At 39.2% G+C, this 72,089-nt stretch overlaps 1 protein-coding gene and 1 long non-coding RNA gene across 4 annotated transcripts; one reads left to right on the forward strand and one right to left on the reverse strand.

The window, feature by feature from the left end:
- Positions 1–7,523: 7,523 nt before the first annotated feature.
- TSNAX (translin associated factor X) lies at positions 7,524–39,972 on the reverse strand. Of its 3 annotated transcripts, XM_049645008.1 has the most exons (7): positions 39,812–39,972; positions 39,545–39,604; positions 39,258–39,362; positions 35,879–35,993; positions 32,518–32,648; positions 12,422–12,549; positions 7,524–9,375 (listed from the first exon to the last, which is right to left on the reverse strand). In XM_049645008.1, the coding sequence occupies exons 3-7, from the start codon at positions 39,271–39,273 to the stop codon at positions 8,998–9,000; spliced, it is 768 nt and encodes a 255-aa protein (XP_049500965.1). In that variant the 5' UTR covers positions 39,274–39,362; positions 39,545–39,604; positions 39,812–39,972; the 3' UTR covers positions 7,524–8,997. The 3 variants fall into 3 exon arrangements, with proteins under 3 accessions (XP_049500965.1, XP_049500963.1, XP_049500964.1); XM_049645006.1 differs by lacking the exon at positions 39,545–39,604; XM_049645007.1 differs by lacking the exon at positions 39,812–39,972 and having other exon boundaries at positions 39,545–39,801.
- An 85-nt stretch (positions 39,973–40,057) lies between these two features.
- Positions 40,058–42,218, forward strand: LOC125932614 (uncharacterized). Its single transcript, XR_007460694.1, has 2 exons — positions 40,058–40,143; positions 40,236–42,218. It is a non-coding gene; the product is annotated as an uncharacterized LOC125932614 (long non-coding RNA).
- Positions 42,219–72,089: the final 29,871 nt, after the last annotated feature.

Consider the following 72,089-nt stretch of genomic DNA (forward strand, 5'->3'; position numbering starts at 1 on the left):
TCAAAACCACAATGAGAGATCACCTCACACCTGTTAGAGTGGCTACCACCAAAAAGACATGAGATAATCAGTGTTAACAGGGGTGTGGAGAAACAGGACTCCCAGTGCATTACTGGTGGGAATATAAATTGGTGCAGCCACTATCAAAAACAATGTGGAGGGTCCTTAACAGTATTAAACAAAGAGCTGCCGTATGATCTAGCAATCCCACTTCAAGGTATATATCCAAAGGAAGTGAAAACTGGATACTGAAGATATATGCACTCTCATGTTGACTGCAGCACTCACAATAGCCAAAATATGGAAACAACCTAAGTGTCCGTCCATGGGTATATGGATATAGATGCAATACACACACACACACACACACACACACACACACACACACACACACACAATGTAGTATTATTCAGCCATGAGAAAAAAGGAAATCCTGCCATTTGCGACAAGTTGGAAAGACCTTGAGGGGCATTATGCTAAGTAAAGTAAGTCAGAGAAAGACAAATACTATATGATATCACCTTTACACAGAGTCTATAAAAAAAAAAACAAAAAGTGGTGATTGCCAGGGTTTGGGAAGTGGGGAAACAGGGAGGTATTGCTCAAAGAGTACACAAAGACTAACAAGTTTGGGGATCTAATGTACATAGGTAATAGTATTGTTTCATATACTTAGATGTCTCTAAAAGAGATCTTAAATGTTTGTTGCCACAAAAAAGAAATGGTGGGTAACTATGTATGGTAATGGGTGTAAAAAAAAAAAAAAGTAACTGTGATGGGATGGAGGCGGTGTGTTAATACTATTGTGGTAATAATTTTGCAATTTATAAATGTATCGAATCAACTTTGCATACCTTAAAGGTACAGTGTTGCCTGTCAAGTATATCTCAAGGGGGGGGGGGGGGGGGATCAAATGATCATAAAGGTTAAAAAAAGGAACCCTAAATTTGAAAATGGCATGACTGAAAATTATGTATACTTTATTCCACAAAAGCAAAAACCTTTCTCTTGAGACACACAAATTATATAAACATAAGAACAGTCATGATAGGTGAATGTCTGAATTAAAATATCAGTGTGATTCTACAAATTAAAACTTTTATTAGGGCACAACTTTGGGACATTCATTCAACAAAAATTCATTTATTATTAAAAAACAAATGACCAAAAGAAAATCCTACTACTTCATAAACCCTGAGAATTGCTTCATCCAGTTAGGATCCATTGACTTACAAGCCTTTGAGGATGCATGGGACCTTGAAACACCATCTAGACCAGTGATTCTTAGCTTTTTAAGGTTGAAGACCCATTTGAGAAGGACATGAAAGTCAGGGACATTTCTCACTAGAGAAACATTCTAACGTAACATCAGAATTTCACTTACAGAACAAAATCGAGTTTTGCCCTTGTCAACAGATCACAATGGAGGAAACATGTTTATACAAGGGTGTGGGGTAAAAGACATTTTCAGACTGTTCTTATGAAAAATGTTTTAAATCTGGGATTCAGGGAGTTAGTTTGAGAGCATTCATAGAGATTTCTGAGGGTTGATGAATCTCCTTAAAATTACATGCAAAATTTTGCAGGTATAGTCTAGTCAGTAAGTTATATTCCTGGGTTCTTCATACTCTGTAATGCATTTTCACCCAGATTATATTGTCCACTCATAAAAAACATCTGAGAAAAGTAAGGTAGGTATTATTCAACACATGAGAAAATGAAGTTTCAGAAAGATTAAGGCAGAAGGTAAACCCGCTCAAGGTCACATGTAATATTAGAACCACAAAAAGTAGTGTGCTATGCAGAAAAGCTGTAATCTAAACTTCATTAGATGTGGCTTCTAACCCAAATTTTTGTCTAACATGTGGTAGATAACGTTGAGCAAGTTACTTAACCAACCTCTCTAGGTCTTAGTTACATTATTTACAAAAGGATCTGAAGGAAAGCATACGCATGGGGAGGGGATATGATCATTCCCTGCCTACCTCAGAGCTGTAAGAATCAACTGAATTTGTATAAATGCACTTTTAGACAAACAGCAATGCTGCTATTAACCTGTGGGTTAGAATTTGATGTACAAATCACCTAAAAACTTTTCAAGTCTTGCCTAAAATAAATAAATAAATAAATAAATAAATAAATAAAAAGCTATGAGTTGCAAATGTGACACTTATCATACTGAACAAATTGTTGACCATGAGATACTTCCTAGACTTCTGGGTGGCTCTAAGTACAATGGGTCCAAGGACACTGATCCTGTCCATAATCCCTCTGGGATCCCCAGAGCACAGAATAAGAGGGTGCTGAACAGTGATACTAAAAACCTCACGAATGCCAATGAAATTAGGACCCTGTTCATTGTTTGGAGAGCCATCCCAAATTGGGAACTGACAGAGGCTTACTGAACGATCTGGAAGACCAACTGATCTCTGGCTTAGCAGCAATGAATACTGCCCTGGGCAGCAACAGTTGCCAAAAACACCTTTGTAATTCTGGATGCAACAAACTGCACTTGAAGAGAGAACCAAAGCACTTCTTCAAAAACAAACTAACAATTGTAACTTCTGTAACAATCCAAAGGTACTTTTTCTGAACAGACAAGATAGAGGATACTAAGAGAAGCCACAGAGTTAAGGGCTGAATGGGGAGGAAAACAATAGAAGTTAGCCAATAGAAGCTAATCAGGCACGCACTAATTCCCCAACTGCGGGGGGGGGGGGGGGGGGCCCCTTAGACCTCTAAAAACAGGAAATCAAGGTGGGTCAATCCAGGGCTATACAGAAAGGAGACTAGTCAGCACCATACCTTACTACTATGTATTCCAGAAGCATTTATTGAAACAAATCATAAAATCAGTGTTCAAGACCTGGAGAAAAAAAAAAAATCTCAAAAAAAATTAGAAATGTAAAAAATACTGGGGCACCTGGGTGGCTCAGTCAGTTGAGCTTCCAAATTTGGCTGAGGTCATGATTTCACGGTTCGTGGGTTTGAGCCCCACGTTGGGCTCTGCACTGACAGTGCGGAGCGTGCTTGGGATTGTCTCTCCCACACTCTCTGCCCTCGCTTGCTCTCGTGTTCGCTCTCTCTCTCTCTCAAAAATAAACACTTTTTAAAAATGTAAAAAATATAATCATTAAAGATACTAGAACACAACCCAAAGAAAAGTAGAAGAAAGTAAAGAATAAAAGTATAAATCAATGAAACAGAAAACAGACTACCAAAAATAAAGCCGGTCTTCAACAAACAGTGCTGAGGCAACTGGACAGCCACATGCAGAAGAATGAAACTGGACCACTTTCTTACACCATACACATAAATAAACTCAAAATTGATTAAGGGCCAAAATATGAAGCCTGAAACCGTAACAACCCTAGAAGAGAGCAAAGGCAATGATTTCTCTAAGGCAAGGGTAACAAGGCAAAAATACATTATTGGGACTATAGCAAAATTAAAAGCTAATGCACAGCAAAGGAAACAATCAACAAAACTAAAAGACAACCTACTGAATGGGAGAAGATATTTGCTAATGACGGATCTGCTAAAGGGTTAGTATCCAAAAATATATAAAGAATTCATACAACTCAATCCCAAAAAACATCCCAGTTAAAAAATGGGCAGAAGGCATGAACAAACACTTCTCCTAAGACATCCAGACGGCCAACAGACACATGAAAAGATGCTTAACATCACTCATCATCAGGGAAATGCAAATCAAAACCACAATGAGATATCACCTCACACCTGTCAGAATGGCTTAAAATCAAAACCACAAGAAACAACACGTTGTTGACAAGGATGTGCAGAAGAAAGAATCCTCATGCCCTGTTGGTGGAAATGCAAACTGTTAACAGCCACTGTGGAAAACAGCATGGAGGTTCCTCAAAAAATTAAAAATAGAATTACCAGACGATCCAGTAATTCCACTACTGGGTATTGCCGAAAGCATACGAAAACACTAATTTGAGAAGTTTTATGCACCCCTATGCTCATTGCAGCATTATTTACAACAGCCAAAGTATGGAAGCAGCCCAAATGTCTAGCAATATAGGTGAATGAATAAAGAAGTGGTGTATATATGTACACACACACACACACACACACATACACACTCATGATGGAATATTATTCAGCCACTAAAAAGAATGAAATCTTACCATTTGCAATAACATGGATGGACCTAGAGTATAATGCGAAGTCAAATAAGTCAAAGAAGAATACCGTATGATTTTACTCATATATGGAATTTAAGAAACGAATGAACAAAGAAAAAAGAGACAAACCAAAAAAACACAGACTCTCACCTATAGACAACAAATTGATGGCTACCAGAGGGGAGATGGGTGGAGGGGATGGGTGAAATAGGTGAAGGGGATTAAGAGTACACTTAGCTGGGGCACGTGGAGGCTCTGTCAATTAAGCATCTGGCTTCAGCTCAGGTCATGATCTCCTGGTTCGTCAGCTGGAGCCCCACAGCAGGCTCTGCGCTGACAGTGCAGAGCCTGCTTGGGATTCTCTCTCTCCCGATCTCTCTCTGCCCCTCCCCCACCCTCTCTCTCTCTCTCAAACAAACAAACAAAAAAGAGTACGCTTATCATGATGAGCAGTGAGTAATGTATAGAACTGTTGAATTCAGTATACCTGAAACTAATATAACACTGTATGTTAACCATACTGGAATTTATAAAAAAGAAGAAGAAAGAAAAAGAAAAATTAAAAGAAAAAAGCCAAATAAAGCAAAAGGTAACTCTTTGAAGACTAACATAATGGAAATACATCTGGCAAAACTGAGTAGAAGGAAAAAAAGTATATACAGAGAGTTAACACAAATAGATATTATGGCTACAGATACAGCCAAGATATAAAAATGCAGTAATACTAATAACACTTTGTATCAAAAAACCTGAGAAAAATATAACTCATTGAAACTTACCATTAAGAAATGATGAAAAGCTTGAATGGTCCTCAACAATAAAAGAAACTGAACAAATAGTTTTTTTCTTAAAATCTTCCCACAAGCAAAATATCACACCCAGTTTCACAGGCAATACTAGCAAAATTTCAACGAAGCAATCAATCCACTTTTTAAAAAGCATTTAAAAATGATTACAAAGATACAATTCACAAAACATTAATTTCACCATCTCAAAGTGTACAATTCAGTGGGTATTAGTATATTCACAGTTGTGCAACCATTCCCACTAATTCTAGAACATTTCTATCATCTTAGCAATAAACCCCGTGCTTGTTAGCAGTCACCTGCAATCCCCACGCCCATTCTGTTAATTTGGTTGATTGTTTCTAAACCATCTTTTGGTCTGATGCTATTTTCTGTTTCATTTATTTCCACTCTAATATTTACCATTTCCTTTCTTTTAATTGTTTTGTAGTTTGCTATTCTTTCTCCAGTTTCTTAAAGGCAGATAGATGTTTAGGTTAGTGACTTGACCCCATTCTTTTTAAATGTAGGGATTTAATGATATAAAGAAATTCCCTCTGAATCCTGCTATCATTGCATCCCATACATTGTGTTTTGTGGTTTTCATCCCTCTTGAAAGATTTTCTAATTTCCCTGTGATTTCATCTTTGACCCACTGGTTATTCAGGAATATGTTGCTTGATTTCCACAGATTCGTGAATTTTCCCAATTTAATTGTTATTAATTTTTTTAATTTTTTTTTTTAATGTTTATTTAGTTTTGACAGAGAGAAAGACAGAGCATGAGCAGGGGAGTGGCACAGAGAGAGGGAGACACAGAATCCGAAGAAGGCTCCAGGCTCTGAGCTGTCAGCACAGAGCCCGACGCGGGGCTCGAACTCACGGACCGCGAGATCATGACCTGAGCCGAAGTCGGACGCTTAACCGACTGAGCCACCCAGGCGCCCCTGTTATTGATTTCTAATTCCGTTCCATTTGTGGTCATAGAACATGCTTTGTATTTCTAGCTTTTTAAAAGTATTGAGACTTGTTTTGTAACCTGACATTTTGTGGATTGTGTTCCACACGCACTTGAGAAAAACCGTATCTGCTGTTGTTGCTGGGTGGAGTGCTCTGTGTAGGTCTCTCAGGCCTATCACGTTGTGCAAGTCCTCGAGTCCCTTACTCATGTCTTGTTCTTCTATCCATTATTCACAGTGAGGAATGGAAGTTGCCAACTGTTATTGTTGAATTGTCTATTTCTCCTTTCAGTTCTGTCAGATCGGGCTTCGTGTATTTTGAGGATCTGTGGTTAACGTGTGTGTGTGTGTGTGTGTGTGTGTGTGTGTGTGTTTATAATCGCCATATATTCTCAATGGAATGAGCCATTTACCATTACATATTGTTCTTGTCTCCAACAAAAACAAAAATATTAGCCTTAAAGTCTATGTTGTGTGTGGTTCTCTCTTGGTTACTCTTTGCATGGAATATCTCTTTCTATTCTTTTAATCTATTTGTGTCTGAATCTAAGGTGAATCCTTATAGAGAGCAAAGACTTTGAATCAAGTTTTTAAATCCATTCTGCCAATCACCCATTTACGTAGCACCTTTCTTTGAGACACCCTCAAAAAGCCTTATGGCTATGCAATGTGGATTCTGAAAACCACTGATTTAATACATGCAGGAATTACTTATGAAGGAAATAACCCAATTTTATTCCAGAATTGTCAGTAACTTGCCATGTAACCTAGAACCACTTTCTTTTTATAATAAAGATGAAAAATGAAAAACATGACAACATTTGATGCTATCAGAGCAACTATTTTAAAACTGAAAAACATTCAGGATATATTTACAGATCCTCTACTATCCTGTCCTAACACCTACTCTATTAATATGCAATATGTAATTATAATATGCAATTAATATTGCATATTAATATGCAATATGCACCGCCAACAGCGATGGCACCAATCCATGGGTAGTAAATACTGTTGACTGCCTACCCCAAGGCTATTTTCCCCTTCTCGTATGATGATAATGCCCTAATTCAGTTTCTTTTATTTGCCCTTCTCCTCTCAGAAAAACGGTATTTTGGTCTATTAGGTGATATCATTCTCCTCTCCACTAAAGAATTTAGAAAGATAAGAATGTCACCCAGTTTGGGTCAATGGGATGTACAGAGATGTCCTTCCTGAAGCCCTCCCTACCTCTGGACTTATTTTGAGAAATAATAAATCTTGGGGCACCTGGGTGGCTCAGTCGGTTAAGTGTCCAACTTCAGCTCAGGTCATGATCTCACGGCTTGTGAGTTCGAGCCCCATGTTCAGCTCTGTGCTGACAGCTCAGAACCTGGAGCCTGCTCCAGATTCTGTCTCTGTCTCTCTCTGTCTCTCTGTCTCTCTGTCTCTCTCTCTCTCTCTGACACCCCCCCTCCCCCCAACTTATACTCTATTTCTCTCAAAAATAAACATTAAAAAAAAAATTTTTTTTTTTAAGTAATAAATCTCCATATTAAGTTAGTCTATACTAGGCTTCCTATTTAGGCCCAAAATTCTACAACCTTTTGATTAAATATTTCTCAATATGATCAAAAAATAAGCTTTAACTTTTCTTTTAATATTTTATTTAAAGACTTCAGTTTTAAACATCTTTAAGACATTCATCAATCCATTTATTTATGTTACCTTTAACATTATAAATTTAACTTCAAGTGGCAGAAGAAACAGAAATACGTAATGAGACTATATTTTAGCAGTGTGTCTTCAAATAGGGAAACCAAAAGAAATGCTACCACCAGAACAAACCAACCAACCTAATTTATTAGGCATGTCTATGTTTTATTTTCCTTTACATGATTATTTTTTTTGGAAAATTTCACTTTCAAAGAACCAGGCCTTGCAAACAGAGCAGCTAATCTTTCCAAAAATAAAATCCAGTATCTAGATTCTCAGAACTCACAAAACCAAATGGAAATGTCTGGTTGTCAGCCAATAGTGTCATGCTCACATCAGTTTCACATCACAGGGAATAATCTAGAACTAATTTCAGTAGGCAAGTTCCAATTCTAAATATTACTAAAGACTACCACTGTTATTCCCAACTGTGTTGACAATTGTCTTATTGCTGAATTGTACATGATAAATTTTCTTTGGCAACTTTTTATACTATTAAGTAACACAACTGGACAACTATAAAGGCTTGAATTAACTCAGTATTTCAAAAATTTCAAACTTCACTGTAATTATTTAAATGTAATTTCTTATAGATGCATCTATAAGAAACATGCCTAATGTAATAGAACGACAACAAAAGAATTGCTAAATAATCACTACTAAAAGCTTTTCAGATGTATGTACAAGTATATAATTGAACTCAAACACCAGGGAAAATATTACGATGTTAGCTCCAATTCACTACCAGACTTTATGTGCTAAAGGATAAAAAACTTAAATGTAGAAACTAAAATCTAGGTTACCTGTTAATTTTTCTGGAAGGCTCTTTCAAATGGGTTCAAAATGGCCTAAAAACTGGCCAGAATATAATATGAATTCTCACTATAATACTTCATAAAATTAAGTATATTGATAACTTAATTTTTAATTCTTATTCTACGGAATAAGCCTATTTTGGAGGCTTCACAAAATATTACCAAGAAATTTTAACAGGAAGCTCAAGTCCAGATGTGTAGCTAGGAAATCTTTTCTATATATAACAAAATCACCAACTTAAATTATAAATGGCTTCCGCTAAATACCACCACTCCACACTTCACACAACGTAAATTAAAATAGGTATGGCAAAAAGTGCGCTCCGAAGCATGTTCACGTTACAAAGATAAACGATCAACTACAGCCAGCAAAAATACAGATAGGCATATATGCAAACCTTTGTATGCAAACTTTCATGAGTAAGATGTAAGAAATGATTCGTTTCGATAATTTTATATACAGCTTGTTTACAATTTAAAACAAGTACGACTGAAAACATTTCTATTTAAAAGCCACAATAAAGCCCCACGAGATACTAAATAACAGTCTTACAAACTGGTCTCTCAAGAGAATAACAACTGAGGACGGTATTCTAAGAAATGCCCTCTTCTTGATCGATCATTTCTGTTTTAACCGAAAAGACATCTGCCAGCATATGTTTTGGAATTTCTGAGCCTCTGACTCTCAAGGCGTAACAAGCATTCTCCACTTTGGCCAGACTTTGTTTCAAAGTATACAACTTCTTAGAAACCTCGTAAGGTCCAGTATTGCCAATGAATGAAAACCCATCATAAACCTGACGTAAAAACTGGCTCACTTCAAAGGGGGTGTCAATGTCCCCATTCCCCACACTGTTAATACACATCCGCATCAACTCTCCAGTTAAATCAGCCACTCCCAGAAGGTAATCAACAGGTGTGATTTTCAGTCTCCAAGTACCAAACTGCTTATCCTGTGCATCAGAGGAGGGCTGGTAAAGAAAACACACACACACACAAAGAAAATACAACGTGAAAAAGAGTGAATATGCATGTATCACATTTATTATAAAGTATAAAATCAAGAGCAGATCAGTCATGCTAATCTCTAAATAAAATGATCTTTTTTGCTTAATGACCATTTGGGACGCTACAAGAAGAACTCATGCCCTGGGTAGAAAGCTGAACTAAATGACTTCAAGATAATTTCATAATCTAATACTGTAGCACTTTAAAATCAACTATTCCCAACGTCACTTGACATACAAAATAAAATTAAAACATTCTGAAAACAAAGTCTAATGACTTTACTGCGTGACGGTCACTTAGTTATCTAAATGACAAGTCATAAAGCCCTCTAGGTTGGTGATACACTCACGTTTTCCTAAGTCCCTTACAGTCCCTTTCTGGCCTCTCTTCCATCCCCACTCAGCACTGACCATCACGATTTATTACTCTCTTGTTACGTCCTCCTCAGTGCCCTTAGATTCCTTTGTGGGTTTGTGTGTTTTTTTACTGCACCTGCCCAACAAAAACACAACCCTGCATCAATATTAAAATCTACTCGCACTAGTGCTTTATTCAAGTGGCTGAGTACCACAGAGCTAAAAAAAAAACCCCAAAAAACAGTAATGATAGTCACAGCTATACAGAATTTATACAAATTACTCACCAATCCTTTTTACTTATTCCTCTAGTTCTCTCTCCTGACTCTTCAGACACTGGTCCAAACCTTTACCAGAACTCTCCTTAGCCCCCTACTCAATCCCAAACCTCTCCACTCTGAGTAGACAATCTTGTCTACTGTCACTGAGCTGGCCATGTGCCAGATCACCTGGCACAAGCTCTCTCAATTACCTTATTCCTACAAAACAAAACAAAACCAAAAAAAACTTATTTACGTCCATATCCATCTTTACCTTCTATCCTCCAGTCTCAGATGATGAGTTGTCCCTCCTCTTGTTTGAGGTTAACTCTTCCAAATGACCTTGACCCATCTCCTCCCACCTCTTCCAGGACCTTGCTTCATAAGGTGTATGCCCTTGGGCAAGTTATTTCATCTCTCTAAACCTCAGTTTCCTCATCTGTAAAATGGGATAACAGTACCTACCTCAGAGGTTTATTTTAAGGATGAGATAACATTTACCAAGTTCTTGGCATAATGCCCAACACAAAGTAAATACTCAATAAATGTTAGCTGCTATCACCATTACCATCATGTCAATCTCCTCTTTCCACAACAATTTTTTCCTTGCTCTACTGGAGCCTTTCTGGAAGAGGAGATGCCTAAATTGTTATTCGAAGTCCATATGAGACTCAGCTAGGTGAAGTTGCAATTATACTAGAGGCCATTTTAGGCAGAGAGAACCGCAAAGGCATGCAGGTGAGAACTGTGTCGTATGTTTGAGGAACCAGTGAGGTATCTCCTTGAGTCAAGTTTAAAGTAAGAAATGGTACAGGATGACTCCAAAAGGACAGTCAGGGGTAGAAAGTCACATTAAGGAACGTGAACTTTAATCACTGAGAAATTTAAATGGTTTTGACAATATTCTCAACAGGCAAGTCAGAACAAAATACCTTCCCCTATCAAATCCCAGAAGTTTTAGCACCAAGAATCTTTAGCACTAAAAGGAAAAACTATTTATGAATGTGGTCTGGTTTTGAAAAGCATCTGTGAATATTATGACACCATAATCTTCAAATAACTTACTACCTAAATCCTGAAAACAGCGCATTTACTCTCAGTTTCTCTTGACACTCTTGCCCTGATATTTTCATTCTCGATTAGAAAGAACTTGAAAGAAGGGTGTGGTAACTTCGGATACAGGATCAAATAGGCTCTTTACTTCTTTCTGCAATGCAATCCTCACTAAACACATAAAAGACATACAGGGATTTTACTTCTCAAAAATGAATATCCTCCTTAATAAACTTCCTATAATTTTAAAAACTGAGAAAATATATACGTGGCTTCCTTAAAGTAAGTTGTATCTGTCATGCCAAATTAACTCTGACCTTTTGATGCTAACATTTTAGTTAATATTCAAGAAAACAGTATTTCTACAGCTTCCTCCATCTTCTGCCTGCCCATTCCGGCTCTGAGTAATGTTAAAAAAAAAAAAAAAAAAAAAAACAATAAAGAAAAAATTATGAAAAATAAAGACAGGAAAAAACTAATTTTATCCTTAAGTGTATTGGTATCTCAGGAAGTACCAAATATTCAAAATCTCCTCTTTCATTGCCTGAACACTATATATTGAAACCCAGCGTAAAAATAGTATTCACTTGAAAGTCAAACTGCAAAAGTTTCTCTTTTCTTAATTCGGAATAGCTATAGAATTTTCAGATACAAGTTTTAGGGACTTAGTAAGCGATTAAGAGCTCTCACTTAATATAATAACAATTTTATATTAACTGACTATTGAGCACGTATGGGTCATATGCTATATACACTGCCTAATTGAAAACCTTTCAATCAAATCCTGTAAAACACTCCTTTGAGGTAGATACTTGGTGTAAGGGTTCCTGCAGCACACTCTGAGAAACAGTGGCAGGGTGGACAAGGGCACCTGGCTTACATTTCAAAACACCTGGTTTCAAAGTTTAGCTCTGCCACACTTAATTAGTTGTGTGGCTTTTGAGAAGTTATTTAAATTCTCTAACGCCCACTTCTTTGCAAAATGAGAGTAAAAATTCTTACCTCATACAGTTAATGAAAGAATTAAATGAGATAGTGCTTACGAAAGGCCCACTGTAAATGCACAATAAAATCAAAAGTGGACTTAACAGGAATCACTTAACAGCACTTTAGGTGAACAGCATTGTTTTCCCCCCAACATACCCATAGCTGTTCTTGTTCCATCCACTAACAAAACTATTTTAAAAGACCGTTTCCTTAGTTGGGAATCTTGGAAACCACACTCTAGAAAAGAACACTACCGTCTCAATATTCTTAGCATTATAAGCCAGCAAACCTCCTATAACCATTATACGGTTACATAAATTATATAAAAATGTGAAGTGATTTTAAATTCTTACGGTCTTATTTTCTTTTCCATATTCTTCTGTTGTAAATATCAATTGTTTATTAATTTCATCCATACTGATAAGTGATCGTGTTTTGATGAAGTGTTGAAAAGAGACTGCCTCCACATACTCCTGCAGTCCTGAAATACCAACCAAGAAAATTGCTAAGGAACAACCATTACATTAGTCAGACTGTCATTAATAAAAAAAACTTCAAATTGCACAACACCTAGCTCATCAAAAGCTTAATGGATGCCTAACTATAATGGTGGCACTGGATTCAATACTTAGACTACTAAGAATTACCTGGGGATAGATGGTGGGGATCAGTACTGAACACAGCAAACATTTCTGTCACTGAACTTTACGAACAGCTCAAATACAAATGGATTCAAGTTCTTCTTTCTACTTCATGCGGCATTAGTCTTAGAAATCTACTCTCTCTGCTATGGGGAAATGTCAAAGATTTTTAGAAAAAAAATTGATTTAAGGAAAGCCTATTATAAAAATTATTAAGGCTTTAACAGAAACTATACAATTAATTTTTGCTCTCTGAAGCAACAAAACAGATAATGACTTAATCAAATGAAGCATAAAATTAAACACCATTTGGATCTTTCTTGAAATTTTAATAGGTAGAAAACACTTTAAATAATGCAGAATAAAGTGTCAAAATACAAAATACTATTTTTCTCCTCCTACTCCAAAATGGATCTAAGAACAGATAACTCCTTTCCACTTTGATAATTTAAATTAAAAAAAAGAGGGGCGCCTGGGTGGCGCAGTCGGTTGGGCGTCCGACTTCAGCCAGGTCACGATCTCGCGGTCTGTGAGTTCGAGCCCCGCGTCAGGCTCTGGGCTGATGGCTCGGAGCCTGGAGCCTGTTTCCGATTCTGTGTCTCCCTCTCTCTCTGCCCCTCCCCCGTTCATGCTCTGTCTCTCTCTGTCCCAAAAATAAATAAAAAACGTTGAAAAAAAAATTAAAAAAAAAATAAATTAAAAAAAAGAAACAGGGGCGCCTAGGTGGCTCAGTCAGTTAAGCGTCCGACCTTGATGTGGGCTCAGGTTATGATCTCATGGTTCACGAGATTAAGCCCGTGTAGTGCTCTGCACGGACTCACTGACAGCACAGAGCCTGCCTGGAAATCTCTCTCTCTGCCCCTCCGTGTGCGTTCTCTCTCTCGCTCTCTCTCTCTCTCTCAAAATAAAAACATTAAAAAAAAAAAAATGAGCAATACAATCTTGTATCAGATGTAAGTTCTACAAAATTAACACTAAATTAAAACAAATTTTGGTAAAGGTCGAAAGTAGTACTATACTTTTTCAAGTGTTTTAAAACAACTAAGTTCTAGGACACCTGGGTGGCTCAGTCAGGTAAGCATCCGACTTCAGCTCAGGTCATGATCTCATGGTTCATGAGTTCGAGCCCCACATCTGGCTCTCTGCTGGCAGTCAGCATGGAGCCTGCTTCGGATCCTTAGTCTCCCTCTCTCTCTGCCCCTCCCCTACCTGCACGTGCTTTCTCTCTCTCTCTCTCTCAACAATAAAAATAAAAAAACAAACATTAAAAATATATACATGTATAAAAACCAAAGTTCTATGGCCACAATTTTCAATATTAGTTTATTATGGCATAATCTATAAGATGATTCAGGGAAAAAGTATTTCTTAAAATGATTATCATTACTGCTGGGTTAAGAAACAGTATTCTTTGTAAAGGCTTTATTGTAGAAACAAGAGAAGAAGGAATTCTGACTCCAGAAAGAAAACTCAGGACTGAGTAGAATCCCCAGAGTCCAAGCTGTCTCCCTGGCACCTGGGAAGAACACTCCCAGCCCTGACACCGACAGTCAGGCGTGGCGGCCGCAGCGCTGAGGCTCACCCCACTGTGGTATCGTCGCATCAAATGCCGCAGCAGGGTCAAAGACACAAAAGGAAGTGGATGACTTGGTTCTGATAGCAGTAAGAGGAAACAACTGAATGAAAATATCCTGACTCATTTGGGGCCACGAGTGATGTTGAAGCAAGGTCAGAAATCGGTGCCTTTAGCTGACAGAACAGGACATGATAGAATAGGTCACTGTTTAATAAACTATAACATGCTGAGAAATGAAACAATAAACTTCAGGTTGACAGAATAGATAACATCTTCTACGTTTACAATAAAAAATATTTTTGTAAAATTTTAGTTTTAAGAATAGGTGACCACCCACTTCTCTTTCCCAAAGACAATCTGTACTTCACATTTCCTTCCAGAAAGAACTTCGTGCACACAAAAAGAAAAAGCAAAACCTAAGGACCACTCGCTGTATCTGTCAATAGGCTCTCCTTCGGTCAGCTCTTATGAATGAGCCACACAGAAGACACGTGCGCAAGGATATTCATCATTATAATCATGATAGCAAAACAGTGGAAAAAGTTTTAAAGATCAATAATAGACATCACTTGCCAATTTACCGTCTCTCAGCTCCACTATTTCGGATAATGGAGGCGGACTCTAAAACGTTTCTCCTTTGCCAGCTGGCACGATATTGAACTTTGTTGGTAGACAGCACTGGAAGGAAAGCAGAGGAGGAGAAGGCGCTCTTCCTCGTTCTAGTGTGTCCCCCCCCCAGCAGCCTTCTACATGTGGGGCAACCTGGTGCTTGAGGTGGCCAGTAGCACGTGGCATTTCCTCGGGAGCAGCTTCCCCAGGGAGCCACCACCGTGCGCAAGGAGCCTGATGGCACAGCACCTCCCCATAGACAGCTTCCCAGAGAATGTTATCTGCTCCACACCTCAGCAAACTCCCTTGCCACCCAATGGGCCACGCCCTCAAGGGGCTGACGGGTACACTCTCCCAGATTTGTTCCTCTCTTGGATGCCCTGGCCTTAGCCCTGGGGTAGTGGCTGTCCCTCTGATATTCCTATACTCTTTAGAGTACAATTTTCCTCTCATCAGATAATCTCCAACACAGTTAATTCTTTTTTTCCCCTCATACACAGTTAATTCTTTGTGTTAAACTTGCCCTGTTCAAATTACTGTGCGGCTCGTTTCCTGTTCAGACCCTGATGAATATAATAGGGAATTAGGAAAATAAAAAATGGTATTATTTCCCCTTTACCCCTATCATTATAGAGGAGGTACTTTATCTTTTGAGGCTGTACTGTCCCCAGGATCAGGATAAAGATGCGGTCCCAGCGGGAAGCTGAAGGCAGATTCTCCCTTCGATGCTCCACATTATTTATGTTCTCTGTCGGATGCTAATGGTCAGTAAAACATGCTCAGATCTCTCCATCTATTGGTCCTATCTCTCTTCTCCTCTTCGGAGCTACTTTCTGCCACATTCCTCGATAACCGCACCTCATACTTCTCAACCTACTTCATCTTAGTTTGAGCCCATCTCTAGACCACAACAGCTCTCACTAAGATTATACTATTTCGTAAGCTGAATGGACATGTTTTCAGTTTCAATCTTAGCAGCAGTCAGTAGTCTGACCACTTGAAAGGAGGAATTCTTTAAACAAGTTTTCATTTGGTCCCTTTGAATGCATCATCTTCCGATTTCCCTTTTTTTCTACTTCTCTGGCCAGGTCTTCTTAGTCTCTGCCTCTATCAGCCCCAGGCTCTCTCAAATTCACTTACACTTGGCTTCAGTGAACCCTGCCATCCCCCAACTTCACATCTCTGGTTCAGAGTCACATATATCTAAATACATACTTGACAATTCCATCAGAAGGACCTTAAAATCAATACGCCCAACAATGAATTCACAATCTTCCTTCCACATGCAGTCCCCCTCTTTGTTTTGTCAATTCTAAGAGTCTCCTGATCTCCCCACCCCATCCACTTCTGACCTTTTCTCATCCATTCTCACACTACTGAATATTTGCCTTTTTAATAAAGAATTCTCACATCACTCTCCTGCTTAAAGCCCAAATAGCTCTCCATGGTTCTCAGAATTGACAGCAAAATCATTAACATGGCTTGTAAGACCCTGCTTAATTTCACCCTCCACCTACATCAGCCTCAACTTATACTACAGTCAAGTTATAACACACAAAAGGTTAAATTTCAAAGATGGGTACATAAGCCCATATTTGTATAATGTCAGAATTGTTCTTAAAATCCTTAAAATCAGTAAGACTTGTATATATTCTACAATACAAATTCTCCCTACAGTTAATAGAATTCACTACTTCAGTATTTCTAGGCATAACCCTGTCCCCAAATTCCTGCAGCTGGCTTACATTTCAGGGCCAGGTTACACAAAAATAGCAGTGCTTTAAATGTTAGAATCAAACACAAGTAGCAAGGCTCTTGTTCTACACATGTTAATCGACAGGGATGGGAGAGCACAGGAACCAGGACTATGTCATGTACCAGCTGAAGGTGGTAACATAAATTTCTCTGAACCTTCAAGCTATGGCTCAGTGACACCACTAAGCAGTCATTGTCTCAGCTTAATAGTGTAAGCCTGAAGGAGGATAATCACATCTATACACCTATAATCTCAAGCTGATCTGATGGTCAAGGTACGAGTTCCAATGTGCAAGTCAAGGTAGAAGATACCAGAAGTGAGGTTATCGCTTAAACTAAACCAGCCTATTTTCTATTCTCTTACAGCAATACTGTGTGCAACGGCTACTTTTAGATGTGATTAATATTTAAATCAGTAGAACTCCCGAGTAGAGCAGATTACCCTCCATAATGGGGGTGGGCAGAGGTTGTTCATCTAGTCAGCTGAAGGCCTTATGAACAAAGAACACGGTTTCCCAAAACTGCAACAGAGAAAACTTGCCTGCATTTCCAGTCTGTGGATTTCAGACTCCAGACTGCAGCATCAACTCTGTATTAAAATTCCAGCCTTCCAGTCTAGTCTGCAAATTTCATACCTGCTAGCCCCCACAATCACGAGTCAATTTTTTTAAACACATGTTATCAATCCCTCGCTTGCTCTCTCTCCAGCTTCTCTGGAGAATCCTGACTGTGAAATGCTAGTAGGCAAAATGCTTAAGCTGAATTCAGAGAACATGAATGTGTCTATAATGCAAAACTTTTGTAACCTCCTTCACTTTCTGTGCCTACGGTTTTCAGTTCCTCACCTATCCTGTGCCCTCCCTTGCCTCAAGGGATTTTATATGCTCTTCCCTCAGCATCATAACACGGTCTTCTCACTCTTTCACCTAATAAACTGTTACTAATTCTGTAGGGTTCCAGGAAGTATCAACTTCTGAAGAAACTGCCTCAGACAACCCCCATTCTAAGCCAAACCCCTATGAGATGTTCTCCTAGTACTGTGTGCCTTTCCCTTCTAGCACTAATCAAAGTTGTATTTCAATAATGTAAAATTCCTTATCTAATACCTAGCAGTATCCCCTGCTAGGAGGGCAATATCACAACTACCTTGAGCACAGTTCTATCCCTAGTGCTTAGCCCGTCTTGCACAAACAGACACCAAAAAACATGATTAAATGAGGTAGATCCATTTCTGAAAAACTATTTAATAATTTTTGATTATGTTTTATAAGAACATTCAATTAACAAGGAAGTGCCCATTCTGGGGGAAAAACCCCATAAAATCATAGAGAAATAAATAAAAAATTAAAATGTAATACACATACAGTGATTACAAACAGTGGGAAACAGGAAACCTGCTACTTGAAACAACATCTGGAGGGGTGGCACCTGGGTGGCTTAGTCGGTTAAGCGTCTGACTTTGGCTCAAGTCATGGTCTCACTTGAGACCAAGTTCATGAGTTCGAGCCCCGCATCAGGCTCTGTGCTGACAGCTCAGAGCTTGGAGCCTGCTTCAGATTCTGTGTCTCCCTCCCTCTCTGCCCCCTCCCCCAGCTCATGCTCTGTCTCTCTCTCCCTCAAAAATAAATATTAAAAAAATTAAAATAAATAAAATAAGTAAATAAAACAACATCTGGGGGCACTTAGGTGGCTCAGTTGGTTGAGCATCCAATTCCTGATTTGGGCTCAGGTCATGATCCCAGCTGTGTGGGATTAAGCCCCATTCAACATGGAGCTACTTAAGATATTTTCTCTCTCTCTCTCTCTCTCTCTCTCTCTCTCTCTCTCTCTCTCCCTCTGTCTCTTCCCCCCCCCCCCCCCCACCCCCGGCTCACACTCTCCCTCTCTCTCAAAAACAAAAATATTTAAAGTTAAAACAACATCAGAAGGATTCTGACCACCTCAGCTCTCTAAACAAGGTGGCTTAAATCATTCTAGTGATTCTAGAACAAATACCACTATATTGCACTAATTTGCTTACAAAGATCAGCAAGGGCAAATCATGTCAAATCATGTGGAAGAACTTGATCCTGTTCAAAACTGAAATTCTAGGACCTTCTTCATGATGCTTAAGGATAGCATCCCAGAGTAGATGTCCCTTTGTTTAGAAGTCCTTTAAGGAGTGGTGGGAAATGAAATGGAAAGGGTAGAAATGGAGCTAAATTTAGTACAGGGACCATACAGATGAAATGCCTTGAATAGTCAAAGAGAAATAATTTTAAGTTTTATCACTCAACAATGGGAGGGGGGGACAAGCAGTGAAATAGCAAACCAGTATTTTAAAAATTATTCCTGGGGCACCTGGGTGGCTCAGTCAGTTAAGCATCCAACTTCGGCTTGGGTCATGATCTCACAGTTCGTGAGTTCGAGCCCCACATCGGGCTCTATGCTGACAGCTCAGAGCCTGGAATCTGCTTCATATTCTCCGTCTCCCTCTCTCTCTAACCCTCCCCTGCTTGTGCTCTGTCTCTCTCTCTCTCTCTCTCAGTAATAAATAAGAAACAGAAAAAAATTTAACAGAAAAAACTATTCCTGATTCTTAATGGATTTTCTTTAACCAAGATGCTATCTATAGTGGTAAAACCACACTCCTCTGTGACTGGAAAAATATATTTGGCAAAATTCGTCAGTTGTACAGTTGTTTTATCCACATGAGCCCACTCAAAGCATGGAAAACGGTTCCAACGAATACATTCTTAAAATGATTTGTAGTTAATAAAATCAACTAAGTCCAACCAACTCCCAGGCCTGTCCCTCATTTGTAAAACAGAAGTACTAGATACAATGATCTCTATGGTACTTTTCAAATTCAGAATGGTAGGAACTAATCTTCCTAATGACATGTCAAAAAAAAAAAATCCATTTAGTGAAACTAGATTATATGGCAACAACACAGAAACGTCATTTGCTTCTGCAACAAAGCACTGCCGAATGACGTAAAAATCAGTAGTAAGCTGTTGCTGAAATGTTTGCATTCTTACAAATGAATGCATATGCGGTAGTATTAAACTCACCAAATAGAGCAGACGACATAAAACTAACCATTTTAACTATTTTTAAGCGTGTAGTTTCGTGGCATTCATTCACACTGTGGTGCAACCATCACCACCATCTATTTGATCTTACAAAACTAAAACTCTGTACCTGTTAGATAACTCCTCCTTCTCCTTTCCCTCAAGCCCCTAACAACCAGCATTCTTTTCTCCGTCTCTGAATCTGACTATTCTACTTACCTCGTGGAAGTGGAATGGTATGGAACTTATCCTTTTGTGGCCGGCTTATCTCACTTAGCACAAGGTCCTCAGGGTTCATCCACGCTCTAGCCTGTGTCAGAATTCTCTTCCTTTTTAGGGCTGAATAATACTGCATTGTATGGACATGTGAAATTTTGTTTATCCATTCATCCATCAATGGGTACTTAGGGTGCCTCCACCTTTTGGGTATTGTGAATAATGCTGCTATGAACAGAAGTATACAAACATCTCCCAGTCCCTGAAGCCTCCAACAAAACTTTTTAAAAATATAAATAAAATATTAGTAGCAGCTTACTAAGTCTTGAGTGTCAGTTATACAGAAGATAATGTATCTGGTATTTTACATCCATCTTTTTAATGTTCATTATAACCTTACATGACTGTATCACTATCCTTCCTTTATAGATGAACCGAGGCTCAGAAGAAATTCAGAAATTCACCCAGGTCACATAGTAAAAAAACATTCCTACAACCCAGAAGCTCGTGCCCTTCCCGCTTTACCTGCCTCCTTACATTCAAGTCCATAGAAAACATTTTCACTTTTTCTCAAACTTTTCCCCCACTAAATCCCCAGTTCAGCTCTTTTCCAGGCCTTAACTTTATTCTCTAGGCTCTCACACCATATACTTTCATGATTCTGTGCTATTCTGTGCCTATGTTGCCTTCTCTCAAATCTTCTTCTACCTGTAAAAAAAAGTTGACATGTTCTGATACACCCAGTCAAGGCATTTCTTCATACCCACTACATAAAACTTAGCCAGCCAGCTCCAAGTTATGAATGCCTGTTTTTTTGCACCCCAGAGTTTTGAGGGAATGAATGATGTCTTCACAACTTTCTCCTCTCCCCACCCCAAAGCACCTTGAGAAAGAGACTCAAATGTTTAGTAAATTCTTCAAAATAATCTCTCCCTACTCTTACTGGTTTTAGGAAACTTTAAGTGCTCTGGCAAAACTATTTTAAAATCTGCTATTCAAATGTTCAGAATTCTCCAATTTTACTTAATATATAGTACTTTGGATTTAAGTCCACTAAGAAAGAAATATTCTTATAAGATAAAGTTCAAACTGATAAAGTTCAGAATTCGAGGTCTTCAAGGTATCGGATTTATTTTTCATGGGGGCAGAGATACAGAACAACAGCCCTCAAAATCCATCTGTGGTGTCAGTCTATATTAATGTGCATGGCTGTCAAACATTACATTTTCAAGTGTATCTAAAGTCACCATCTAAGTTGTCCCTGGGATGTGTTTGTTTAAAGTTACTTCATGGATGAGGTGGCCATTTTTGCTCCATGGTTATTAGGTTTCATGATATACCACACAGAGAGTTCAAGGACATCTCGCCCCAAACACTGAAAAGCATTTTTGGTCACATCTAGGTAAAAGGATGTTTAAACAAGTTATGTTTCAACTTGATAAAAAGGACATCCGCTATTTTCAGTGAATAATCCCCAAGGTGAAAAATCTCAACCTACTGCCATATTCCATCAAACAATGCCTTCCCCTTCTGCTTTTGCCTTGGATGAAATCCAATTAGAATTATTTACAGAATCAGCTGCCAGTAAGAGAGAAGTCTGCAGGTTGTTTTTATGTAATTTGTTATTTTTCTCCATGTTCCCCTATTAGAACATATACAAGGAAACCCAATTAAACGCTTCTGATTATTTTCACTTATTCTTATAATATTTAAGCAGTATATACCCAGTCCAAATCTCCATCAAAAACCATATATAAAGGGGGCGCCTGGGTGGCTCAGTCAGGTAAGCGCCCGACTTCGGCTCAGGTCATGATCTTGTGGTCCATGGGTTCGAGCCCCGTGTCGGGCTCCGTGCTGACAGCTCAGAGCCTGGAACCTGCTTCAGATTCTTTGTCTCCCTCTCTCTCTCTGCCCCCTCCCCCGCTCACACTGTCTCTCTCTCTCAAAAATAAAGATTAAAAAAAATTAAAAAAAAAAAAAAAAAACCATATATAAAGAAAGGCAAACAGACCAGGCAGAGGTTTCATTCTAAACTAGCCTTTTTTTCCAGGCTTTCGGTGTTTTAAATTTTTTTTTTTAATGTTTATTTATTTTTGAGAGAGAGAGGGAGAGAGAGAGGGAGAGAAAGAGAGAAAGTGTAAGTGGAGGAGGGGCAGATAGAGAGGGAGACACAGAATCCGAAGCAGGCTCCAGGCTCTGAGCTGGCAGATCAGAGCCCAACACGGGGCTCAAACTCACAGACCGCGAGATCATGACCCCAGCTGATATCGGACGCTTAACCGACTGAGTCACCCAGGCACCCCTAGGCTTTCAGTGTTTTAAAAAAATTGCCTGCCATATGACCCAGCAATTCCACTCCTAGGTATATATATACCCAAGAACCTGAAAGCACAGGTTCACAAAGGCTTGTGGACACATGTTTATAGCAGTATCGTTCACAATAACCAAGGAGCAGAAACCACCCAAATGTCCATCGACTGATGGATAAACAGAATGTGGTATATATGCACAAGAGAATATTATTCAGCCTTAAAAAGGAATAAAGTTCGGACATGTGCTAGGACATATACGAGAGCCTTGAAAACATTATCGTAAGTGACAAAAGCCAGACACAAAAGGCCACATTCTGTATTATTCTATTTATATGAAATATCCAGAATAGGCAAATCCATGGAGATGTAAAGTCAAATAGTGACTGCCTAGGCTTGGCATGGGGGAAGGAAGATGGGGAGTGGCTGCTAATGGGTAGGGGGTGTCCTTACAGGGTGATGAAAACATTCTGGAATCAGTGGTGAAAGCTACACAACCTTATAATCACAGTAAAAAGCAACGAATTACAGGGGCGCCTGGGTGGGTCAGTTGGTTAAGTGTCCAACATCAGCTCAGGTCATGATCTCACGGTTTGTGGGTTCGAGCCCCACGTTGGGCTCTGTGCTGACAGCTTGGAGCCTGGAGCCTGCTTCCGATTCTGTGTCTCCCTCTCTCTCTGCCCCTCCCTGCTCACACTCTGTATCTCTCTCCTTCAAAAATAAATAAACACTAAAAAAAAAAAAAACCAAAAAAAAAAAAAAAAAAACCAATGAATTACACAATTTAAAGGGGTTAATTTTATGGTGTATAAATTGTATCTCAATTTTTAAAAATTACATTTATAACTATTTTTTTACTGTTTATTCATTTTTTGAGAGCGAGAAAGACAGAGCGTGAGCGGGGGAGGGGCAGAGAGAGGGAGACACAGAATCCAAAGCAGGCTCCAGGCTCTGTCAGCACAGAACCCACGAACCACAACATCATGACCCAAGCCAAAGTCAGATGCTTAACTGACTGAGCCACCCAGCTATTTTTAAGAATACCATCAGATTTTTTTTTCAAAAGTTAGCTTTTTCAGATCCCTGAAATGTTTAAGTAAAATCAGATGTAGGTTTGATTCACATGCCACTCTGCTAAAAAAAAAAATCTACTCTCAAATATATAAATTATACACCGAAAATATATCCATAAGCCTTAGCTTTGTAGAGTATATCCAATTATACTATCAACAGTAAAACTTAAACACAAGTTCACTAATTTGGATTTTGCCTAATTGGATACTGTCTATTTGAACAGGGCTTTTTCTTCAGCACTGAAGAGTATGTGTTCAGAAAATAAGTATTACTGAGTTTTTAATCCAAAATGAAAATAAATTTAATTTAGCACACTATTACAGATTAATTCTGCTAAATTCCAGAAGGGAACACAAACACATTAACAGTGATGTGCCAAACAAAGTAAGAAATGCCTCCCATACACATGTTTCATTTAGTTTTCAAAACAACCCGTGAGGCAGCTACTATTGTTCTCCCATAACAGGTGAGAAAGCTGAAATTTAAACAAGTTGCATACTGGGCTCCAAGGTTACGGATCTAAGGAACATCAGAGAAAACACATAAGCCCAAGCCTGTCTGACAGCAAAAGCTCTCTTTCTACTTCACCTCCGTCAGTTGATTTTATCTGTTCAAAAGGCAAACATGAATGAGTAGAAAAGTTAATAGTCATCTGGGGATCTTCTAAATCCTTCCAAGATGACTCTGCTAATACCAGAGGATCACATTCTCTTCCTATCTCACTTACTCGTGATAGCAATCCCTTAAACGTCTGCGGTCAGCATCGTCAACTCCCTTGTCCCTTGCAGTAATATTCCAACTCTTTTAACAGGAACATAATTGTTACGTAAGGCAACATAAACCGCAAATTCCAAATACATTCTTGTACTATCGCATTATGCTAAACTCCGTTTATTATAAAACTGCTTATCAAGTGCTATAAGATACAGCATAAGTTATTTAGCAAATCATTCTGATAACTCTCAAATTATATCTTGATTTTTAGATGCTGATGGAAAGATCTTTTGCTGCATTTATCTTTCTTTATCTAAATGAAGCCACTGTCAGAGGCATGATTTGATATCGGGAACATCATCAAACTCTTCCCGTGACTGTCTCCATTAAAATGACAGTCATTTGGTGACCGGGGACCCTGACTGTGTGGGGAGCCTGCCTCCATCTCAGCTTCCAACTCTCTCCACACTCATCAAATCTCTGTTCCTCTCTCATCATCCTCTCTCTAACCCCTGGGATATATATAAAGGGAGTGGAAGAGAAGAAAAGTTTGGACGTCACTTTTTGGGGAGGCTGGGGGGAAGGGTGTGCCCAGGACAGATTGCCTTCCCCCAGACCTATCCCCTATGTGCAGAGACAGTTGCTACCCTCACCATCATGGGGTATGTCTCAAACAAAGAAAAGCTCTGCTGAACCAACCTCAAAGACTATTATGCAATCTGAGCACATATGCTTTGCATGAAACACCTGTTTATATCACTGGTTCCTGACAAACCTCCCAAATGCTATCTGCTTGTCCCCTTAGCACATTTTTTTGGAGGTTCACAGATGGGGGCCACAACTCAGCTGCACAACACAAATCCTCACAGCTGCATCTCTGGACTTAAAGCAACTCCCCAGTCTCCCCACCCCTCAAATAACATAATTTTGCAGCTTGCCCCCTAGCTGCACTGCACAAAATCAGAAAGTATGTTGAAGCGTGAAGAGATGTCCTTCCTGAAATTCTCCCCACCTCTGGACTTATTTTAAGAAATAACAGTGGTACCTGGGTGGCTCAGTTGGTTAAGCATCCGACTGTGGCTCAGGTCATGATCTCATGGTTCACGAGTTCGAGCCCCACATCGGGCTCTGTGCTGACAGCTCCGAGCCTGGAGCCTGCTTTGGATTCTGTGTCTCCCTCTCTCTCTGTCCCTCCCCTGTTCATTCTCTCTCTCTCTCTCTCTTTCTCTCTCTCAAAACTAAATAAACATTAAAAAAAAAATTTTTTTTAAGACATAATAAATCTCAGGGCACCTGGGTGGCTCAGTCAATTAAACATCAGACTTTGGCTCAGGTCACGACCTTGCAGCTCGTGAGTTCAAGCCCCACGTCGGGCTCTGTGCTGACAGCTCAGAGCCTGGATCCTGCTTCGGATTCTGTGCCTCCCTCTCTGCCCCTCCCCTGCTCTCACTCTGTCTCTCTCTCTCTCTCTCTCTCTTTCAAAAATAAACATAAAAAAATTAAAGTCAACAGGTAAATTAAATCCATATGGTAAGAAACCAACCATATCTTATAGTAACTTATCTTGGGCAAGTTGCTTAAACACTGTGAGACTCCCCACTTACTTAGCAGTAAATATAATATCTGTAATTTAGGAATATTGCAAAGGTCACAACATAATATCTCTAACTTAGGAATACTGCAAAGGTCACAAAGAACAATGGCTTAAAAAAAATCTCTGACACAAAACATCCACTTAACACATCATTCACATTCCTGAATAAGAGAATTAAAATATTAGTTAGGGTCTGAACTTAGTTATGTGCACCAAAATGTCTCAAAATTAAATAATTTCATTATTATCAGAGTGGTATAAACAATTTTTTTCTTTGAGATGGAGAACATTTTCCCCCAACTGTTAATTCCTCCACAGGAGAAAAACACAAAACAAAAACATGACAGAGCCCAACATTTTTTTAAGTGACTTATTTCAAGCAACTAATTATTTGTTCATTTGTTTAACCATCCCTTGGGACAATCTGTAATCTCCTCTGATAAGAAATGTGTAGAAAACAGACCTAACTTTTTGTTGTTGTTCAATTATTAGGAGGATACTCGACATTTGAGCTCACACAAGTATCCCTCAGGGAAATGCTCTGCGTGCCATTAGCACTATTCTTAATGAGGAAAAGCACAGAACTCCTTTAGTTCAATGCCAGAATTGTTTTATCTTCGAGTCAAAAGAACAACTATTTGGAGTAACACCAAAACAAGCATTTAACAATTACAAGCAGCAAGCTATTCAGAAGCATCATATTGTTAATGCTTCTCTAGTTGTAAATAACCTTATGGTATCAAATAAAATATCTGTCAGCAAAAATTTAAGTCCCAGATACCTTTTTATTGAACTGCTTTATTCCTTAACTTTAAAAGAAAAAAAAAAAAAAACACCTTTGTTTCCACTTAAAGAACCTCATTTTAAGGACTTACTACAGAAAAGTGAGATGCAGGGAACCCTTAAAATTTTAATCCATACGTAGCTAATCTTCCAAAAAAATGACAAAGGGGCCCCTGGGTCGGTTGGGTGTCTGACTTCAGGTCATGATCTCACAGTTTTTGAGTTCAAGCCCCGCATAGGGTTTTCTGCCATCGGCCCCAAGCCAGTTTCAGATCCTCTGTTCCCCCCTCACTCTGCACTTCCACCGCTCGCCCTCTCTCAAAAAAAAAAAAGAACATTAAAAAATTTTTTTAAATAAACTGACAAAGAAGAGACAGGGACCTAAAATGAAATATGGTGCTTAAAATAATCCTCGATGATACACTGAAGTGGGAAAATCTAAAGATCGCTCCCATTTTATTAATGCCCTACCTAAGTTCTTTCCAAGAGTGCAGTGTTTCCTTCCTAAGAAACACGACTAATACTCCTCTGGCCTTTTTTTCTGCATTTCTGTTTTGTTCTATGAGCCAAGTGCGACTTTCTAGTTTCTTTTCATATCACTATCCATATGGTCCTCGCTCTGGTTTAAAGTCTTTCCTTACACTTTACTCAGTGATGAATGAAGAACATACCAAACACATTACTGGGCCAAATCAAGCAGATCTACAATGTCCCGCCAGAACTTTAAGTTGCCTGGGTTCGTAGGGCTTAACCTCGAACTAACTTGAAATTCAGATCTAAATACATCATCACATGACAACGCACCAACACTGTGAGGAAAATATGCAAGTTTTTACCGAAGCGTAAAAGTTTTAAGCACGGATTGAAGTCAAAGTGAAGACCACTGTAGCTAGCTTTTAAATTTTTTTTTTTCAACGTTTTTTATTTATTTTTGGGACAGAGAGAGACAGAGCATGAACGGGGGAGGGGCAGAGAGAGAGGGAGACACAGAATCGGAAACAGGCTCCAGGCTCCGAGCCATCAGCCCAGAGCCTGACGCGGGGCTCGAACTCACGGACCGCGAGATCGTGACCTGGCTGAAGTCGGACGCTTAACCGACTGCGCCACCCAGGCGCCCCACTGTAGCTAGCTTTTAGTATATGTATTATGTTGCCATGAATTTTTATGAGATAGGCTTACTGCACGATGTGACAGAAAAATGATCAAGCTTATGGAAGTTATTCCAACTCTTGCCTCTAGTTACCCAAGTTAATCGAATGTTTAGAAGGTGTAGAATGGGATTTGGTTACTCTGATGCAGTAAGACATTAGACCATACTGCTTCTTCAGATCAAGGACTTTCTAGAAACTGAGAGAGATCCAACTTGCTCCCCAGTACCAACTCCACCACCTAGTACAGTCCTTGAGATTATACACGCATACCTACTTACACATAGCAGGACCACCGTGACTGAAATCTGCCTGCCATGGATCTTTCTAGTGTGGTCAAAGCTACTACTCCAGCTCTAGGGGAGGGAACAAGAGCACTAAGTCACTGGCACTCCTCACGGCAGCATACTACTCACGTATCAACAAATGATAAATACCACTCCTCCCGATCTCTAGCCACGAAAAGACCTACAACATGTCTGTGGCCTGGAAATGCCACTTTTGGATTCCAGTCAACCCTGAGAACGGACAAAGGTCAACGTGCTGGATGTTTAAGCTTACCTCCTCCCCAATCCACTTCCACTGGAAGAGGCAGATAAAAATTTCAGGAGATCAAAGAGAACAAGGCAAACGTTGCCGCAAACATTATCTGCCCAGCCTAACAACTAGAAATGTCAGGGTGCCCAAGAGAAACCTCACCAAAGGGATTCTGACAAAGGACATCATTAATATGAATGGTATGGCTGTTTCACTAAACACGGCACATATTTTCACCACAAGACTCCCATGAAGGGTTTTTTTTAAAGTTTTATTTATTTAAGTAATCTCTACACCCAAAGTGGGGCTCGAACTCACAACCCTGACATCAAGAGTCACACACTCTTGACTAAGCCAGCCAGGTGCCCCTGCCGTGAAGAGATTATTGATGTGATTTCCCAATACAAAGATAGGCTCTGGAAAAAGAACTAAGAAAATGTCAACAGTGACTTTGTAAAAAAAAAAAAAAAAAAAGAAAGAAAAAGTTATAATTTATATATAAGCTGCATAAATCTTAAATATAAATCTCAAATGTTTAACTTAATGAATTTTTACATACGTGTACAACTATGTAACACCACCCAGCTAGAAACAGAAAACATTTCTATCACTCCAGAAGGTTCCCTCATGCCTCCAGTCAGAAACGCCTGCCCCTAACCTCTACCCCTAGATAACCACTATCCTGCCTTCTAACCCCCTAGATTAATGTTGCCGTTTTGAACTTCACATAAGTGGAATTATACAGTATAGATACTCCTTTGCGTTTGTTTATTTTGCCCAACAGAATGTATGTGAGATTCATACTTGCTGGGATGCATGTTTATCATTCTTTATTGCTATGTAGTATTACACTGTACAAATATACCATCATGTACTTATCGACACTCCTGTCTGGGTCATTTTTCAGTTTTAGAATATTATGACTACAGCTGTTACAAGCTTTCTTGCCTTTGTCTTTTGGTGACACAAGCCTCACTTTTATTAAGGGTACATATCCAAAAGGAATCATACAGTAGGAGCATGTTTTTAGCTAGATACTGCCAAAGTTTTTTAAAGTATATTGTCAGTCTTAGTGCATCTGGGTGGTTCAGTCGGTTGAACACCTGACTCTTGATTTCAGCCTAGGTCATGATCCCAGGGTGATGGGATCAAGCCTGCTTGGGATATATTCTCTCTCTCTCTCTCTCTCTCTCTCTCTCTCCCCCCCCCCCCCCCCGCCCTTTGCCTCTCTCCCCCACTCATGCTCTCTCTCTCTCATAATAATAATAAAATGGTATCATCAGGGGCGCCCAGGGGGCTCAGTCAGTTAAGCATCTGACTCTTGACTTTGGCTCAGGTCATGATCTCACAATTCTTAAGTTCGAGCCCTACATCTGGCTTTGCACTGACACTGCAGAGTCTGCCTGGGATTCTATCTCCTGTTCTCTCTGCCCCTCCCCTCCTGCTATTTCTTTCAAACTAAATAAAAATAAACTTAAAAAAAAAGTGGCATCATCAGTCTTTATAATTAATCATGCCGGTGAGTGAACAGTATCTCATTTGACTTTACTTTGCATCACTCTAGGCAATAATGCTCAGCACCTTTTCATAGGCTTCTTAGCCATATGAATATTCACTTTTATAAGGCCCCTGTTCAAGTTTTTTGTCCATTTTTTTAAAATGGAATCTCTACACCTAACATGGGACTCAAACTCATAACCCAGAGATTAAGAATCACAAGCTCCACCAACTAGCCAGCCAGGAGCCCCTGTCCATTTTTAAAATTGCTTGTCTTTTCGTTGATTTGTAGGAATTCTGTATATGTGTCTTTTACCCAACACATAAATGTAAATGTCTTCTCTCAGACTTCAGCTTGCCTTTTCAACTTAAGAAAAGGAGGTCTGATAAATGATGTCTTAATTTTGATGAAATTCAATTGATCCATTTTTCCTTCAGCAGTTAATGCTTGTGTCATTCTTTAAAATTTATTTTGAGAGAGAGAGCATGAGCCTGGGAGGGGCAGAGACAGAGAAGGAGGGAGAGAATCCCAAGGAGGCTCTGCACGGTCAGTGTAGAGCCCGACACAGGGCTTGACACGGGCTCGACGCGGCTCGATCCGCAAACTGTGAGACCATGACCTGAGCCAAGACCAAGACCAGATACTCAATGGGCTAAGCCACCATGGTGCCCCAATTTTTTTTTAAGTTTATTTATTTATTTTGAGAAAGAGATGGGGTGCCTGGGTGGATCAGTCGGTTAAGCGACTGACTTCAGATCAGGTCATGATCTCCATGAGTTCAAGCCCCGTGTCGGGCTCTGTGCTGATAGCTCAGAGCCTGGAGCCTGCTTCAGATTCTGTGTCTCCCTCTCTCTCTGACCCTCCCTCGTTCATGCTCTGTCTCTCTGTCTCAAAAATAAATAAACATTAAAAAAAAAAAAATTTATTTTGAGAAAGAGAGAGAGCGTACGTGTGCACCCATGGGCAAGTGAGAGAGGGGCAGAAAGAGAGAGAGAGAACCCCAAGCAGGCTCTGCACTGTCAGCACAGAGCCCGGTACAGGGCTCAAACTCACAAACTGTGAGATCATAACCTGAGCCAAAACCAAGAGTAGGATGCTTAACCAGTGACTGAGCCACCCAGGCACTGCAATGATTGTGTCATTTTTAAAACATCTTTTCTGCTACAAGATCATGAAGATATTATCACGTTTTCTTCACGAGGATTGTCTCAGCTTTTGCTTCACCCATCTCACCGATACTCAGATCTTCTCTCCCAGCCCTGACGAATCTGTCATGGTCAAGGTCGTGCCACATGACAGTACAGACTGAGTTCATTAAACCTTTTCCATTATATGCACTATTACTTAAAAAAACAAATCCCTGGTAGTAAATAACAATGACAGAAATGTACTATAATGACTCTTCATTAACTGTTTGAGTTATCACTTCAGTTTCTAGTAATACACCCCAGCTTTAACTGAGGTGAGCAGGTACTTTCTTTCACTAATATCAAAAGACATTTCAAGTGGTTGCCAGAGGCGGGAGATGGGCAAAATGGGTGAAGGGACTCAAGAGGTACAAACGTCTAAAGTCCTAGGGATGCAATGCACAGCATGGCAACTGTAGCTAATAATATTGTATTGCCTACTTAAAATGTGCTAATAGATCCTGAAAGTTCATCATAAGGAAAAATAATTCTGTATGTACAGTGATGGATGTTAACTCATTTTGGTGGTCATTTCATAATATATACAATGTACACCTAAAACTAATATAATGTTATATGTCAGTTATACCTCAATAGAAAATACACACACACACACACACACACACACACACACACACACACACACAACAGGTGACCCTTGAACAATATGGGTTTCAACTGCAATAGTCCATACATATGTGGATTTCTCAATAAATTAGTACAGAACTATAAATGTATTTTCCTTGTGTTTTTCTTAATAACATTTTCTTTTCTCCTACTTTATTGTAAGAACACAATAAATACACATAATATACAAAATGCATGTTAATAAACCGTTTACATTATTGGTACAGCTTCCAGTCAATGGTTGGCTATTGGTAGTTAAGTTTGGGGAGTGTCAAAAGTTTTATGTAGATTTCTGGCAGTGCAAGGGGTCAGCGCCCCTAATCCCAGCATTGTTCAAGGGTCAACTGTACATGTAATCATTGGGCAACAACAACAAAAGACATCTGAACATAATACAGATTGACATTTCTGAAAACAAGTGAAATTATAAATGTTCACCCTAAAATTGCACATACACTGAGCAGATACCACATAAACTCATTTCTCATGATGAAATGCCTGGAGTTCAGTGGAATCTGCTATTTGATAGAAAGAACATATAATTTCACATACTTCTATAAATCAACCTTTGAATTTGTCTTTCTTAATTATACAGTACCTCTCCTGTCAGTGAACTCACATTAAAAAAAAGGTTGAAGAGAAAAGAACCAAGCACTTCACTATTTATGCGATTCATCTGTATATATTTGAAGTGATTTGTGTTTATATAAAACCCAGTACTATCTTAAAATTCTACTATGGAGTCGCCCTGCGAGATGTTTGGGTCCATCTGGCTAGGTGACACATTCCCTGAAACTGAAACTTAGAGCCACCAGTAAGATATCCCCATAGTGAGAAATGCGACATGCCTTGTCTGAATACACCCTATGTCCTCAAGGCTAAAGTTCACTCTGTTGGGTCTTTTTTCAATTACTTTATTAAGAGCTATCGATGACGATTCTACTCAGAAAAATAAAGCCAATTTAATGTTTTTGGATTACCTTTACATTATTATGCAGAAGTCCCAATTTTTAAAAGCTAATATTTCACCAAGTGTCAATTAAAATTAATGCAACCCACACAGAAATCATGTAACACACTGGTTTAAAAAAAAAAAAAAAGTTACCATTGACGTGAACCTGGACTTACCTGTGGTAATGGCTCTATGAAATTGATGCATGTCTTCTCCTGAGAGCTCCTGGGCTACTTGCAAGATCTTTTGTCTAACACCATCCAATTTCACTTCTGATTCTGTCAAAATCTCTTCCATATCAGGAGCACTATAATCAATATACCAGCCAGATGCTTTGTTAGTGAAAAACTGAAATCATCTAAATATCAATAAACAGGGGCACCTGGATGGCGCAGTCGGTTAAGCATCCGACTTCGGCTCAGGTCATGATCTTACAGCTTGTGAGATCCAGGCCTGCGTCGGGCTCTGTGCCGACAGCTCGGAGCCCAGAGCCTGCTTCGGATTCTGTCTCCCTCTCTCTGTTCCTCCCTCCCTCTCTCTCTCAAAAATAAATAAACATTTAAAAAAATCTATAAAAATAATAAGTATCAACAAACATAGGACTGAATTAATATTGTATCTGGATGCTTCTAACTCAAAACCATAATTTTATTTTATTTATTATATTTATTAAAAATACGTAAAATCAGGGGCACCTCGGTGCCTCAGTTAGTTAAGTGTCTGACTTCAGCTCAGGTCATGATCTCATGGTTCCTGGATTCGAGCCCCGTGTTGGGCTCTGTGCTGACAGCTCAGAGCCTAGAGCCTGCTTTGGATTCTGTGTCTCCCCCTCTCTCTGCCCCTCCCCTGATCATGCTCCGTCTGTCTCTCAAAATTAAATAAACATTAAAAAAAAAATATGTAAAATCAATTTAAGAAACAAAACAGATGAACATGTGGGAAGTGGAGGGAGGGGGAGAGAAGAGAGGGAAATAAACAAGAGACTTAATGATAGAGAACAAACTATGGGTTGATGGAAGGAGGTGGGTGGGAGATGGGACTAAATGGGTGGTGGGTACTAAGGAGGGCACTTGTGATGAGCACTGGCTGCTTATGTAAGTGATGAATCATTGAATTCTATTCCTAAAACCAATATTCCACTGTTTGTTAACTAAAATTTAAATTTAAAAAAAGAAAAAAAATTAAAAAATCAAATCAAATCAAAATATGTAAAATAAAAAAAAAAGTAAAATCAGGGGTGTCTGGCTGGCTCAGTCAGTAGAGCATACGACTCTTGATCTCAGGGTCATGAGTTCAAGCCCCACATTAGGCACAGAACTTTAAAAAAAAGTGCATAAAATATGAAATCTGCTCACTGACAGTAGCTATCTTTGGTATTATGACTGCTTTCATTCGGTATCTTTATTTTTCTACAATTTATTCTGAAGATTACTATTTTCTAAGTTTACTATAATAAGAATTTATTATTTTTGGTAGAGAAATCCTTACAAGATGACTTTATAAAATAACATGGTTTTTTCTAAAATATTAAGACGCTCTGCCACAGTTCTATTATTTCTTTAAACCGATGAATATTGATGTCAATTGTTTTTAAATTGCAATATGTATTGAAAAACTGTTCATAATTAATCAAAACAGTGTTGCTTCTTTCCATAAGCTCAAGTTCAAAAACAGTTTAATTTCCTTTCATAATATAAACTGAGAACTCATTAAAAAAAACAAGCAAAAATTTTAGTCAGGTTAAGATGAAGAAAAGGTTAACAGTGCCTAATTCCAAGAAATCTATGTATGGCAAATTCACATCCACTTAATAGAATAAAAACTAAACTATTACAGAGTTATCTTAAAAGTTGCAAATGAGTGAATAGAACACTTCAGTAATATTTTTAATAATAAAAAATGGTAAATTATATTTGGATTTCCCTAAATGCTTTATAAGATACATAGTGCAAATCCTTCTAGGGGCATTTGTAATTTGTAACAATCTCTCCCTGGGCGTTGGTAGGAAAGGCAATTTCTTTTTTTTTTATTTTTTTTATTTTTTTTAATGTCTTATTTTATTTTTGAGAGAAAGACAGAGCACAAGCTGGGAGAGGGAGAGAGACAGGGAGACACAGAATCCAAAGCAGGCTCCAGGCTCTGAACTGTCAGCATAGAGCCTGATGTCAGCACAGAGCCCGACACAGGGCCTGAAAGCATGGATGCTACACTGACTGAGCCACCCAGGTGCCCCAGGGTGGGCACTTTCTAACCTCACGTAAAACAGAGAAGCAAAGAAAGCTGATTAAATGAAAAAGGATGCAAACAAAGAAGCAAAGATGAAAGACGATGATACTCAGCTGCATTCATAAGAAATTCCTGAATCTTTAAAATTTATTTTCCTCCTCTGCTTAGGCTAGTTTAAGCTGTTTTCTTTTACATACATACAACCAAGGAATCTAGGATAGATACAGAGCCTATGTAGAAAAATAACAAAATCCTACAGAAAGGAACTTCAAAGAAAAGATGTCTCAGAGCTGTAGGAAAAGGAACTTTCAAAAAATTAGTCAGTAGTATCATATGCTGCAAAAATGTAAACTAAGAGTATGTACTAGATTTAGCAATATGAGGGTAACAAGGGCAATCTCAATAGTTGTAAGGCAGAAAAGCGGATTGCAATGAGTTGGAAAACGAATGGGAACATAAATAAAGCAGATTTCCACATTTATCTAATATTGAAATTTTGCATATATCACCTAAGTAAAGCTTTAACGTAATAAGCTCTGGTAAATCACTAGAAATTTAATATTTTCACAAACAATACCTGTATCACTGAGTGCTCTTAACAACACAAAATTCCTAGTTGCTCTGAAAATAAGAACTTTCCCTTTTGGGGAGCCTGGGTGGCTTAGTCAGTTAAGTGTCCAACTTTGGGTCAGGTCATGATCGCATGGTTTGTGGGTTTGAGCCCCACATTGGGCTCTGTATTGACAGTGTAGAGCCTACTTAGGATTCTCTCTCAAGCAAAAATAATATAAAAACAGGGAGGGGGACAAAACATAAGAGAATCTTAAATATGGAGAACAAACAAAGGGTTGCTGGAGAGGTTGTGGGGGGCGGGGGGGATGGGCTAAACAGGTAAGGGCCATTAAGGAATCTACCCCTGAAATTCTTTTAGCATATTGTTGCACTATATGCTAACTAACTTGGATGTAAATTTAACAAAAAGAAAAAAGAAATACCTATTTCCTTAAAAATCAGAAACCGCCCCCCCCAAAAAAAAAAAAAAAAATTCTCTCTCTGCTCCTCCCCCACTCACACTCACTGACTCTCAAAACTAATACTTAAAAAAAAACTTTCCTCCCTATTCTGATTAAAATATTTATTCTTAAAATCTTCTTGCTGCTAACATCCTCCAATCCCAGTATTCATAGAATAAATCACAGAATCTTCTAACAGCTAGGTACTGTCCACTGACGTATAAAGCATTCCAAAGTACGTATGTAACACATATCAAAGGGTATGCCACTGGAACAAATTTTAGAGATATTTACTCACCTTGTAATTCTATGGAGGAGAAAAATTGTCCTTTTACTTTCCACAGTTATATCCCGACTAAGTTTCACAAGTCTCTCGTATTTGTCATGTCTTGCATCAAGTTCCTGCTGAAATGCTAAGAACACATTATTACAACCATAAGCATGCATATTCTATACTTTGAGCCTATCAAACATTGTTGATAGGCACAACAGAGCAACTATTATTTACTCTATTTAACTCTTATCTATTTACTCTTAAACTATTTACTCTTATTTAACTATTATTTACTCTATATATAAGATATAAAATATAAAAATAAAGAGCAAATCATCTCATTTACTTTTAAAGTATTTGGAAATTACAGACTGTGTTCTTTGAACACAGGTATGCTTTAACTGAGTTTTGCCACTCACAGCCTCACAATAAGATGTATATACTGTAAAAAAAAATACCCCATCTAGTAAACATGAGATTGTTATCACAGAACTATCACACAGGACTTTAAAAAATTCCTTCCAACTACCTAAGTTACATAACATTTTTAAACACCTTGTTTTAATCATATGCAATATTATCTCCCCCTCAAAAAAATTGATTTCATTAAAAAATTAAAGTTTATAACTTTTAATGACATCAATTTTCTGAATTTCCAAGCCCTAGTCACTAAAATACCCATAAACCACTTAACTCTTAATTAATAACCGCTTTATTTCAGAAGCATTGTTACCCCAAAGACCCAGCAAACTGCCTGCCCTATAGGGAGCACCCAGATGTATTTTGCATGAATTAAAAAAACCCAAAACTTGAATAAACTATTAACCAAATAACAGGCTGACAAGAACCAAAGACATCTGCCCTTTTATTATTGAGATAATAATTAAGTTCGGATTTTGTCTACTATTTCAAGACAATCATAAGTTTTTACTTATTATGAACATTAATGACTACTGTGAATTAAATACTATGAACACATAGCTCCTATCCTCGAGCTTAGTCCAGTATAAGACAAAATTGTAAATAAGTAAATAAAATACACAATAAATCTATGTAAAGGTTTGGGAAAGCAGGGTCCACATTCTTCTTGTTCACTCCTAACACATACTAGAACATGATAGATGATCAGTATTTCATGACTGAATGGATGAATGGATCATTAATAAATGCAATATCTGTCAATAAATTTGCTTGAGAGAAAAATCACAAAGGCTTGAAAGGAAGAAGCTACTTGAGCAGGGTCTTGAGGAAAACCACAGTTCACCAGATGGACAATGGGGGTACCAAATGAGAAGCAACCCCGAGCTTAAAGAATTACATGTGAAAAGGCACAGAAACATACAACAGCAACATGTGCTTGGAAACAAGCAGCTCTGTGTCAGATGTGCCACAGAGTATCAGGCTGGGGAATAGGTGGCCCATTGCAGTTTTTCCACTGTGTATACAGTCATATCAATACACTCTCTAATCAATCACAGCGGTCTTATACCTCTGAAGATCACTGTAAGTGCTGTGGTGGTTTTAAAACATGCCTGCACATTAAGGAGGGCACTTGTTGGGATGAGCACTGGGTGTTATATATAAGTGATCAATCACTGGGTTCTAGTCCTGAAGCCAAGACAGTGTATTTTTTGAGAATAAAAAAAAAATAATAATAATAATAATAATAATAAAGATGTGGTGTATGTATACTCTCTCTCTCTCTCTCTCTCAATGGAATACTACTCAGCAATGAAAAGTAATGAAATCGTGCCGTGTGCAACAATGTGGATAGAATTGGAGGGCATTATGATAAGTGAAATTAGTCACAGAAAGACATATCATATGATTTCACTCATATGCAGAATTTGAGAAACTTAACAGATGAACATAGGGGAAGGAAAGGAAAAATAAGATAAAAAGAGAAAGGAAAGCAAACCGTAAGAGACTCTTAAATACAGAGAACAAACTGAGGGTTGATGGGGGGACAGTGGGTTAAATGGGTGATGGGCATTAATAACGAAGGGCACTTTTTGGGATGAGCACTGGGTGTCATATATAAGAGATGAAATTATTGGGTTCTACTCCTAAACCTAAGACTATACTGTACATTAACTAACTTGAGAACGAATGAATGAATAAAATAAAATATGCCCACAAATTATTCCACCTTCAGTAGGGGGAAACTAATTCCCTTCCCCTTAAATATGAAGTTTTTAAGCCGCTTCATTTCTAAGACAGGGTAGCAAAAGTGACTATGTATCATGTCTGAGATCAGGGCATAAGGACACTATGGCTTCCTCCTTGCTCTGACTGGGGGAAGCTAGATGCCGTAACATCAGGACACTCAAGTAGTCCCATGGAGGAGACCATGTGAGGAAGTGAGAGCTGGCTGTTGGCAGAAGGCCTAACTTGCCAATTGCTGTGGATCCTGCAGCCCCAATCTAGCCTTCAGATGACTGCAAGTTGGAATGGACAGCTCAAGCCCCCTCAGGTTCCTGAGCCACAAAAACTGTAAGGTATAGGAGGGTGGCTGGAGGATACAGGGAAGGAGAATTTTGTTTTAGGGCTTGTTTTGAAACAAAGAGCAACCTGACCCAGTTAAAAGGACAACTGTGGAAAAGTACATACATACACATAAACATTATATATACGAATAGTATATACATAACACGTATATATATGATTTACTAACAGAGTTCCCACTCTGTGCAAAATGTTAAGAGTCAAAACAAAAGTGTGGTCCCCGTCTTCAAAAGTCTGGCTGAGATGGGGCGCCTGGGTGGCGCAGTCGGTTAAGCGTCCGACTTCAGCCAGGTCACGATCTCGCGGTCCGTGAGTTCGAGCCCGCGTCAGGCTCTGGGCTGATGGCTCGGAGCCTGGAGCCTGTTTCCGATTCTGTGTCTCCCTCTCTCTCTGCCCCTCCCCCGTTCATGCTCTGTCTCTCTCTGTCCCAAAAATAAATAAAAAACGTTGAAAAAAAAAATTAAAAAAAAAAAAAAGTCTGAGAAAACAAAACCATCACATGCTTAAAAGTTATTAACTACATATATATATATACACATATATACACACATATACACATACACACACATATATACATATATATACACATCTGACGTTTATTTATATATCAAGTACACAATAATTTTTAGTTCTATGGCATGTCTGATGTTAACTGTTTACCTGTAATGAAAAAAAAAAAAAAGTGAAGACTTCAGTAATCTCGACTTTAATGGCAGACCTAGCACCATAGCCAACCTCCAGGAACAGTAAAAGATTCACACACCCACATCTTAAATTCTGATGGGCTGGTTTTTTGTTTTTTGGTTTTTTTTTTTGCGTGCACAACATGTCTAAATTATCCTTGTTACAACCTCTTTAGTTCTCTTCCCTTCGTCAACTTACATTACAGAGAACTTACATTTGAAGGCCAACATCACAGGTGAAGATGAATTAACATCCTTCCCTTCTCTTCTCTGGTTATGTGGGAAATTGTCATGCTTCCTTTTCCTGAACCCTCCTGATCCTTATGTAGAGAAGGAGAAAAAAGTTGGACAGGGCTCTTCCACCAACAAGACTTACAACGTAACGTTAGCTAACCCCTTCCTTCCTCTTAAACCAGCGTCCACGGGGCTCTCGCCTTACAGGCTTTCCCAGCGGACTCGCAGAAAAGCAGCCTTGCCTTTTCTCCCCAAACCTTCAGCTCACCTCACTCAGGCTTCCACCAATGGCTTCCCTGATCTGGCACAAGGTGGAGCAATTACCGAACTAAGATTAAAAATAACAGGTCTTTAAGAAAACGAGAGGTGTCAACAGGACCAATGTGGCCGGGAAATCACCGGGGCCGCCGCCTCCCCGAGCCTGCAAGGGGAGAGGGCATCCCTCAAGGGTGAAGAGAGGTGGAAAATCCGACAAAAAAGGATGGAGATCCTCCCCCTTTGAATAAATAACGCCCAGTGCCGCCGAGGACGCCACCTTCTTTGCTGCTCATGTCGTCACGGCCTACGGCGAGATGAGCGGAGACTGAGGGCCTTGGAGCGAGACGAGTGCGCAAGGTGCCGGCCGGAGACCTGCCGAGGAGCCCTTTGCAGCCGGCCGACGTCTACGCACTGGCCGGAAGCGCGCGGCTGCAACCACTCACGCCTCTCCCTCCGCCCTCGCACACTTCCGGCCTGCACGCCGGCCCCCTCCCCCCGCCCCTGGCTCCGCCCCGCGCACGGCCCGGGGACCTCGCGCCCGCGCTCTGTTGTTGTGCCTGCCCTCTGCTGTGCCTGGAGACAGAACGCCTTCACACACTTCACTGCATGGTCTGTTAATAAAAGAGACGACGGAAGCGAGGCGTGTGTGAAAGTGGAAAGAGGCGGAATATGTACGTGATTTTTTTTTTTTTTTCCTCCAGGCTGCCTTGGAACACCCCCGCGTTTCCTCCGTGTGGACCCAGCCTTCCGCGCGATGAGTAGTGGGAATTGTAGTTCGCCCGCAGCTGCTGGCCCTGCGGCTCTCCCGACCAGGCTATGCGGAAGAGCGAGCCCTCGATCACCAATGGGAAGGTCTTTTCAGCCTCGAGGCCGAACCTTGGGGAGTTGGGAGTTTACACTTTCCATTTCTGGGAGTGACACCTGGAGGTCAAATGATGGAGATATGAAAATCAGTAAGCGTTCTGTCTGACGAGGGCAAAACCCGCCTTCTGCGCTCCTCCCCCTTGCTCCCCGCCTGTCTCCCAGTTTCTGCCCCCTCCTCCGCCCGGTCTCGCTTTACTCCTTTTTCCTTGTGTCTCTATAGCTAGACGGCCTGCTGGCTCCGCCACTGAGTGGCTGTGAGACCCTGAGGGTAGTTAACTTCTGTTCCTCAGCTTCTTTATCTGTAAAATAGGGATAGAATGGTACCTGCGTCCTAGGGTTATTTGAGGACAAAGTGAGTTCATGCTAAGGCTCTTAGAAGAGTATCTTTTCGCATAGTAAGTGCTCAATTAAATGTTAGCTTTGATACCCTTCTCCCAACGTCCCCCTCCAAAAAGGGGGAGAGAGAAAGGTTGATAATAATAATAATAGGTGTGCACCACTAAGTTGTGAGCTTTTTATTTGGGACAGGTACTGCCATATCTTACTAGACTTACTACTATGAGGTACCACCACCCAGAACCCATAGCGCTTGTAAGTCTCTGTAAGTGTTTTTTGAAGAATGAGGTTCGTGTCATCAAGATGGGTAACTGAGTGGCAATCCAGCATCTTCTAGATAAAACTCAGGGTAAGACTTGGTAAATTGGATGGCCTAGGCCTAGTGGGGAAAACACAAGTATATTTGGTGATGCTTGTGGGCACGTGTTGTACACACGGTCTTTCCTCGTTAATTTAGGAGCAAAGAAACAGTAAATGAAACAATTTGGCTAGAACATGGCGGTATTTTCGAGCCGCAGGCCGGAGTGTGTCATAGGAAGGTTTTCTGCCCTGGGTAAGCTTTAGGGCCTCTCCCAACTCCGAAGCTAGAAAGTAACGACCATCCATCCATACCTTTCTGCATACCTACTGCTCTCTGAATACGTGAATTGATTAACCAAATTCCTTGTGGATTAAATAGGCTCTGAAGACTCTTGCTTTGTAGATTTGGGACGAATAATTCTGAGTTTGTGGGAGGTCTGACCCTGCTAACATCCACCAGTATCCTCCTTCCCTGATTAGAGATGACTTGACCATGGGGGGGGAGGGGAAACCCCTCTGACAGAAATATAATCATTTTAATATGTCTCCCTCTAGATCCAGAGAAGCCCATAACTTACAAACACTTTTAAAGTCAGTATTTATTATACCACAGTCTGAGAAAGGGTTTTTTTTTTTTCCTAATTCTGCTGGACTGGCCCCTCTGAAGACCTCAACTGTCCAAAAAACATAGATCAGCCATATTCATTCTCTTTCTCCAGCCACCACTACTGTTCAGCTGTTGACAGCTGTGTTACTCAAACTGCTTTTCACTGCTTCCCATAGCGATTAGAACACAAAGTTTCATAACCCGTGATGACTTCTCAAAGTACTTCAGGGACTCTTTGCCAGCACTTATTTGCATAGGCATTGCTCCAGGTATCCCATCTGTAGCTGCCCTTTGGGGAGGAAATACTTCTCAACCTTGGGTAACCTGCAGAAGGTAACTCCACCTTGTCTCCTTGCTCTGTTGCTTCAGATGCGTGCACACAGTTTGGGTATTTGGCAAAACATATTTTTGTTTGCGTTTAAAGGAGAACTACCACCAAGTTGGGAAGCAGAAGGTAAAACATTTTCAGCAAGAAATGTTGGTGTGGTTTTCGGAACGGATTTCCGTCCCCCTCTTACTGTTGCATTCCATTTGCCCACATTTGACTCCGAATAAAGCTCTAGGCCTTTGGAGCACACCTGTGTTTATAAATCTTCACATTTGTCACCTTTGTAAGGAAAAACATCTGATATCAAAATTGGTTTGAGGTATTAAAAAAAAATCACATAATCAACTAAGAGGAGAAATACAGGCTCTCAGGATATTTTCTATTTTAGCTTTTGCCTGGTTATGTAGTTATTAAGTAAATTCCAGTGGAGGCGGGGGGGATCATGGGAAATTGCCAGAACCTTCAGGGACCAGTTTTAAAGCAATAACCATAATATCTAAAAGATACCTATAGGGTCTGAAGGGGTATTGTGAAGTGTATACATACCAGTTCACAGATTTATTTTTCAAGCAATGGTAGGACATGGTAGGAGAAAAGGATTTTCCTTCTAGTTCTTTACTGGAGAGGGAAGCTGGTATTGGAGGGAATAAAAAGGGATGGGCAAAACCACAATGAGATACCACTTCACAACCACAAGGATGGCTATAATAAAAATAAATAAACACAAGTGTTAGTGGAGATACAAAGAAATTGGAACCCTCATCATTGCTGGTAGGAATGTAAAATGGTGCAGCAGTTGTAAGAAGACTGATAGTCTCAAAAAGTTAAGCACAGAATTATCACATGACCTAATAATTCCACTGCCAAATGTATGCCTTGGACACGGATGTTCCCCTAAAACTGAGTTGGCCTTTTGATTTGTTTTGACTAATACAATGTGGGGGAAGTGGTACCGGGTCAGTACCTAAGCCTAGACCTTAAGAGACCCAACAGCTTCCCTTTTAGCTCTCTTGGAACCTTAAGCCACGTAAGATGTCTGACTATTCTATGAGAGAGGCCTGAGCAGCCCCCCTTCCTTAAAACCAAACCAGCTGAGGTGTCAGACATGTGAGTGAAGCCATCTTGGACATTCTAGTCCCAGCTGAACTCCCTTCTCAATGCAACAGAATGAGAACACCAGCAATCACCACCATGGAGCAAAAGAACCATCCAACTAACCCACAAGAATCATGAAAAATAATAAGTCATGTTAAAGTCTTTAAGTTTTAGGGTAATTTGTTATGCAGCAATAGATAACTGATACACACTGGTGTCCCGTTTTCAATTTTGCCAACTTTCAGTCATTTTTCCACACAGCACTTAGTGATTCTGTTAAAATATACATAAATGGTGTTACTCCTCTACTTAAAACTGCAAGGATACTCACGTCCCTCAGAGTAAAAGTCAAAGTTATTACAAGACCCTACATAATTGGCACCAACCACCACCTCAGTACCTTGTTCTCATCCACTGTTCGCTAACTCTACTCCATCCTCTTTGGCCTTCTGTTTCAAACAGGGTAGACATAGTCCTGCCTCAAAGCTTAGCACCTACTGTTCTTTTGGCATGGATTGCTCTTTCCACGGATTTCTCCAAGACTTGTTCTTTTCCTCCTACATATTCTCACAGAAAATAGAGGATGCCTTCTGTGGTAGACCAAATAATGGCCTTCCAAAGATGTCCAGATCCTAATCACCAGAACTTGTAAATACGTTACCTTAATGGCAAAAGTGATTTTGCAAATGTAATTAAATGAAGGATCTTGAGATAGGAAAGTTATCCTGGATTATCTGAGTGGGCCCAGTGTAATCACAAGCATACTTATAAGTGAATGGGGGAAGCAGGAGAGTCAGAAAAGGAGATAAGACCATGAAAGAAGTACAATGATGAGGTTACTGGCTGGAGGCCATGAGCCAAGGAATGCAAAAAGCTTCAAGAAGCTGGAAATCACAAGGAAGCAGATTCTTCCCTAGAGCTGTAGGAAAGAATACAGCATTACCAACTCTAGATTTTAACCCAATAAAATTTTGACCCATTTCTGACTTCTGACCTCTAGAACTATGAGATAATAAATTTGTGTTGCTTGAAGCCACGAGTTTGTGATCATTTGTTATGGCAGCAATAGAATCTATCTACAGACATAGATTCCTAGTAATCCATGTGAAATGTCCCCTTTATGTCCCTATATCCCTTCCTCTATCCCTTCTATATACATTTATATGTATGTATGCATGCATACATTTATATGTATATATATACAAATATATAATACATTTTATTATTTATTGTCTGATCTCTTTCACTAAAAATGTAACATCCATGTGGATAGGGATTTATATCTGTTTTGTGCTTTGCAACATCCGCATTGTTTAGTATAGCATCGGACACATAATGCACATTAAATGCATACTTGTTGAATGAATGAATGAATGATTTATATACCGGATTTGTGCAAATGTATGTATATGCAAACACTATATGCCTGTGATCATTGTTATAAAACTTAAAAATTGGGGCGCCTGGGTGGCTCAGTCGGTTAAGCGTCCGACTTCGGCTCAGGTCACGATCTCGCGGTCCGTGAGTTCAAGCCCCACATCGGGCTCTGTGCTGACTGCTCAGAGCCTGGAGCCTGCTTCAAATTCTGTGTCTCCCTTTCTCTTTGCCCTTTCCCGCTCGTGCTCTGTCTCTGTCTCTCTCTCTCTCAAAAATAAATGAACATTAAAAAAATTTTTTAATTGGAAATTACTTAAATTATTGTAATGTCTGCCATATTTAGTTAAATTTGGATGTACTCATAGAATGAAATACTATGTTGACTTTTAAAAGAATAAGATAGATTAATGCATTTATGTTAAAAGATACCCAAGATACATCATCAGAAGAAAAAGGCAAGTTGCAAACCAGTATTTAGAGTGATATTTTATTTCATAAATTTTTAAAAATGTAATTTAGGACACATGTGTATGTGATTCCCGGTATCGTAATCTGAGCTGAAATCAAGAGTCGGAAGCTCAACTGACTGAGCCACCCAGGCACCCCCACGTATTCCTTTTATAAAAGAAAATACAGGTTTTAAATTTTGTTGTAAAGATGAAAGCAAATATGTCTCAGTGTTAAAAGTGTTTTTTTCTAAATGATGCAATTATGGGAAGTTTTATTTTCATTTCCCAAATTGTTTTTAAGTGTGCATTATATTTATAACAAGGGAGAAAATGTCATTTGGAAAAATATTAACAGTTTTTGTCTTTGAATGTCTGGATATGGGGACTTATTTTCCTCTTCTCTCTGTATAATTCAAAGTTGCTATCACAAGTTTATTGCTTACTCCAAAATGGATGGAGTGAACTTTTATTCCTTTGTTCTGCCCCGCATTCCCTCCTTGCATAAATTACCCCTTCACACTCTAGTTTTAAATTGCCTTTCAACATTTCTGATGTGGCTGCTATTTGGAGGATGTTCAATATTCCAAGCATAGGTTTTACTAGTCAAGCATTGATAGTAATGATGGGGCACCTGGGTGGCTGAGTCGATTATGACTTGAGCCAAACCCGACTCCCAGTTTGTGAGTTCAAGCCCCAAGTCAGGCTTTGTGCTGCTGGTGCAGAGCCTGCTGGAGGTTTTCTCTCTCTTTTCCTCTCTTTCTGCCCCTCCCCTGCTGGTTCATGCTCTCTCTCTCTCTCTCTCAAAATAAATAAACTTAATAAAAAAGTGATAGTAACAAGAAAAGAGCATTCACTGGGGAAAACTGGACAGAGACTCTCACCTGTCCCTTTGGGGCTCTTCGAAGAATTATCCAAAATGTCAATAGCACAGAGATTGAGCAATCTAGCACTAAACCGGTAGAGGGTAGGAGGTACTGGGTAGGAGCAAATCTACTAATCACCCTTGACCATCAGAAGGAAATAGGATTGCTGCTTCACAGTAGATGCTGGGAGAAGTCCAGCTAGAACAGTGATCCCCAGCGGTCCTTTGTTGTATACTGTGTGCAGTGATCAAAATTATCAGCAGATTATTGTAGTCCTTTACAAGTAGCACCGCTAAGGATTTAAGGATTTACGCCCCACAGAAAGAAAGATGTAGGTTGCCCCATTAAGCAAAAAACTTCAACCAGCCACAGTGTTAGCCAAAGATATGCAAAATGTGGAATACATCGTAGGGGAGGATAATGCAAGTTATAACCTCAAGACCAGCTATAGAAACAAGAACGGAGGCTCTACCTCCGTTTCCTTGCTGGTGTATCTTACATAAAATTTCTTTCTTTCTTTTTCTTTACCCATGCTATTGTATCAACCTATGGTGTAATAATAATTGTTACATTTATTGTTTGTATGGTGATGGTATGGACCATAAACTAGGATAGAAATGAACTAAGAGGATCTTGAACTCAGGGAACAGTGGCGCAAAATATCCCTTGGAATATTTGTCTTCCAATTCCATCAGGCAGCACAAAGATTAAATTCAAAATAAGAATTTCCTGAAAAACTGAACCTCTCTGAATGCCTAAGAATAGAAATCACAAACTTTGGATAGCACAGAAGTCTCCAAAAAAATGTATCTGCATGTAGATAACTAACAGACACAGAAAATTAAGAATCTCACTGATGGCTATCATAGACAATTTTTTTTTTTTATTTTAGAGAGAGAGAGAGCAGGGGAGAGGGGGAGAGAGAGAGACTATCCCAAGCAGGCTCTATTCTTAGCATAGAGTCCTGATCTCGATCCCACAACCTTGGGATTATGACTTGAGCTGAGATCATGACCTGAGCCAAAATCAAGAGTTGGATGCTTAACCACCCAAGCGCCCTGAAAAAAATGTTTTAATGTTAAGGTAACCAAAATGGGTGAAGGGGAGTGGGTGATACAGACTTCCACTTATGGAATGAATAAATCATGGGAATAAAAGGCACAGCATAAGGAATATAGTCAGTGATATTGTAATAGTCTTGTATGGTGATAGATGGTAGCTACACCTATGGTGAGCACAACATAATGTATAAACTTGTTGAATCACTATGTTGTACACTTGAAACTTATGTAACATTGTAATTCAACTGTACTCAAATAAGTGTGTATATACACATATATGCATACGTGTGTGTGTGTGTGTGTGTATGCATATATATACAAATGTGAATGTAATCTAAGTCAGGTGGGAGTATGCTGCCCTTTCAGGAAATTATCAGTGAATATCAGAGTTTATTTACTTATTTAATTTTTTTTTAGTGTGTATTTACTTTTTGAGAGAGAGAGAGAGAGAGCACCAGTAGGAAAGGGGCAGAGAAAAGAGACACAGAATCTGAAGCAGGCTCCAGGCTCCGAGCTATCAGCACAGAGCCCAATGTGGGGCCTGAACTCACTAACCGTGAGAACATGACCTGAGCCAAAGTCGGACACTTAACCGACTGAGCCACCCAGGTGCCCCAGATCAGAGTTTATTTCTTAGACATGTTTGTCAGTGTTTGAGGAATTGGGGAGGAACTAACAGTTGCATTTTCGGGATAATCTCTAAGTACGAAATCATATGAATAGACTTCAAGGGTTGTGCCTGAGTTAAAAGTATATTCCTCTTGGGAATGCAAACTGGTACAGCCACTCTTGAAAACAGTACGCAGGTTCCTCAAAAAATTAAAAATAGAACTACCCTATGGCCCAGCAATTGCACTACTAAGTATTTATCCAAAGGATACAAAAATGCTGATTTTAAGGGGACGTGCACCCCAATGTTTATAGCAGCACCATTGACAATAGCCAAAGTATGGAAAGAACCCAAATGTCCATCAACTGATGAATGGATAAAGAAGATGTGGTGTGTGTGTGTGTGTTATATATTATATACTAATAATATAATATATAATAATAATATATATTATATATAATGGAATATTATTTGGCAATGAAAAAGAATGAAGTCTTGCTATTTGCAAAACATGGATGGAACTAGAGTGTATTATGCTAAGCAAAACAAGTCAGAGAACAACAAATATCATATGATTTCACACATGTGGAATTTAAGATACAAAACGGATGAACATAAGGGAAGGGGAACAAAAATAATATAAAAACAGAGGGAGACAAGCCATAAGAGTCTCTTAAATACAGAGAACAAACTGAGGGTTGCTGGTGGGGTGTTGGGTGGGGGGAATGGCTACAGGGGTGACGGGCATTAAGGCATTAAGGAGGACACTGGTTGGGATGAGCACTGGGTGTTATATGTAAGTGATGAATCACTAAATTCTATTCCTGAAAAAAATATATATTTTGATTTACAAAGGTATCTTCCTCATATTTAAACTACTCCTTCAATTTGGAGATCAGTCCAAAATCCCTTACCAAATTCCTTTTCTGATAACTAGTTGGAATGGATTATATAGTTACAAAGAACTCTGATTGATACAGGAATTGTTGTGGGGAACAGTTACAGGGCACAGATCCTCAAGGAAATGGTTATTGAGCGTAGTTGGTTCTGAGGGCCTGGGGATTAGTGAGAGTGTCTCTTGGATGGACTACGGCACGCAGAGTCAAGAGTTGCTTCCATTATTACCTAGGCCAACTGTAATGAAGTGCCTGCTGAAGGAAGGCTGGGCGACAAGTGTCTTCGTGTGCTGAAGAACTTTAAAGAAAGCTAATAACAGACTTAAGATCAAAGTTCTTGGCTTAGCATAGAGAATTAAGAGCTGCCTTGAACTGTGCTAAGGACCTTTTAGGTTACTCGCCTCAATACTGATGTCACAGAAAATCAAATTTCCATCCTGTGGGTTGCAAAATTGCAAGGTTAAGTTGCTTTTGACAGCATCACCAGACCTCATGCAAAATTAGGACACCAATTGGAATAGAGTGGAAGATCCCAAGAATTGAAATAGAGGAGAATTTGAATGATGTAGACCACTTCACATTCCACTGAGCATTCCTCGCAGGCAGAAGTGGAATGTCTCACTCCACGCATCTGATGAAGATGTTCCCGCTCTGCCTAGAGATCTTATAATGAATGACCTCACCTCAAATGGTTGCCAGGTAAGAGGTAGCCAGATTGCCTCATGCCTCATTTCCATCACTTCTCATTTGCTTCTGTGTCTACGGTGAGGCCACATCCCAGCAGGCACCTGGAGTCAGTTACAAAGTGAAACCCTAAATGGGAGAAGGCTCCCTACAGGAGAAAGCTCACACAACAAAAGACTTCTGTTCATGCCAGAACCCAAAAGAACAGCCATGGAAAGCATTGTGAGAGTGTCAGGCTAGGGAATGAGGAAGAATTTCAGATAGAACCAAATTTGCTGATAGTTGCTCAGGCAGATGAGAGTGATTTTAATAGTTTGCTTACTCAGTTATCTGAAACCTGGCCTCGGTGGTGACCAACACTAAATGGAATGAAGTTGCAATAATTCCTTTTTATCAAATAAAGAAAGGGAGATAGGAATGCTAGATTGGATTTATCAAATCCATCTACTCACTCATCCTTTAATAGGAGAACTCTAAATACATTTTCCCCATTATGACGTTGAAAAGTACAATGGTTAGAGAGGGATCCAAATTTTCAAAGTGCTGTAGTGACTGTTTTCAGTAGTCAGGGGATGAAGGTAGGTACCAATGAAATGGGCTCCATGTTTCAATGAGGTTAATAGCATCCTAGGCAATAGCCAGAAGATACACCTAAAAAACAAAATATTATAGTCATTATTATAATAGTACGATAGGAGTAATAATCAGAATGGTTCAAGATCCTGTAGACCCCAGCACCAAACCGCCCACTAAATTACTAGCAAATAGAAGCTTCCCTTGAATATCCATACTCAGATGCTAGTCAGAATTATAGGAAACACTTTGCTTTATGTTGCATATATTTCTGCAGTGTAACCCGCATGCCTATGTTTGTTATGAGGAAAAACTTTCAACTTTAAAAGTTTTAATGAAAGCACAAATACCACCAAAATGTAAAGTTGTTTGTGTCTGCTTGCATATTTATTGGCAATTTTTATGAGTGATACACATTTGAATCATTCCAAATATCTGTGGTATTTTTCCTAATCTATCAAGGAAAATATTACTTAGAAAACTAATAACAGTGAATATGTTTGTTTAGTGGATCCTGGTATGTTCCCATTCCTCCATTTCCTAATTTTTTCATTTCCAAAAATGGGCTCATACTTGAGTGTATGGTATTATTGTGTTATGTAATATATTGTTTTGCCCTGCCTACTATCACTTCCTTTAATCTCTTGTTCTTCTTGTGCTATATTAATCCTAAATCAATCTATTCTGTCTCCTAGAATTTAACTCTGAAACAGACACGCCCTGGGAGGAAAGGTGGTTTTCGATGAGTCATTTGCAGGTCCATGACTTCCCTGAAACCACACTGGTTCCTATCCTCCCCAAGGATTCATTGTTCATCCTTTATTTATTTTATTTAAACTCTATGCCCAACATGGGGCTCAAACTCTCGACTGCCAGATCAAGGATCACATGCTCTACTGACTGAGCCAGCCAGGCACCCCATTGTTCATCTTTTATTTTGATGCTGGCTGCTCTCCAGAATCTCATGCAAATTCTTTTTTTTTTTTTCTTTTAATGTTTTTATTTATTTTTGAGAGAGACAGAGACAGAATGTGAGTGGGTTAAGGGCAGAGAGAGAGAGGGAGATACAGAAGCAGAAGCAGGCTCCAGGCTCTGAGCTGTCAACACAGAGCCTGACGTGGGGCTCGAACTCACGAGCTGTGAGATCATGACCTGAGCTGACGTCGGACACTCAACCGACTGAGCCACCCAGGCACCCCAAAAATTCTTTAATATTGCTTAAATTCGTTTCTATTGCTTGCCACATAACATCTTTGACTCAGAAATCATAACCAGAGTGGATTGAAGGATTTGTCGAGAACGTAGTGTTGGTTATAAGAATAAGAAGCAAAAGAGAATCATTTTATACTCCAGAATGGGAAGGTAGTAGCTCATAGTACATAATGGCAAAATGTTCTTACTTGTGGCCACCTGGAACCATGAGCGTTCAGAGTTGTTCTAGGGGAACAAGGAGGTAGTGCAACAAGCCACTTTATTTTTTATTTTCTAAATAATTTCTACACCCAACGTGGGGCTCAGACTCATGACCCCAAGATCAAGAGTGGCATACTCTACCAACTGAGCCAGCCAGGCACCCTACACAAACCATTTTAAAGGAAACAGAAAATGTGAATTGTGAAGGGTAATGTGGTTGTTTTTAATAGATTTAAATAATTTAAGAAATAGTAGAAGCATTTGCTTGCATTTGATAGGGACAGCAGTACACATTTACTCTCCTGGCTCAGGATAGTTAACTCTTGTTCTTTGCCACCACACATGATGGACTGGCTTGTTATACTTTAGGGCAACACCCTAATTTGCTACATTGATGATAGCATGCCAGTAGGATCCAGAGAGCTGGAAATAGGCCCCAGATGCTATGTATGCCATATATTTACAGCATCTCTTGGTGGGGGGGAATCTGTGAAAATATAAGATCCTGCCACATTCCAGAAGTTATGCCTTTAGTGGGTTAGACACTGTCGAGATATTTTCACCCATATCACAGAAAAGATATTTCATCTTTTGTCCACAACCCCAGAAAAGGTGATACAATACTTGCTGGGTGTTTGAATTCTGGAGGCAGCATTTTTAATTTCCTATTTTCCTGCTCCAATACATTTGCCAAGTGACTGAGAAAGCTGCCAGATTTGATTTGTGTCTAGCCAGTTCAGACTACAGTACAAACAGCTCTGGTCCTTGTGCCTCAGCAGATCCAATGCTTCTCAAAGAACCTGCACTAATTTGGATGCTCTAAGAAGTGTGTTGCAAGTCACAACAGGAAAATCACAGTATAGAGCCTGAAGATTTTGAAACAAGATCAAACCTCTTTTAGCAAGTGACTTTTTTTCTTTAAAGAACCCACCTGCTTAGCTCCCAAAAATTCAACCTCACTTCTCTTGTAATGTTTGAAGTCAATGACACAAATATCTTACTTAGCACCATTTTAGTTGTGTTCCACCAGATTTTCAGGTACTGTATTTTTTTCATTTCTTTCTGTTCAAGCATTTTCAACTTTCCAATATAATTTCTTCTTTGACCTGTTAGTTATTTTAAATGTGGCTTTAAATTTCCAAACATGTGCTATTTTTTGTTTTGCCTATCTTTTATTATTATTTTATATATTTAATCACATTCTGATTAGAAAAGGTGGTCTTCATGAGACCAATTCTAAAATTTATTGAGATTCATTTTAAATTTCATACATATTCCACCTCCTTGTGATTTTAATCTACATTTTTCTGAGGACTACCGATGAAATATGTGTTCCTATGTTCAGTGGTCATTTGGATATTTTCTCATGTGAAGGGCCTCTTGAAGTCTCTTGCCCATTTTTAAATCATATTTTTGATGTTTTTAAAAATTGCTCTGTAGATTTTTGGGGGTATATTCTGCACACAAGTTCTTTGCCATTTATATGTATTGAAAGTATCTTCTTCAATCTTTGAATTACAGTTTTACACTTTCAATGGTGTCTTTTGAAGGATAGAAGTCTTTATTTTTATTCCAGTTAAATTTAACAATATATTACCTTTATGGCTAGGGTTTTTTGCTTCTCTTTCAAAAAGTGTTTCCCTATGCCAAAGTAATGAAGATACTTTCCTATATCAATTCCTAGAAGCTTTGTTATTTTGCGTTTCACACCCAAAGCTCCAATCCACTTGGAATTGATTATTGTATGCAGTTTAAGAGCCAAACTTCATTTTCTTCCAACTTAGATGTCCAATTATGCATAATTTATTACAAATCCATTCTTTACCCACTGCTCTGTAGTGTCACCTTTGTCCTAAATTATGTGTCCATATACTACACTGTCAAACTTACGATAATTTTGTAGTAAATCTTGGTATTCAGTGCAGCAAATGTTGAACCAAGCTTTCACTACAGGAATAAGCACAATAAATAAACACAAATTTGTTGAGATCCATTATCCTTTTAGAGAAGCTGAATTAGCATTGCTATTGTTTTGTTTAGGATTTTTGCATCTATCTTTCTGAGACAGATTGTCCTTACTGTCCCTTAATCTTCCTGATCAGATTTTGGTATCAAAATGATGTTGTCCTCCTAAAACAAAATGGGGAAGTGGTTCTTTTATTCCATTTCTCTGGAAGAAGTTTTGTAATATTGGCATTATTTATTCCTTTAATGTTGTTGGAATTTATCACTGAAATAATTAGTCCATGAGTTGTGTGTTTGTATATGTGTATGTGAGAGTTTTTATATTATGAATTTCTTTAATAATTATAAGACTGTTTATATCTGTGCTTCATCTTGTGTCTGTTTTTGTAACTTGTATTTTGCCAGGAGCTTGCCCATTTATCCAAATTTCCAACCACGTAGCACAAAATTCTTCATGATTATCTTTTTTAAGGATATTTAGTGATGTCTCCTCTTGCATTCCTTGGATTGGTTATTGAGGCACAGCCTGGTTACCCAGTGAGCAGTAAGCATATGTATATATGTGTATGTATATCTATATATGTATATCTATATGTGTATACACATATATATTCAAGTTAGCTCCATACAAAGTATATATATTTATATGCAGATTATATTCCTGTTAAATTGAACTATTTTTCATTAAGAAGTGAACTTCTTTAATTCAGTAGCAGTATTTGCTTTAAGATCAACTTTTTATATATTAATATGGCAGTGACCAGCTTTCTTCAGATCAGGTTTGCACAATCGTTTTTCATCTTTTAGCTCTTCTGTACCCTAATATGTTAGATATGTTACTTCTAAACAGCATATAGCTGGGTTTTCTTCTTTTATTTAATGCACCTATCCTTGTATTTTGTTTTATTTTTAAAATTTTGTTTATTTAAAGTAATCTCTACAGCCAAAAGTGGGGCTTGAACTCATGACCCAGAAATCAAGAGTCACATGCTCTTCCAGCTGAGCCAGCCAGGTGCCCTGTCCTTGTATTTTAATTAGACCAATTGATAGAATTACATTTACTGTAATTACAGACATATTCACTTTGAATTTCATTTTTTTAAGAATAATCTTTGTGCCCAACGTGGGGTTCAAGTTCATGACCCCAAGATCAAGAGTTGCATGCTCTACCCACTGAGCCAGCTGTGCATCTCTGACATATTCACTTTTAATCTACCCCCATTTGCTTTTGATTTGTTTCACCTGCTCTGTGTCACTTTACTCCTTACTTGCTTTCTTTTGGATTTACTTCATTTTTTAAAATTCCTTTCCCCCCCTTCCATTTCTTAGTCTTGTACTTATATGTTTTACTATTTGTTAGTGGTTCCTTAAAGATTGCAGCATATACCCAAGACTTATTTTAAAAAACCTATTGTTATTTATTTCTTTTACCCTCCTCTTGAACAGCGCAAGTACCACTTCCCTTGTTTTAATTTGTATGCTATTGTTGTCATGTTTTAAAATGTTTTAGGTGTGCCTGGGTGGCTTAGTTGGTTGGGTGACTGACTCTTGATTTTGGCTCAGGTCATGGTCTCACGGTTCCAGCCCCATGCCAGGCCCGGGGCTGGCAATCCAGAGCACTTTCTCTCTCAAAATAAATAAATAAAAATTAAATAAAGTATTTTATATATTTTAAATTCTACAAGCCATCATCATTATTATTATTAGTTTAGGTAATGTGTTGACTGGATTAGCTCACATTTTTACCATTTTCATTGCTCTTGTTTCTTCTTGCATTTCCAGTCTTACATCTGGGATTCTATTTTCTCTTGCCTGAATGAAACCATTTAGAATTTCCTTTAGTGTGGGTCTACATCTTTGCCAACACTTGCTGTATTTTGTCTTTTTGATTCTAGCCATTTTGACATTTGTAAAATGATATTGTGGTTTGCATTTACATTTCCCTGATGATGGATGCTGTTGAGCATCTTTTCATGTGTTTCTTGGCCACCTATATGTCTTCTTTGGAGAAGTGTCTATTCAGGTCCTCTGCCCATCTTTTAATCAGATTATTTATTTTTTGGTGTTGAGTGCAGATCTGTTCAATGGCCAAGTCTATGAATTTTTGTTGGTCTAAAAACATATATATATGTTTATATATATATATGTGTGTGTGTGTGTGTGTGTGTGTGTGTGTATACACATATATACATATTGTATACATATATATATATATGTGTGTGTGTATATATACACACATATATATATATACATATATATATTTGCTCTTTACTTGCTCTTTCCCTGGGCATAGAATTATAAGCCAGTAGTTATTTTCTTTCAGCTATTTAAAATGGCATCGCACAGGGGCGCCTGGGTGGCTCAGTCGGTTAAGCGGCCGACTTCAGCTCAGGTCATGATCTCGCGGTCCGTGAGTTCAAGCCCCGCGTCGGGCTCTGTGCTGACAGCTCAGAGCCTGGAGTCTGTTTCGGATTCTGTGTCTCCCTCTCTCTGACCCTCCCCTGTTCATGCTATGTCTCTCTCTGTCTCAAAAATAAATAAATGTTAAAAAATTTTTTAAAAAAAATAAAAAATAAAAAAATAAAATGGCATCGCATTGTATTCTGACTTGCATTGGTTTCAGGCTAGGTGTCAATCAAATTGTGGCTCTTTATTATTTTTATTAATAAATATTCCTAGAGTCTTTTATTTTTGTTTTGTTCTTTTGGAACAGATGGTAGAAAAATAGAAGAAAAATGATTATTTATTTACCAGTCCCTATGTAAGCCACTGGTCAGTGCAAATAATAGGCTTTTAGAAAAGGAGGCAAGGAAAACACATTTTTTTTAATGTTAAGAGCTGGTTTTTTAATCTACTGCTTATTTCTTGTTACTGGAAATCATCTTCAAATTACATACAATCAATAAAACTAGTCAAGCAGAAATGTCTCTCCTGGTCATATTTGAAGAGATCTAAGAGGTTTTCTTTATTTGTGCATCTTCATTATTTTTTAACCACAAAATACACTGTAGGATTCTTTATCTGTTGGAAAACTGGATTACATATGCGACTGAGTTTTCTATAGTCTGTATTTTGCCGATGGCACTTCCATGGTGTGGCTTAACATGTTCCTCTTTCTTCATATGCAGTGTTGGTAGTTTCTCAGATTCAGGTTAAAGTTTTTGGCAAAGCTGCTTCAAACGTGCTGCTATGTTCTTCCGTGAGGGAGTACATCATGTTTGTTTCTTTTTGTGTAATGTCAGCAGGTATGGTGAGCATTGGTAAGTTCCATTAATTTATGGCAAATGAATAATATTCAATTCGATTGTTTCCTCTTTATTATACTTCTCAGAAAAACAGCTTCCTCTAATCCATTAAGTTTACTCAGTAGTGAGTATAGAAAAGGCAGAATAAATGCCTGATTCTTTCCCTTTATTTACTAGTTTTCTAAATGATGAATTGCTTTACTGGCATCCTCTAACAGTGACCTATGAGGAACTTATTTGGGGGAGAGGAGAGTGTAACTATGAACTTGTGGATTTAAATATATTCAGTGTGTTTCAATCTCTTCCAGTCATCTGAGTTCTCAAATTGTCCCAACTTTGCCTTGTGTAGCTCTCTCTTCACGTTCTGTTCTTTTCTTAGTCCTAAAACAGTTTTCCACTAGCCTTGGATTAACTTCAGCCTAACTTTAATTTTATTTCTCCTCGTCTCACATGTCTCCTAGAACTTTCATGTGGGATCTCAGCAGTGGCTAGTGGAGTGCACTCCTCCCTAGAAGAGTGTCTGCGCAGAGGAAAACAGCACAGATGGGAGGCACCGCACGGCACAGCAGCCTTTCTATCATTCGAGCCACGCATCCCTCTCATTCTCCACTCTTTTCTTTTTAATGCTTGTTTTTGAGAGAGAGAGCATGCGCAGAGTTGGGGAGGGGCTCAGTGAGAGGGAGAAAGAGAATCCCAAGCGAGCTCCACACTGAGCACAGAGCCCAATGGGGAGCTCAATCCCACAGGCTGATATCAGGAGTCGGATGCTCAACCCACTGAGACACCCAGGTACCCCTCATTCTCCATTCTTTAAAAAACATTTTTGTATGTCTTCATTTTATTTAGAGAGAGAGAGCCGGAGTGCGAATGGGGGGAGGGGCAGAGAGAAGGAGACACAGCACCTGAAGCAGGCTCCAGGCTCCGAGCTGTCAGCACAGAGCCTGACATGGGGCTCGAACTCGCGAACGGTGAGATCATGACCTGAGCCAAAGTCGGATGCTTAACCGGCAGAGCCACCCATTCTCCACTTTTAAATTTTGTCGGAGCAAGAAGGAAACTTTACCACATCCAGAAAATGTAACTCCCAGAAGTGAAAGACTTTGATCTGCACCTGATCAGGCTCTCTTACTTGGTCACACAACTTTAATTCTGTGGTCTGTAACATGGGTTCTAAGTCTTGCCTCTTTGAGAAGGATTGGCTCTTTGTGTCAGCTTTCTAATATTACTGTCTTTGCTAGTCTTAAATGCCATTATAGTGGGTTTAAGTGTGGGTTTTTCCTTACCCGTCCTCTTTGGCACTCTCTGAGCGCTTTAAATCTAGACGTCTTACCACCATTCACTCCAAATATTTCCTCCCTTCCCTTTGTTTTTTTTCCTCAGACTCTTTTAGCCAGATATTGGTACTTCCGTCCTTCATTTCACTTACGTTTATCCTGTTCTCCTCCCTTCACTTTGATCTTGTTCACTAATTCTTGCTTTGGCCGTATCCATTTGCTGTTTGTTTTCTGGAGCCAGAAGATCTGTGTTTGAATCCTAGTCCCAACCTGAACAATTCTTTTAACCTCTTTGTGCCTCAGTTTCTCCACCTGTAAAGTAGAAATGATAGTAGTACCCACCTCATAGAGTTGTTGTTGAATCTGTAACTGTAAGAAATGCACGCAGAGCACTGCCTGGTACAAAGTAAATAATATATACTTTCTAGCCGTTACTATCATTATTATCATTATTGTGTGCTGTATTATATTTTTCATAACTTACTTCCACTCGTTCTTTTTTTTTTTATCTCCTGTACCAGCTTCATATTACTAATAATTCTGTGAGAATATTTGTTGCTTATTTGAAATTCATGATCCATCTGTACGAATAATTCTGCTCTCTGAATTCATGTGATGTACGCTATTCAGTTTTGTCATGTTTCTGGCTAACTCTACGTGTTAGCGAAGAGCCAATGCCCAGGCCCAGTCTGTCTTCCCCTCGGTGACTTTAAGATAATAGAGGAGATGAGCCTCAGGGCAGAGAACCTCCAGGTACCACAAAGCGACAGTCTACAGCCCTGTTTCCTGCCACCACACTTGGCAACTCATGGTTGGGTCAGGGATTTGCTCTTCAGTCACGGCAACATGCTGCTGTGCTGGTAAGGAACAACTTTCTTGGAATGTGTCGTACCAGTCCCGGTGTCCAGGGTAGGAGTGGGTGCAGGTGTGGGTGCTTAGGAGAGCCTGGTGGGTCGGCACCCGTCTTCGTCAGTGCCTCACCTAACCCCAGCAGGCTTCTGGGCCGCCCTGTTGGAAACCTGAGACACCAGCTGGCCCGGCTATCACTTCCATGTGATTCTCCCAAGGCAGTGTAGGGGAGAAGCTAGCGGAGAATGGAAAAGTTCTGGCCTGGCTCTCTGGGGCCAGGCCATCCTCCTCCCCCAGGCTGAGGCTCCCGCTCGCCATGCCCTCACTCTCGCCAGTTTAGGAATCCTCCCATCTCTACCAGCGTTTGTCCGCAATTTTTAGGTTGGGTCCTCAGAGTCTTGCTTTACTCTCAGGTCTGCTTTGGGGAGACAGAGCCAGAAGCCTATCCTGATGGCCTTCTTATCAGGAGCCAGGAGCCTCCTCTTCCCAGAAAACGTCTAGGCCTTTTCCTCTTCAAAGCTAAAACCTGATGGTCAACATTGTGAGTTTCTTGGATGAACGGTACTTTGAAAGATGCAGTCATTCGGAAGCTCGGTCTGACTTTACTCACTCTTAGAAGGACACCACTGACTTGGGCTCTTTGAAATGGAGCTTCAAGGAAAGATCAAACACTCCCCACTCCCAACACCAAAAGAGATACTTTTTGCCCTCCTTTTTTGCTTTTTTTCTTTTTCTCCTCCTTTGCCTTCCTTCACCCCTCCTCCTCCTCTTCTTCTTCAAGCACAGGACCTTGCATACCATGGCCACTTAATAAAGATATGTTGACTTGATTTGGATCGATATCCAACTCTTGCCATGAGATGTTTTCAAATGAATTAAGCCATCTACAATGGAATGCATCTGCCTTTCGTTCTTAAGTCTGAGTAGCTGAAAATTCTGGTGAAGGGTGTGTACAAGTGTAAAACAAGTTCCTTATGTGATTAGTCAAGCTACCTGACTTCAAACAAGTTTTATTTTTGTCCGTATTACTGGTAAACTGCTTGGCCTACTTCTGCCTGGCTCAGATCAAGTTTGATCAACATGTTTAGCAAGAGTAAATTAGTAAATCCCTAAATAAATCAACTTGTTTGGGCAAAAGAAGCAAATCTATTATGACATGAGCCAAGCAGAAACTTCCCCTGCAATTTTCCTATGAATATGACACATGTTTGGTGCCTAAGGTTTCACCCACCACTGCAGGAAGCCGAGCTGTACCTGCCTCAGAGCACGTCGAGGTTTACACAAGTTTACGAGTGCGGGTCATGCTGTTGCTTTGACTCAGAACTCAGTGATGGACAGATTAATGTCACCTGGAGAGTATCCAATCTTAATCTCAAATCTGCCTCTGGTTTTGGTGAGGCTGTTCAGAGCTCTGAGAAAGAAACCAGAAATGCTCTCTTATCTGGCATGTGAGAGAGAAATGAACCGTGTACATTCCATTTTTTTACAGCACCCTTTCAAGTGCATGAACGAGCCCATGCAAGTAGAACTTTCTGCCATATGCATGTTGCTTTCAAGTCTACTAAAAATATAGTTTCTCACACTTGGTATTTCCTAATGGATTATCTCAGTTCTCAGTGATGAGTAGGTACCTGTAGAACAAGAAAATTTGTGGCCCTTGACAGTTCACACATAGAAATTCCCTACTCGTTTATAGATATTCGAGATAAGAACTGGCGGGCTAAGTATGTTCTTGGATTGCAGTAGGTCTCCTATGGAGAAGCAGCACAGTGGAGAAAAAGAACATAATTTGAAGTACTAGGTGAATGTTGGTTTGAGTATCGGCTCTCTCACCAGGCTAAAGCTTCACACTTTCAGGCTTGTAACTTCATCTCTCTGAGCCTCAGTTTCCTCATCTGTATATGACGGTAATTAAGTGAGATGATGTATAGAAAGTGATACATAAGAGATACTCAAGCATTAAGGAGCCACTACAGTTACAACCTTCACTTATTTATTAATATCGTGAGCTGATTGCCAGGAAAAGATAAAACACAGATGTTCTTTGTTTTTCAAACGTGGATTTCACAATATATAGAACGTTTGTTACATATATGCATATTAGCTTCATACATATAAATAAATGTTGCATATCTTCCATATAACTCTGAAAATTAGAAATTGGAGAATTTCCACTTCTTTTTATCAGAGTTTAAATTGTCCCAGATCTTTGAAATAACCATAATACCAACTGAATATAAAATGAAGTATTATATATAAGGGCACCTGGGTGGCTCAGTAGGTTAAGCATCTGACCTTGGCTCAGGTCATGGTGTCACGGTTTGTGAGTTTAAGCCCCGAATCAGGCACTGTGCTAGGCAGCTCAGAGCCTGGAGCCAGCTTCGGATTCTGTATCTCCCTCTCTCTCTGCCCCTCCATCCCCTCAAAAATAAAATAAACATAAAATAAATAATAAAGGAGCGCCTGGGTGGCTTAGTCAGTTAAGCATCTGACTTCAGCTCAGGTTGTAATCTCATGGCTTGTGAGTTCAAGCCCTGCGTCAGTCTCTGTGCTGACAGCTCAGAGCCTGGAGCCTGCTTCAGATTCACTGTCTCCCCCTCTCTCTGCTCCTCCCCCACTCACGTTCTGTCTCTCCCTCTCAAAAATAAACATTAAAAAAAATTTTAATAAAAATTAAAAAAAGAATAAAATAATCACTTTATTTAAAAAAATTTAATGGAAGTATTATATAGCTCCTGATTTATCACACTCACTTGTTTGGAAATGCAGTAAATGCTGTAACATTCCATCACTTTTATTCATGATCTGAGTTTCAGCACTTTTTATTTCAAATTTTAGAGATATATGAAATAAATTATTTTAGACCAGGTTTTTAAATCTTTGCATAAGAAGGAATACTTCCAGTATTTCATAAAATTAGCACAATATTATTACATCAGAACTTTATAAAGATAACACCAAAAAGAAAAAAAATCTTATAGCCCAATCTCGCTAATACATATCACTGCAAAAATTGTAAAGAAAATTATGTTCAACGGGACCCAGTCAAATAATACATAAAAATCAGGTAGCACTTATTCTAGGAACATAAAAACGGCACAATATTAATTCTATACATGTAGCTCACTGTATTAATGTGTGAAAAACAATGTACAATCTTGTGGTGGCTTTGTTAATGTGTCGACTTGGCTAGGCTGACCGGAGCACCACTGAATTCTCTTTCCTTAATTATAGAATAAGTCAGATGAGGGGCGCCTGGCTGGCTCAGTCGGTTAAGCGCCCAACTCTTGATTTCAGCTCAGGTCATGATCTCACAGCGTGGGAGATCGAGCCCCTCCTCCGGCTCTGCACTGATAGAGTAGAGCTTATTTGGGATTCCCCGTCTCCCTCTCTCTCTGCCCCTCCCTCGCTCATGCTCTGTCTCTCTCTCAAAATAAATCAATAAACTTAAAAAATTAAAGAATAAGTCAGTTGATGTTATGGAAATATTAACAACCATGAACAATTCGTGCATACACAATGACGACTCCTTCGCCTGAGCGGCAGCAGTAATGAAAGGTTACCGATTCTAAAACATATTCTGATTTAAAAGGTTTTAAAATGTCAAAAAGATGTGCATCTAATAAATAATGAAATATCACATATGACATTTCAAATTGTTGAGGGAAAGATGGGATTATTCATTACAATTAATATATTTTATAGTGCTAAAACATTTCTCTTTGACAAAAATATACAATGTAAGACAAATGACAATTTAGAACAGTTTTTTTTTTTTTAGAACATTTGTTTTTAAAACATGACAAAAGGGAAAACATTAAAAAGGGTCCATTACTTTACTATAAAAATAATTCATGTAGAGGCCCCTAGGTGGTTCAATCAGTTAAGTGTCTGACTCTTGGTTTCAGCTCAGGTCATAATCTCAGGGTTCATGAGTTCAAGCCCTGCATCAAGCCCTGTATTGGGTTCTGTGCTGACTGGATTCTCTCTCTCTTCCTGTCCCTCCCCTGCTTGCTCATGTGTTCTCTCTCTCTCTCTCTCTCTCTCTCTCTCTCTCTCTTTCTCAAAGTAAATAAATAAACTTTAGAAAAAAGAGTTCATATAATTAACAAGAAAATGTTCAATACTTAGGAAAATGAGCAAAAGACAACCAGACAGATCTCTGCAAAATAGATATAAATGGACAATAAATCAGTGACAATGTGCTCAACTTCACCCTTAATTATAGAAATGCAAATTAGGGGCACCTGGGTGGCTCAGTCGGTTAAGTGTCCGACTTCGGCTCAGGTCATGATCTCCCGGTTTGTGGGTTTGTGGGTTCGAGCCCCGCATTGGGCTCTGTGCTGAATGCTTGCTCATAGTCTGGAGCCTGCTTCAGATTCTGTGTCTCCTCTCTCTGCCCCTCCTCCACTCATGCTCTGTCTCATTCTGTCTCTCAAAAATAAATAAATGTAAATATAAATGCAAATTAAAAGAAAATACTATTTACACTTACCAGATTGGCAAAAATTTTAAAGTGTAATAACATCCAGGATAGCTAAAAGTAAGGGGAAAACAAACATATTCATACATTATTATTGGTGGAATTATAAATGGCACATCCTTTTTGAGACGAATTGTAATGGTATATTACATTTTATTTTATTTTTATTTATTTTTTTAATGTTTGTGTGTGAGAGGGAGAGCACAAGCGAGGGAAGGGCAGAGAGGGGGGGAGAGAGAATCCCAAGCAGGCTCCACACTGTCCACACAGAGCCCAATGCAGGGCTTAAACTCACAACTGTGAGGCCATGACCTGAGCTGAAGTTGGACACTCAACCGACTGAGCCAACTGGGTGCTCCATGTTATGGTAAATCAAATTTTAAAATGTGTTCCCAACCTTACAGAAATTAACTGATGGCAATGATTTATAAAGTCCTCAATAATAGAGCATTTGAATTCAAATTTGTCAATTGTGTTTCTGTAATGAAATTAATCTAGACAAACTCTAGGCCTTGGGATTTGTTGTAGAGAAGTTAAAAAGCTGGGGCTGCAGGTAACCATAAATCTATATATGTCATAGTTTTTTAATATCCTTTCATAACTCCATGTAAGTACTTACATAGATGGTTTTGTACAGTTATGAGAAAACAAAATGCCTGTAAATGCTGCTTGGAAATGTGGAGATACCACAGAGCTTGGAGCCAGGCAGACCTGTCAGTGCCTCTCATTTCTTTTTTTTTTTTTAATTTTTTTTTTAACGTTTATTTATTTTTGAGACAGAGAGAGACAGAGCATGAACAGGGGAGGGTCAGAGAGAGGGAGACACAGAATCCGAAACAGGCTCCAGGCTCTGAGCTGTCAGCACAGAGCCCGATGCAGGGCTTGAGCTCGCTGACCGTGAGATCATGACCTGAGCCGAAGTCGGCCGCTTAACTGACTGAGCCACCCAAGCACCCCAGTGCCTCTCATTTCTAGCACTTACTTGCTTTGGGACTTGGGTAAGACATTTTCATTAAGATTTGGAAAATAGGGGGCTCAGTTGGTTAAGCATCCAACTTTGGCTCAGGTCATGATTTTGCAGTTTGTGGGCTCGAGCCCCGCGTCGGGCTCTCTGCTGTCAGTACGGAGCCTGCTTTGGATCCTCTGTCTCCCTCTCTCTGTCTCTGTCTCTGTCTCTCTCTCAGGAATAAATAAATATTTAGGGGCTCCTGGGTGGCTCAGTCAGTTAAGCATCCAACTCTTGATTTCTGCTCAGATCATGATTGAGATCAAGCCCTGCATCGGGCTCTGTGCTGACAGTGCAGAGCCTACTTGGGATTCTCTCTCTCTGCCACTCCCCTGCTTGCACTCTCTCTCTCTCTCTCTCAAAATAAACAAAGTTATAAAGAAGTAAAAAAAAAAAAAAAAAAACACCATTTTTTTTAAAAAGATTGGAAAATAGGTAGAACAATACTTCACAGAGTTGTGGTGAGGTCAGAATGAGATAACCTATCTAAGCCTTCTGTGATGTCACCTGATACATAGTATGTTCTCAATAAATAGTATTATTAGCTCACAATAATTTTGTGTTCTTCTTGTGCTTAATTTTGTAGGATCCTGGATAAAATGAAGCTATTTGAATTCAGTAATTCATCTGTAATGCCTTTCTTATTGTCACCATGTGACAATTTGTTGTTCGTTGCTTTTGTGTTAGGTTTGCCATAAAGTTCTCACCTCATATCTTTAGTCAACACGCAAGTACTGTTCCTGGCCTCTCTTGCTCTACAATGACGTTAGGTCAGTACAGCCATATACAAAACTGTCCTGCATTTCATGATGGTTCAACATCTTTGTAGAAGCCAAGTGAACACAAGGGACAGCTAATCCCAAAGAATGTTGCAATGTGCTGGTGTTGAAATCTGTAGTTGGAACTCTAGTAGCATCTATTCATAGCAGTCCCATGGGTGACATTACATTTGTGTTTGGGAGATTATCTGAGAAAAAGCCACTTACTATTTTTTGGAACTGAAAAAACTCCAGGTCAAAATCAGTGAAGTTTTTTATTGATTCACAATATAGTTGTATCTTGCTTTGAAATAAGAGAATCTGACATACTAAAGCCTGGTATAAAGAGTAGAGATTTTTTTTAATGTTTGTTTGTTTATTTTTAAAAAAAAAATTTTTTTTAACGTTTATTTATTTTTGAGACAGAGAGAGACAGAACATGAACGGGGGAGGGTCAGAGAGAGGGAGACACAGAATCTGAAACAGGCTCCAGGCTCTGAGCTGTCAGCACAGAGCCCAACGCGGGGCTCGAACTCACGGACTGCGAGATCATGACCTGAGCTGAAGTCGGCTGCTTAACCGACTGAGCCACCCAGGCGCCCCTGTTTGTTTATTTTTGAGAGAGAGACTGCAAAAGCAGGGGCGGGGCAGAGAAGGGGAGACCGAGAATCGGAAGCTGGCTCTGCACTAAAAGCAGTAAGCCTGATGGGGGGCTCGAACTCACAAATTGTAAGATCATGAGCTGAGCTGCAGTCAGCCGCTCAACTGACTGACCCACCCAGGCACCCAAGAGTAGAGATTTGAATGGACTGTATAAAGACCTTAATTTGAACCAAGTGGTTGAACACGAAGTGACGTTTACTCTGGAATGTGCTCATGTCAACTGATATGTGATTTGTCCTATTACAGGGGTCAGTGAGAGCTAAGTTATAGACACGTGTATTGTGCTAATTGTATGAAGTCATCTTAACTATAGAACATCTTCTAGGCCTCAGGCCTAAAGAGAAAGTTAATTATTGCTGAGTTAATAGAACAAAATCTGCTCTGGAAAAATTGGTATTAATATATCTAAATGGAGAAGGCATGAGTCAGAAGGAGATGGTGAGCATCAGAGAATGAGGCGTGAGGCAGGGGCACATCCAGCACTGTCTAGAGTAAATTGAAGAACCACAAACATCTTCTGTACTGACTGTATGCTCTCTCTGGAAGATGCTCTTGGCTGCAAGTAACAGAACTCTCAAACTGTCCTAAATGTGTGAAGGAAAGGTATTATTTCACCAAACAGGAAGTCTAAGTGTGGGACAGACTCCAGCTGCCTCATAAGAAAGGCTCTGGCTCTATTTATTTTTACTGTTCTGCTTCTTGTGAATTTGCTTTGTCCTCAGGCTATCTTCCACTGTTACTATAAGAGGAGGGGGACGGAGGGGGGAGAAGGAGAGAGAAGAGAAGAGGGGGAGTGGAGAGAGAACTTTCTCATCAGTCTGATTAGGCTGGTAGAGGTCAGGTGCCCACTATTGCATCATTTATTAATAAGGAAATGTCAGGGTTACCTGGGTGGCTCAGTTGGTTAAGCATCTGATTCTTGGTCTTGACTCAGGTCATGATCTCATGGTTCATGTGTTCAAGCCCTGCATCAGGCTCCATGCTGGCAGTGTGGAGCCTGCTTGGGATTCTCTCTCTCTCTCTCTCTCTCTCTCTCTCTGCCCCTCCCCTGCTTTCTCTCTCTCTCCCCGCCTCTCTCCCTCTCTCCCTCTCTCTCTTAATGAATAAATTTTTAAAAATATGGAAATGTCATGCACTGACTAGCTTACTTCATCCCTCAGTCAATTATTTGACCAGAGGATAAAATTAATGTTACAGGCTTAGACCAGATAGAACCTTTCTCCCAGTTTGAGGATGGAGTCAGATTCCCTGTGATCACACAAGCTGCAAATGAACAAAATTGGCACTCTGTTAGGAAGGATATGATAGGGTCTAGTGGAGAAGAGATGCCAGGTACATGGCTAGTAGATTATGCTTCTTATACTTCTTAAGCAACCTTCTAACCAGAAATCAAAATTTAAAAATTCACTGCCTATAGGGCACAAGGTCTGATCACTTTGCCAATCATACTTTCCACAAGTTAATATATTGGTATCTGGGTTTATACTTTTATCTCTCAAGATCTCTGTAAAACTGAACCATTCTTTTTTTTTAAGTTTTATAATTTTTTTTTGAATTCCAGTATAATGAAAACAGTGTTATTCTGGTTTCAGGTGCACAATATAGTCATTCAGCAATTCTATACATTCCTCAGTGCTTATCAAGATAAGTGTGTCCTTAATCCCCTTCACCTGTTTCATCCCTTCCCCCACCCAGCTCCGCTCCAGTGACCACCAATTTGTTCTCTGTCTGGGAGTCTGTTTTTCTGGGTTCCCTCTTTTTTTCTTTGTTTTGTTTCTTAAATTCCACGTATGAGTGAAATCATGTGGCATTTATCTTTCTCTAACTTGTTTTGCTTAGCATTATACTCTCTAGATCCATCTATGTTGCTGCAAATGGCAAGATTTCATTCTTTTTTAAGGCTAAGTAATATTCCAGTGTGTGTGTGTGTGTGTGTGTGTGTGTGTTCACATATCATTTCTTCTTTATCCATTTATCTATCAGTGGACACTTGGGTTGCTTCCATAATTTGGCTATTATAATAGCACTGCAATAAACATAGAGGTGTACATACCTTTTTGAATTAGTGTTTTTGTATTCTTTGGGTAAATACCAGTAGTGGAATTATTGGATCATACGGCAATTCCATTTTTTATTTTTTGAGGAGCCTCCATACTGTTTTCCATAGTGGCTGTACCAGTTTGCATTCCCACCAACAGTGCACAAAGATTCCACTTTCTCCACATTCTTGCCAACATTTGTTGTTTCTTGTGTTTTTAATTTTAGCCATTCTGACAGGTGTGGGTGATATCTCATTGTGGTTTTGATTTGCATTTCCCTGATGACTAATAATGTGGAGCTGCTTTTCACATGTCTGTTGGCCATCTGTTTGTCTTCTTTGAAGTAATATCTGGTCCTGTCTTCAGCCCATTTTTTAATTGGATTTTTTGTTTTTTGGGAGTTGAGTTGTATAAATTATATATATATATTTTGGGTACTAACCCCTTATCAGATATACCAGTTGCAAATATCTTCTCCCATTCAGCAGGTGGTCTTTCAGTTTTGTTGATTGTTTCCTTTGCTGTGCAGAAGCTTTTTGTTTTGATGTAGTCCCAATAGTTTATATTTGCCTTTGTTTCCCTTGCCTAGAAGACTCATCTAGAAAAATGTTGTTACAGTTGATGTCAAAGAAATTACTGCCTCTTCTAGGATTTTTATGTTTTCAGGCCTCACATTTAGGTCTTTAATCCATTTTGAATTTATTTTTGTGTATGGTGCCAGAAAGTGAGGACTGAGCCATTCTTGATGTATTAACAAAATCAAGTGCCTGTGCCTGCATTTCTGAGGACAAACTACAGCACATAATGTAATGATTTCACCAGTCACATCACCATTATGGGACTTCAGTTGGCCTTTCTTTGATGGCTCCCTTCTTGTCATATTCTGTGCTTTCATCATTCATATTTTATATATGCATTCAATACATAATTCAATACATAATTGCTATAAAGTCATCATGGGAGTATTCTAAGTCTGTGTGCTGTGTTACCCCCTTGGTTCAGTACAAATGAGTCCAAATGATTTCCTTATCTCCCCATTAATTATGTTCTTTGAATCCTTACATATTTGTATATATGGTGCACATTTTTTTATTATGTTACACCCACTGGAATAAGGTAAATGAGAGCAGAGGCTTTGTTTGTTTTATTCACCACTGGAACCCAGGGCCTAGAATAGTACCAAGCATATATATTAATGCCAGGCAATACATTATAGGCAGTCCTTGCTTTGCACAGTAGTGTGGGGCCATAAAATGTGATGAAACTAAGCAAAGCATTCTTTTTTTAATATCTTTTTGAAAAAATTGTAATTGAAGTATAACTGACACATAATGTTATATTAGTTTCAGTTGTATAAGATCATGATTCAGCAACTCTATATATTACTCAGTGCTCACCATGAGAAGCATAGTAACCATCTGTCACCATACCATGTTATTACAGTATTATGACTATATTTTTTAGGCTGTACTTTTCATCTTCATGACCTATTTTATAGCTGGAAGTTTGTTCCTCCTAATCCTTTTTATCAGTTTTGCTCACCCCCTTCAACCCACCCCTTTTATCAATTTTTCTCACCCCCTCCAACCCACCTCCCCTCTGTCAACCACCAGTTCCCTTTACTTAAGAGTATTTGTTTTTGTTCATATGTTTTTCAGGTTCCACATGAGTGAAATCATATGGTATTTGTGTTTCTCTGTCTGACTTATTTCACTTAGTATGACATTTTAGGTTCCTCTGTGTTGCAAATAGGAAGATTTCTTTCTTTGTCTATTTTTACTTCTTTCTTCCTTCCTTTCTTTCTTTCTTTCTTTCTTTTTCTTTCTTTTTTTCTTTCTTTCTTCCTTTTCTTTGGGAGAGAGCAGGAGCAGGGGAGGGGCAGAGAGAGAGGGAGAGAGAGAATCCCAAACTGGGTGTGGAGCCTGATGCAGGGCTCAATCCCATGACTATGAGATCATGACCCAAGCTGAAATCAAGAGCTGGATGCCCAGCCAACTGAGCCACCCAGGTGCCCCAATATCTCATTCTTTTTTATAGTGAATAATATTCCATTATATATATGGAAAATCTATAATATATATGTATAATTACATTTAATGAAATACTACTCAGCCATAAAAAATACACATATATGTACATGTATATATATGTGTTCATCTATCAATGGACACTTGGGTTGCTTCCATATCTTGGCTATAGTAAACAGGCAAAACATCTTTTTTTTTTCTTTTTTTTAAAATTTTTTAACGTTTATGTATTTTTGAGACAGAGGGAGACAGAGCATGAACGGGAGAGGGTCAGAGAGAGAGGGAGACACAGAATCTGAAACAGGCTCCAGGCTCTGAGCTGTCAGCACAGAGCTCGACGCGGGGCTCGAACTCACAGACCGTGAGATCATGACCTGAGCCGAAGTCGGACGCTCAACCGACTGAGCCACCCAGGCGCCCCAGCATCTTTTTTTTTTTTTTTCTAACAATCATTTATTTTCTTTGAAAATAAAACAGAAACAAAAAAAGAAATCATTCATGATTTTGTACAAAGGCCCAACAGTCTCATTTTCAAATTATAGCAGAATGCAATGGATCTTGCTTCTACAAATCAGGACAACACACATGTGAAAATTAATCTCCAGGAGGATGTGATATTCATGACCACTCCAATATCAATTCTAGTTTATGGAGAATTTACTATGTTCCAAGTGTCCTGCTATCTCATTTAATATGTATAAGTTATAACAATCCATGAGGTTGGTACTTTTATTTTCCCTAAGTTTTCTGATGAGGAGAGTGAGGCTGGGAGAAGTTAAGTAACTTGCCCAAGGTGGCAGAACAGCAAGAAACTAAGTTGAGATTTGAATTCAGGCAATCTGATTCTTGAGTCTTTCCTGGTAAATAACAACTATTTTTCAGGAAGCATCGATGGGTCAATGTTGAAAACACAGAAATCTTATCTTAAATTCATCCAGGAATATTTACGAAGATGGTTTCTTAATGTGATTCATACCTTTTCTTCAATCAAATGCTATAAAACTCAAAATCCTAAGTTAGATTTATGATATGCAAGTAGATGGTTGAAAATATGAATACATTGCAGATAATTACCAAAAACAAGCAAAAACCTGGATGCTTCCATATTTAGTTACACATTAGCCCTGGCAAAGCATTCTTAATAAGCAATAGAAAAAGTTACAATTGTTCTGTGACCATCAAGTTTTTTGTCAAAACATTAAAAATGCTCTAATGTCAGTTACAAGTGCATGATAAAGTGAAAAGGCAGTAAAACTAATATTTAATTTACCGTACCTTAAAAATTAGAAACATGGGGGTGCCTAGATGGCTCAGTCAGTTAAGCAACTAACTCTTGATTTCGGCTCAGGTCATGATCTCATGGTTCGTGAGTTCGAGCCCCACATTGGGCTCCACACTATGACAGTGTGAAGCCTGCTTGGGATTCTCTCTCTCCCTCTCTCTCTGCCCCTCCTGTGATCGCGGTCTCTCAAAACAAATAAACTTACAACAAATATTTTTAAATAAAAAAATAAATAAAAATGAGAAACATGGAAAAATAAAATGTTTTATTTCTCAGGTTGCACAGTGCTTGCCTTCTCACTGTGCAACTTTTCACCTGGAATGGGTATCTTCTCTATGCCTTGGCACATTGTCAAAGTTTGGATCAACTTTCTACATTTTATTCTTTGAACATTCAATGTGGGGAAATACCGCTGAGAGTTCCTTTAACATGAATTTTTTTGCCAGCCTCAATTCCTCTGGGCATCTTCATCTTTTTCAGTCACAATCCCTTTCTTCATTTATGTTGTTAAGATTGCCTTCACTGATTAGCTACAGCTGCATATTTAGAGTTCCTCAAATGGCAGTAGTGCTAACATTCCCGTGATGAGCTATTTCTTATTAATCCCGTTTACATGTGATCTGCATTACACTCCTGGTTATCACTTTGCTTCCTTTGTTCCACTTTTACCTTTGTTGGCCAATTCCTCTTTCAATTATCCATTTTTCTAATGGATCATGTGGGTTGAATCACTGGGAGACAGGAGGCAACACAACTACAAGCTTTAGAGTCTGTACCTGAAGAGTCTTTGTACAGAGTGAGGACTTCCTGTAGCATAATGAATAAACGAATGAATAATTGACCTCTTGATTGTAGGGAAATATTTGTTATATAGATCGTAAGGACCATTTTACAAAGTTTATATCAACAAAGCTATTAGAATAATGTGGTGAGCAAGTTGGACATGATTTGGATGGACCCTCTGGAACTTACATTGTACAGGAGGATTAAGACAAACAATAGTCAATCACAATACAGCATGAGAAGTACTATAATGGGAAGAATAGTAGAATTGGTAGAATTCATCTCTGGAACCATCTGGGCTTTGTGCATTTTTGTTGGATGGTTTCTTAATAATTGTCTCCATTTTCTTCTGTGGAATCTGATTAAGTCTTCTAACTCTAAAGGAGTCAGCTTAGGTAAGATATATTTCCCCAAGGAGTTGTGCATTTCATCTAGATTTTGCAATCTATTTACATAGAGGTCAGGAAAGTAGTATCTTAAGACTTCTAAAAATATTTGTTCGAAAGGCTTTTGCCTCATCATTTCTCATTCTATATATTTGTACATTCTTTTTTCTTGACCAACCTAGCTAGTGATTTGTCTGTTTTGTTAATTTTTCCACAAGAAAAGCAAATGGGAAGGCACCTGGGTGGCTCATTCTGGTTAAGCATCGGACTCTTGATTTCAGCTCAGGTCATGATCTCACAGTTCGAAGGTTAGAGCCCTGCCTCAAGCTCTGAGCTGAC

Source organism: Panthera uncia, chromosome D2 (genome assembly GCF_023721935.1).
Source record: "Panthera uncia isolate 11264 chromosome D2, Puncia_PCG_1.0, whole genome shotgun sequence".
Taxonomy (NCBI): Eukaryota; Metazoa; Chordata; class Mammalia; order Carnivora; family Felidae; genus Panthera; species Panthera uncia.

Excerpts from the sequence above, each read along its gene's own strand:
- TSNAX (XM_049645006.1), bottom strand. Across the intron at positions 35,994-39,257 it reads TGTGATGTTGGCCTTCAAAT|CATTTCAGCAGGAACTTGAT; the intron begins GTAAGTTCTCTG and ends ATGTGTTCTTAG. Across the intron at positions 12,550-32,517 it reads TCATAGAGCCATTACCACAG|GACTGCAGGAGTATGTGGAG; the intron begins GTAAGTCCAGGT and ends TTGGTATTTCAG.